General features: G+C 28.7%; 6 protein-coding genes and 3 long non-coding RNA genes across 21 annotated transcripts in view; 2 read left to right on the top strand and 7 right to left on the bottom strand.

The window, feature by feature from the left end:
• Nucleotides 1-1,339: 1,339 nt before the first annotated feature.
• Nucleotides 1,340-3,792, bottom strand: LOC115716219 (uncharacterized). Its single transcript, XM_061116042.1, has 8 exons — nucleotides 3,417-3,792; nucleotides 3,155-3,216; nucleotides 3,005-3,066; nucleotides 2,583-2,712; nucleotides 2,308-2,489; nucleotides 1,925-2,210; nucleotides 1,654-1,808; nucleotides 1,340-1,551 (listed from the first exon to the last, which is right to left on the bottom strand). The coding sequence occupies exons 3-8, from the start codon at nucleotides 3,039-3,041 to the stop codon at nucleotides 1,370-1,372; spliced, it is 972 nt and encodes a 323-aa protein (XP_060972025.1). The 5' UTR covers nucleotides 3,042-3,066; nucleotides 3,155-3,216; nucleotides 3,417-3,792; the 3' UTR covers nucleotides 1,340-1,369.
• A 7,584-nt stretch (nucleotides 3,793-11,376) lies between these two features.
• On the top strand, nucleotides 11,377-12,349 carry LOC133038092 (ubiquitin C-terminal hydrolase 12-like). The gene is made up of 4 exons (XM_061116139.1): nucleotides 11,377-11,459; nucleotides 11,550-11,731; nucleotides 11,828-12,110; nucleotides 12,235-12,349. Exons 1-4 carry the CDS (start codon nucleotides 11,377-11,379, stop codon nucleotides 12,347-12,349), a joined length of 663 nt encoding a protein of 220 aa, XP_060972122.1.
• A 3,833-nt stretch (nucleotides 12,350-16,182) lies between these two features.
• On the bottom strand, nucleotides 16,183-20,024 carry LOC115717458 (maltose excess protein 1, chloroplastic-like; the record flags this gene model as incomplete). The annotated part of the gene is made up of 12 exons (XM_061116140.1): nucleotides 16,183-16,579; nucleotides 16,689-16,786; nucleotides 16,896-16,999; nucleotides 17,095-17,156; nucleotides 17,261-17,323; nucleotides 17,608-17,726; nucleotides 17,820-17,921; nucleotides 18,015-18,104; nucleotides 18,734-18,852; nucleotides 18,955-19,016; nucleotides 19,121-19,183; nucleotides 19,981-20,024. Coding segments are annotated over 10 exons (807 nt in total), but the record flags the coding sequence as incomplete, so codon positions are not given.
• A 3,286-nt stretch (nucleotides 20,025-23,310) lies between these two features.
• Nucleotides 23,311-26,926, bottom strand: LOC133038054 (uncharacterized). Of its 4 annotated transcripts, XR_009688009.1 has the most exons (4): nucleotides 26,125-26,926; nucleotides 25,946-26,036; nucleotides 25,215-25,295; nucleotides 23,311-24,201 (listed from the first exon to the last, which is right to left on the bottom strand). It is a non-coding gene; the product is annotated as an uncharacterized LOC133038054 (long non-coding RNA). The 4 variants fall into 4 exon arrangements; XR_009688007.1 differs by having other exon boundaries at nucleotides 25,215-26,036; XR_009688008.1 differs by lacking the exon at nucleotides 23,311-24,201 and having other exon boundaries at nucleotides 24,928-25,295.
• A 7,077-nt stretch (nucleotides 26,927-34,003) lies between these two features.
• Nucleotides 34,004-36,358, bottom strand: LOC115716218 (uncharacterized). 2 transcript variants are annotated; one of them, XM_061116041.1, is made up of 8 exons: nucleotides 36,104-36,358; nucleotides 35,846-35,907; nucleotides 35,694-35,755; nucleotides 35,272-35,401; nucleotides 34,997-35,178; nucleotides 34,614-34,899; nucleotides 34,334-34,488; nucleotides 34,004-34,231 (listed from the first exon to the last, which is right to left on the bottom strand). In XM_061116041.1, exons 3-8 carry the CDS (start codon nucleotides 35,728-35,730, stop codon nucleotides 34,050-34,052), a joined length of 972 nt encoding a protein of 323 aa, XP_060972024.1. In that variant the 5' UTR covers nucleotides 35,731-35,755; nucleotides 35,846-35,907; nucleotides 36,104-36,358; the 3' UTR covers nucleotides 34,004-34,049. The 2 variants fall into 2 exon arrangements, with proteins under 2 accessions (XP_060972024.1, XP_060972023.1); XM_061116040.1 differs by lacking the exon at nucleotides 36,104-36,358 and having other exon boundaries at nucleotides 35,846-36,085.
• Nucleotides 36,359-48,666: 12,308 nt separating this feature from the next.
• Nucleotides 48,667-50,089, bottom strand: LOC115715732 (uncharacterized). The gene is made up of 4 exons (XR_004011427.2): nucleotides 49,891-50,089; nucleotides 49,644-49,774; nucleotides 49,027-49,566; nucleotides 48,667-48,942 (listed from the first exon to the last, which is right to left on the bottom strand). It is a non-coding gene; the product is annotated as an uncharacterized LOC115715732 (long non-coding RNA).
• Nucleotides 50,090-50,243: 154 nt separating this feature from the next.
• On the bottom strand, nucleotides 50,244-50,787 carry LOC133038055 (uncharacterized). The gene is made up of 2 exons (XR_009688010.1): nucleotides 50,457-50,787; nucleotides 50,244-50,332 (listed from the first exon to the last, which is right to left on the bottom strand). It is a non-coding gene; the product is annotated as an uncharacterized LOC133038055 (long non-coding RNA).
• Nucleotides 50,788-68,785: 17,998 nt separating this feature from the next.
• On the top strand, nucleotides 68,786-70,672 carry LOC115717207 (cytochrome P450 89A2). The gene is made up of 2 exons (XM_061116043.1): nucleotides 68,786-69,942; nucleotides 70,071-70,672. The coding sequence occupies exons 1-2, from the start codon at nucleotides 68,928-68,930 to the stop codon at nucleotides 70,565-70,567; spliced, it is 1,512 nt and encodes a 503-aa protein (XP_060972026.1). The 5' UTR covers nucleotides 68,786-68,927; the 3' UTR covers nucleotides 70,568-70,672.
• A 778-nt stretch (nucleotides 70,673-71,450) lies between these two features.
• Nucleotides 71,451-72,089, bottom strand: part of LOC115715724 (glutamate--tRNA ligase, cytoplasmic) — a 4,839-nt gene continuing 4,200 nt past the window's right edge. For all 9 annotated transcript variants that reach the window (XM_030644390.2, XM_061116048.1, XM_061116045.1 and 6 more), the window contains one exon: nucleotides 71,451-72,028. In XM_030644390.2, the coding sequence (XP_030500250.2) occupies nucleotides 71,810-72,028 (219 nt within the window). In that variant the 3' untranslated portion in view covers nucleotides 71,451-71,809. The remainder of the gene's footprint in view (nucleotides 72,029-72,089) is intronic.

Below are 72,089 nucleotides of genomic sequence, written 5' to 3' on the forward strand. Positions count from 1 at the left end.
ATATATGTATTTTTAAGGGTTGGGCTCTGTTAGGTTATAATTAGCTTCTGTTTCGGGTCTTTAAAGTTAGCATTATCTCGTCTATTGGTGTCTTAATTTGGAGCAGTTTTACGCTTGATTTTCATTATTTCAGGTTCCCAGGGTGTTAAAGTTCAAATTCAGTTAAATGGCGAAAAACTGGGACAAACTTGGAAAAAATTGGAAAATTCGACTCCAGACGCGTCAGTAGTCGCGACCTCCAGAGAGCCAGGTCATGACCCTTTTTCCTGGTCGCGACTTTGGTCACGACTTCGAGAATTGGGAGAAACTCGGTTTTTCGAGTTTTGCCTGTAGTCGCGACCAGCTTAAATGCTAGTCGCGACTTGGTACGGAAATCGCAGATTTGACCTAATTTTGGTTTTTCTCAAATTGGAGGCACACTAATAGAATAGATTTATATATATATATATATGCATTTTTAAGGGTTGGGTTCTGTTTTAGTTTTATTATTTACTAAAATACATGTGATTTTATTTATTTTTAGATATTTTAAAATTGAAATTTAATTAGGATAAAGAATTGAATTTAAATTTGATAGATATTTAAATGTGATTTAAATTATTTATGATTTTCATTTAAACCAATATAATTTGAAGTCAATTTTGACTATATATATTTATACTTTTTTAAAGCAATTTGACTATATATTTATTTATATAATTAAATAGAAAAAAAAAATCTATCTATGTCTATATTTTAAATATTTTAACAAACACGAAATTCAAATTTTAATTTTTAATAATGGGTAACCTTCACTTATTATTTTTTGAGTGAACTTTGATAATATTGTGAGAGGATATATTTTTCAAACAAGTAAAAGTAGTCAAGTAAATTATAATTAAAAAGGGAAAAAAGAAAAACTTATGTTCTATTAATTATATTATCTCTTATCTTTTTAAAAGCATCATAATAAAAATCATCAAGTGAATCGTTAAAAAATCTAAAAGTGATTATATTGATCTGTTATTTTTTATGTTTAAAGTTATATCAAGTAAATCAATTAAGGACTAAAACCAAACTAGTACTGCAGAAAAAAAAAAGCCAAAATATTTAATTAGTTAGAGCATCATGTTCTTCTTTGGCAAATAATATACTATTAATATCAGTTTAGAATTAAAATATTTATAATTAAAAGTATTTATTGATTAATTATATTATTTTTTCAATTTTAAAAATCAACACTGATACATTTTCTCAAAAAAAAAAAAAACTAAATATGTAATTGGTTAAAATTTTCAAATACGTAAACTATGAATAGTTAAATAATTAAAAAATAACTAATAATTAAACAAACTGAAAATTTAAAACAAATAATTAACTCATTATGTACTCAATTTATAATTTTTGTAGGTTTGGAAGATGTGGAAACTTTAGTACGTGAGATGAGAGAGAAATCAACTTCTAGAATTAGAGTATCTTTAACAACATAATAATTTGAATTATTGTGAAGATCTTCCAGTGACAATAATCTCGCACCCCAACCATTATTTTTGCCAGGATAACATTTATTAACTGCACAATTTGTAATAAAAAAAATATGATCATGAGTTTAGATAATATATATATACTAATTTGGTTATTAATTTTTTTAAAAAAATACATGTAAGTAATAACCTTTAAATTCTTTGTGTTTAGAATTAAGTTGATCAATTACTCGGAGACAAAACTCAACATAAGTTGTTGATTCTTTTAGATGTTCCATCATTAAAAACATTGTCAACGATTTTCCATCTATGCTTCGTTGACCGTCTAGACCGATACTTAAATGCCTATGTAGAACAAAAACAATTAATTAAATTAAAAGAATTAACAAGAATATTAATTTGAATACCAATACAATATACATGTGTATGTATTTTTATGAGTTTTAAGTATATATACGTACCACTCTATTCCTCCAGAAGAAAACACTTGAGAATTGTGTTCATATTTGTTCATTATCTTAGAAAATTCTTTAATTTCCCAACGAAAGATAGGATTATCCATGAATCGACGTTGCACTACAGAAAGTGTTGCGAAGATTGGAGCAGTTTGATTTATGATAAAAACTTCAGCTCCAAATACACACGAGTCATTAACCACATATCCATTATGCACATCTTTGAATGTTTCAAGTGATATTATTTGTTCAAATCCCCATTCTTTTTTCATCTCGTGAAAACGCCTCACACCTACGAATATTAAATTAATAAAAAAAAATTGTATATTATACAATTGATAAAAATTAATCATGTGAATTTATTATTACATATCATCAACATTAATTACCTTGAAAGGCCAGATAATTATCTTTTGTTTGATTATAGACAAACAAAGTGAAGTTAACATTAACCTCCCAACCAATACTCGAAGCAATATCATCACTCTCATCATCATCATCATTGCACCATATTATCGTCAAGTACAAAGACAAGTAATTTTTATCTTTATTTGGATAAAATGACAATTGCCTATACATATATAATAGAATATTAATAATTAACAATAGTAGAAATTGATCATTTAGTTCATATTAATATTAAAGTATATGATACACATACTACCATTTGTATCCACCGGCTTCAAATACAGAACCCTTGTGTTTATTTATTGATTTTGAGAACAAACTGAACGAATCAACTTTCATCGTGTAGTGAGCTGGTGGAACTTTTCTTATACATTTATTTAAACTTACTACAAAACAATAAATGTAACAAAAAATAAAAATAAAATGAGATTTATATTTGAAAAATAGATAGCGCAATATAAATTAAATTCAAATTTAAGAATTTTAATCTCGTCTAAAAACACAAACATGTGTTTGATTTTGAGTTAATAGATTTTGAAGATTATAATTTCATTTTGAATACTTGAAATTCACAAACAAAGCATTACTAATAAGATTGGTAATATTATTATTAAAATTATATATTATTAATCAATTAATTTAGATGAATTATAATGATAATAATAATCAAAATATTACCTTGTGATGGTGATGGAGTAGCATTAGCATTACCCATTGAAAACTCAGAATATATTACTAATCTTCACAAACCCAAGAAAATTTATTATGGTTTAGGGTTTGAATATATATATAGATATTAAAAAAAAATAATAATAATCAAAATATTACCTTGTGATGGTGATGGAGTAGCATTAGCATTACCCATTGAAAACTCAGAATATATTACTAATCTTCACAAACCCAAGAAAATTTATTTAGTGCTAAAACTAAGACTAAATGGTTTAGGGTTTGAATATATATATATATATATAGATATATAAAAAAAATATCCCTAGAGTTTCTATATATAAAATCGTTTTTACAGTAAATAAATACAAAAACAAATCATTATAAAAGAACAGAGTTGTAAATATTTATGAAAGATTATAACCTCAACTGAAAGGAACAGAGAGAAGAGAGGCTGCTCAGGTGCGTTTAGGGTTAGGGGTGACGAAGAGAGAAGAAGAAGAAGAACAACAACTCAATTTTATTTTATTTTATTTTATTATTTTAATTAGATAGATAAACTTAAGATTGTTTCTGACTCACTCTGACACAAAATCATTATTACTATCTTTTTTTTTTTACTTATTATTATTCTAAATAATAATCAATTATAATATATCCTATTATTCTAAAAATATTTAATTTTTAAACGGAAAATATCATTTGTTTAAACATATTTGCCTCAATTTAAATAATAAATTACCCTAAAAAAATATCCCTATAATTAAGAATTTCTATATATATACCATAATTAACAGTTTCTATATATATAAAATCGTTTTTAATTTAATATATAATATGAAGATTAGGAATAAATTACCGTAAAAAAATATCCCTATAATTAAGAGTTTCTATAAATATTTATAAAGCATAATTAAGAGTTTCTATATATATATAAAATCGTTTTTAATTTAATATATAATATGAGGATTAGGAAAGTGGATCTCTAAGGCATTTATTTTTAAAATTAATTTATTATTAAAATGGAAGAAAATATCTTTAACAAATAATTTATGATATTTTCCTTTTGTATATTTATTTTGTATTTCTATGCATTTATAATAAATAAAGATATTTTGAGTGGGTTTTTTTTTTGTAAAAGCGATATTTTGAGTAACTATCATTAATCAAAATTACACCTAATATTTTTTTCAAAAAATTACACCTAATATTCATTTTTTTTAACAAAAAAGAAAATTTTCCTTTTTTTTCACAAAAATACACCACAATTTGAGAGTTTATGAGTATGTGTGTCATAAAAATTAAAGAGTAGCTTCAGTTAATCTTTGTACAAATGCATTATATATATAACATGTATATAAATATTTAATTTATTAAAGATGAAAAAGTAAAAATTATCACTTTGGTTATAAATAAGTTTATTGCTATATTTTAATTTTTAACAATTAAGTTTTCGTTTTAATAGAAAAAGTTTCAAATCCAAATGCATATGATTAAAAGTTCAATTTATAATTATATGTGTAGTGTATATAATAGAAAAAATAAAAAGAGTAATATGCGGTATAAACTCCCAGTTGCAAATAAATAGCTAAGTTTAATTTTTGGCGGTAATAATACCTAAGTTATATTTTTAGAACTCTGTAAGTACCTAACCGTTAAAATATTATGTCATTATCCACGTGCTATTTTCTTATTGGTATATTTTAATTAATTTTTTTAAAGAAATAAAAATTTAATGACTTGGACCAATTACGAATTGCCACATGACAATTTACTTAACAATTAACCTACAAAAGTTCTAGAATTATAACTTAGGTATTATTACCGCTAAAAATTAAACTTAGGTATTTATTTACAATTGGGAGTTAAACTTAGGTATTCATGCCGCAAATTACTCAAATAAAAATAATGGATGTCTTTGTTCTTAGTTAAATTTGCTTAATTTTGTGATATAAGCATATTTTTGTAGATAGAGTAAATAAAACGATAAAAGGAAAGGTTACAAGCCCAAATGCAAGCCCAATTTAAATTATTTTTCAGAAATAGCCCAATTAAAGTTTTTTTTTTTGGACTATTTACAAAAATATGGAAAAATAAAGATAAGTTTGATATATATGGCATAAAAACTTAATTACACTAAATATGGTATTTTTTTAAAAAAAAACTTACAAATATGGGAAAAGGACATGAGGAATGCCATAAAAAACTTTAAATTTGTGTTTTTTTATTTATTTTTTCTTTTTTAAAAAATAAAACACTAAAATAAATAAAAAATGATATGAACTGTAGATATTATTTTTTTTTACAGAAATTAAACTTGTCTTTTTATTTAAACCACTGTTTGTGTTTTTTTTTTCTTTGCTTTTTTGTTACAAAATAATTATTTCATTTAAAGCAGCAGAAAAAAAAAACCCAGTTTCATCAACATCATCCTGAAAAAAAAATAATATAAAAAATTTCAATCTAAAAATAATACAAACTTTAAAAATCAGTTTCATCAACATTGAAAGAAACTAATAATTTCATTAAAAGAATAAAAAAATAGTTTCACTATGTTATTACAAATTTTTTATTTTAAGTTAATTTTTTATTATTTTGTTTCTAGGTTCGAATACTTATATTTTGTTTTTAAATTATTGATATGCATTATGTGTTGTTTTGATTATATTTGTGATTAGTACTTTTTTTTTGTATTTTTGTGTGTGTGTGTGTTTTTTTATTTGATTGCCTGATGAAACTGGTTTCAGTTAACTTTATTATTAGCATTTATAATAAATAAAGATATTTTGAGTGGGTTTTTTTTTTATTTTGTCTGATGACGTACTTAGATCAGGGCATGTTTTTGTGCAAATACTATTTGATTGAATAACTGAAATTTATTATGTTTTGTTTTCTAACTCCTTCCTTTCACTATCAGAGGCTCCTAACTGATGAATCTCCACGTCTAAGGAATGCTTTACGCTATACAATATACGGGAAATCTAGAGTTTTTGATGCAGAAAGATTCATTGATGTTATGCAAGCCTTTGAGAATTTCATAACGGCTGCTAAAAGTGGAGGTGGAGAGGATCTGAATGGTGATATGGCCGAACTCAGCCTGATGCAACGTACAGCAGAAAATGCATTCCCATTAATGCTACCAAATCTATCTCAACAGGAGCCGGTCCAAACAAGGGCAGCTTTGGGATTCCTTCTATCTGATAAAGGAAACTTCTTCTGAGAATTTCTTCTGGACGAGGTACTTCTCATAGTGACGATTTTTTTATGAATCTGTAGAACTCCATTTCACTTTTTCTGCATGCACAGATTTGAGCTTTGGTTTCATGGTCTTTTTTTCACTTAGTTTTCATCCAGCACTGAATTAAGTTTGAGCTTTACTTTAATACGCAAATAATAGATTGTGAATTTTCTCTGAAGTTTGACCATTACCTTTGATATTCAAATAGATCGTAAAGGGCATCGATGCAGTCACAAGAGAACAGTTGGTGCGTACAATGGCACTCCTTGGACTTGGAAATGCTACCCCTATCTTCAGTATGGCCCCTACTTTCGGACCATTCAAACCGGCAGGGCTTCTACCAACAGTAATCGAAGAAGACAAAGTTATATTATGACCAATTTGTTTGTATCAAAGGTTGTCTTATTGGAGTTTATTGCAGAAATCTGAGAAGGGTCTGTAGCCAAAAGGTTTGAGATTGCTGCCAAGGTTGTGTAAGGAGGCACAACTCTGAAAGTAATGAAAGGTTGACATGTTCTGTTTAGATCATTGCAGAGTAGCCAAGAGAAGAGGTTGAGTTATCCTTTTTTTCACATTCAGTTGTGTCTTCTCTCACATATGGCTGTTGAGCAAAAATTGAAGAGAAGCTACAACTAATGATGATGATGATGAAGAAGAAGAAAATGGGCTTTTGAGAACTCATTTTGTCTTGGAAAATTTAAATAGTTATTGTTCTAAATATGTATAGATATATTATTAACAAAGTCAACAAAGAAAGTGAAACTACTTGTGTGAATGTGATAAAGGAAGCACTTTAACATTGTTTTTTGGGCATTATTTAGTATACATCTTTGCATCGTTCATTTCATCTAATCAGAGGTTGACTAATCAATATAAATGTACCTCTAAAAATAATCTCAAACAATAACTAATAATAATTTTTCTTCAATTATTTATTGTATCAGTTTTAAATGAAGTAGGTAACACCTAACATAAAATTACTAAGTATACTAAGTATACGTGCCTCGCACGTAGTTTTTTTTCTAGTAAATATATATATACTAGCAAAAAGTTACGTGCGAGACACGTGTACTAAATTTAATGCTAGTTTTTTCTACGTTATTAAAAAATGATACAATTAAATTTTTTAAAAAAATATATTATTAGTTATTAGGTTCAACATCATTACCCTATGTTCAATTTTAAGGAAAAAAAATATATTTATGAAATAATAATTTGTTGCAACGCGTGTACAGGCAAAATTCAGAAAATATAAAATTTATTAGTAGAGTATTGACAATTTCAACAGTAAATTAACTGATTGTATACTTTTTTGTCTGTTAACATTAAGCTTTTGATATTTGAGTGATGAACTCTTATTTGTCCACTTTTCAAATTTTTCTAACACTCTCATTTTATTCTTCCAACTTTCTGTAGTTGGAGTGATGTCCTTAATTGTTGTATATAGTGTAGTCATTTATTCACCTGTTTTCAAATAAAACAATAGATATACAAAATAAAAAAAAATATAATTAAGCTCATATTAAAATCAATCTCACCTTTCAATATAGTGAAAGGTTTGTAAATTGATTCATTCTCACTTAATAATTGTGACAGACCTAACGAATAATAATATTATGTTACCTAATAACAAAATAGGAATCCACCAAACAACATTATCAAAATTTATTCCAAGTATAATTATATAAATCTATTACTCATTGAAGTCTATTAGAAACTCTAAAAAGCTCACAATACGAAATTTCACATCAAAAATCTAAAAATGATCAACTATGTAGCAGGAATGATAATACAATAACTAAAATTTCCTAGTCATATACAATCTTAAAACTTAAAAGAGTGGCATTATTCATTCAAGTTTCGACTAAGTGTTTCTGAGTTTGAGTTATAATATTGTGTCATGTGTTTATGTCCAAATATTGTGTGTGTCTGGCTAATCTAGTGAAGAAGATTGAAGTTTTGATTCTCAATAAATAGAATGAATATAAGTGTATACTTTGTAGTAGGTCATTATTGTGTCATTTTTAAGTTAATTAATGTGTCAACTTGAAAATAATTCATTTAATAAACGGAATAGAGGAGTCAATCTAAAAATATTTTTCTACCTTAATAAGTAGAGCTATAGAAAACAAACTCGGTAACTTTTTTAGTGTTAAAAAATTGTAAATAGTTATAAATTCAGAGTAAGTAACTTGTGTGTGGCAGCTGGTTAAAGAAGCCAAAATTGAGATTTATGATTAGAAAGTAGAAGCACGGCTAGAACTTTCCTTTGTTTGAAGTAATAATATAATAACTAATATCTTTTATTACATATTAATAATTAATTCAAGATGAACTTTTCAAAGTATTTTTGAAACATCGTAGGATATATAAATGCAATATTTTTGTATAATAGCATGTAGCATGTTGTCTTCATTAGTATTTTTTAAATTTTAAAATGAAAATGAAAATTATAAAATATAACTTAAGAAATTATAACTAATGTTATAAACTGGTAAAGGTTGTGTTGGAGGCTAGGGTTTTTGCTCTAGAGAGAGATTTGTTAGATTAAATTTTGGTAGGATTATTTAGCTAAAATTAATCAATTATAATTAACGTTTTCTAATCAGAATATTCTGTTAACATTTTGACAGAAAAATAAATAATAACATTAAACCAAGAATTCTGTTACATGGCCACATTTTATATATAAAAAATATTTTTTAAAAAAATCACCCAATAATATTATATATATATATATATGATCGAGCCACATTTTATGGATTCAGATGTGGAGGCAAACAATTATAACCTGATCGAGCCAAAAAAAGAAATAAAAAAATTCTTTAGCAATATATATATATAAATATAATATATATATAAATAGTAGTAAATTCTTATTTAGAATAAAATCCAACTAAATAACATAAGTATATTTAGAAAAGTCAATCGTAGATGTACAACAGCAAAAACTCAATCGTATTTTTTAGATTTAATGAGATTTATTTTATTTATTTTATTATATATAAATAAAAAGTAACTCATGAATTTCTCATAAACCATTTTATTTTTATTAATAAACTATTTCATTTTTAATATAAATAAAAAGTCACCCATGAATTTCTCATAAACTAAGAATTCTGTTATAAAGACACACTTTATATAGAATAGATATTATATTTCAAAACTTAATAGATCACATGTATATTCCATTTTTATATATAATTTTTTTCTATATACAATGTAAAACAAAATTAAACATTTTTTTATACATACAATTTTTTTTCTGTTTTTTTTTTTTTAAATTTGTTATTTGTTATTTTATTTACTTTAATTTGTTATTGAAGACATAAAATAATAATAATTTATTTTATTTTGTTGCTAGTTATGTGAAAAAAAATATTTTTTTTCATAAATATTAAATAATTAAATATTAAAAAGTACGTAACTAATCTAAAATAATCGATCCAATCTGCACCTTTGCAGATTGGATTGGATTTAAGCTATTGTGCGGATTGGATTGGATCCAAAAAATGAAATCTGTACTTAGTGCGGATCAAATGTACTATGAGCAAAATAGAACAAATTGAATTAGATGAACACCTCTCGTAATTATATATATAAAAAGAAAACGTTAATTAGGCTATTTCTGAAAAATAATTTTAATTGGGCTTGCATTTGGGCTTGTAACCTTTCCTTTTATCCTTTTATTTACTCTATCTACAAAAATATGCTTATATCACAAAATTAAGCAAATTTAACTAAGAAGACATCCATTATTTTTAAGGGGTAAGTTGAAAAATGCCTCTTTTATTAATTAATTAACCAAATTTGTCTTTAATTTTATATTTATTTGAAACATACCTCTTTTTATATGTATTGTACCTAAAATACCCTGACATAAGAGAGTCACATGGAGAGTATCTGACAGGGGCAAAATTGGTACAATGTTTAAAAAAAGAGTTAAAAATAATAAACTTTAAAAAAGAGGGTAAAAATAAAAGAAAATAATATAAAAAAGTATAGAGTGTAATTTCCTTACTTTTTAATTTTTCTATTATATACACTACACATACAATTATAAATTGAACTTTTAATCATATACATTTGGATTTGAAACTTTTTCTATTAAAACGAAAACTTAATTGTTAAAAATTAAAATAAAGCAATAAACGTATTCATAACCAAAGTGATAATTTTTACTTTTTCATCTTTAATAGATTAAATATTTATATACATGTTATATATAAATATATATATATATAATGCATTTGTAGAAAGATTAACTGAAGCTACTCGACACACATACTCATAAACTCTCAAATTGTGGTGCATTTTTGTAAAAAAATAAAAAATAAATAAAAAAAGAAGAAGAAGAAAATTTTCTCTTTCTTTTTTTAAAGAAAAAAAACTGAATATTAGGTGTAATTTTTTGAAAACAATATTAGGTGTAATTTTGATTACTGATAGTTGGTTAATTTAGAGAAAATTTCGTGTATCAAACACTCAAAATATCTTTATTTATTATAAAGGCATAGAAATACAAAATATATATACAAAAGGAAAATATGATAAATTATTTTTTAAAGATATTTTCTTCTATTTTAATAATAAATTAATTTAGAAATAAATGCCTTAGAGATCAACTTTCCTAATCCTCATATTATATATTAAAAACAATTTTGTATTTATTTACGGTAAAAACGATTTTATATAGAAACTCTAGGGATATTTTTTTTTTATATCTATATATATATTCAAACCCTAAACCATTTAGTCTTAGTTTTAGCACTAAATATATTTTCTTGAGTTTGTGAAGATTAGTAATATATTCTTGGGTTTATTATTATTATTATAATTCATTTAAATTAATTGATTAATAATATATAATTTTAATAATAATATTACTAATCTTATTAGTAATGCTTTATTTGTGAATTTCAAGTATTCAAAATGAAATTATAATCTTCAATATCTATTAACTCAAAATCAAACACATGTTTGTGTTTTTAGACGAGATTAAAATTCTTAAATTTGAATTTAATTTATATTGTGCTATCTATTTATCAAATATAAATCTCATTTTATTTTTATTTTTTGATACATTTATTGTTTTGTAGAAAGTTTAAATAAATGTATAAGAAAAGTTCCACCAGCTCACTACACGATGAAAGTTGATTCGTTCAGTTTGTTCTCAAAATCAATAAATAAACACAAGGGTTCTGTATTTGAAGCCAGTAGATACAAACGGTAGTATGTGTATCATATACTTTAATATTAATATGAACTAAATCAATTTCTACTATTGTTAATTATTAATATTCTATTATATATGTATAGGCAATTGTCATTTTATCCAAATAATGATAAAAATTACTTGTCTTTGTACTTGACGATAATATGGTGCAATGATGATGATGATGAGAGTGATGATATTGCTCCGAGTATTAATTGGGAGGTTAATGTTAACTTCACTTTGTTTGTCTATAATCAAACAAAAGATAATTATTTGGTCTTTCAAGGTAATTAATGTTGATGATATGTAATAATAAATCCCCATGATTAATTTTTATCAATTGTATAATATACAATTTTTTTTGATAATTTGATATTTGTAGTTGTGAGACGTTTTCACGAGATGAAGAAAGAATGGGGATTTGAACAAATAATATCACTTGAAACATTCAAAGATGTGCATAATGGATACGTGGTTAATGACTCGTGTGTATTTGGAGCTGAAGTTTTTACCATAAATCAAACTGCTCCAATTTCCGCAACACTTTTAGTTCAACGTCGATTCATAGATAATCCTATCTTTCGTTGGGAAATTAAAGAATTTTTTAAGATAACGAACAAATATGAACACAATTCTCAAGTATTTTTTTCTGGAGCAATAGAGTGGTACGTATATATACTTAAACTCATAAAAATATATACATATATATAATTATTGATATTGGTAGATATTCAAATTAATATTCTTGTTAATTCTTTTAATTTAATTAATTGTTTTTCTTCTACATAGGCATTTAAGTATCGGTCCAAACGGGCAACTAAGCAGAGATGGAAAATCGTTGGCAATGTTTTTAATGATGGAACATCCAAAAGAATCAACAACTTATGTTGAGTTTTGTCTCTGAGTAATTAATCAACTTAATTCTAAAAACAAAGAATATAAAGGTCATTACTCAAAATACATTTGTTTTTCTTAACCATTAATAATTAAATTAGTATATATATATATATATTATCTAAACTCATGATCATATTTTTTGATTACAAATTGTGCAGTTAATAAATGTTATCGTGGCAAAAGTAATGGTTGGGGTTGTTTGAGATTAATGAATTCTAGAAGTTGATTTCTCTCTTATCTCACGTACTAAAGTTTCAACATCTTCCAAACCTACAAAAATTATAAATTGAGTACATAATAGTGTAATAACCAGTTTATATATATATATATATTGGTATTTAGTATATTAAGTGTGATACAATTATATTATTATTATTATTATTATTTATTATTATTATTATTATTATTTTTATTGTTGTTGTTGTGCGTGTGTGACTGAGAAAAAAAAATGATATATATATTAAATAGTGAAATAAATAAATAGTGAAGCATTAGATTAGTTAGTTTAAAATTTAAAATTTAAATTTAAATCAGCATAATTTTATCTGATTAGTTAGATTTTTATTTTTAAATTTAAACCTATTATACGATATGTTATATACGTATATACTCTAGAACCCTAGCAGCCAGATAGTATCGTATTCCTTTATTCTCACCATCTCTCAATTTTTTTTATCCTCTCTATTGAACCAAATCAATTGTTTTAATCTTAAGAGCTTCGAGGTCAGCAATCAACCGATCATCGTTCTGTGTCTTCGACATCTTCAGGTAAAATTCGTAGTTGTTTTTATTTTCGTTTTCAGAGAAATAGGCTTTCATAAAACTATCATATCTCTCTCCCCATAGGTCCGTTTTCAGTGATCTAGGTACTGTTTTAAAGATAATTTAATTATTTATATTTTTTATGAAGAAACTCTTTCCTAATTCTGAGTATTTCGATGTCAAAAAAATTCATGTTTTACACTGACTGTCGATTTACAGTTTTTTTAAAATTTCTTTCCGATATTGCCTTAGTAAAAGTGTGATATCTCTCTCGATATCTATTATTTTACAGCGATTCTTGTACTGTTAGAAAGATAATTCAATAATCCATATTTTCTTTGAAGAAACCTTTCCCTAGTTCGGAGTTCTTACCAGTTAAAAGTTAGGATCTTTACTCGGTTATGGTATTTCGTTTTAAGTTTTGTTTCAGAAAAAGTGTCTTCAGTAAAAATTCAATATCTCTCTCACTTTTGATCTATTTTAAAAGATCTTTATCTCGTTTTAAAGCTTAGGAAAATAGCTACATTTTTTATGAATAAAGTATTGTCTAGATCGGGGTGTAACTATTTTTAAAACTTTTATTTTTGGGCTGTATTCAGAAATCGGCATGATCCAGGATTTTAAAGAAACTGTTTTGAGAAAACATGCATAACTCCTAGGTTATAGCTCCGATTTTGATGATCTTTATACCGTTAGAAAGGTCTTTCAATTAACTAAAAACTTTGTGAACAGTAGGACTTCTAATTCAAACGTTTTATAAGTCAAATTCTAGGCTAAAGTTGCTGTACAGTAAGAGTAATAAATATATTCAGTTTATCGGTGGACTAAGGATTTCGTTAAATGTTATAGGGCGTTAAATGTTATAGGGCCTAGAAGGTATCGTATACTTTATACTTGCTTTTTATATGGTTTGAGTATCTAGTATGGCTGCTTGAATAAACTGTATTGAAACTATGGAATGTGATAGTTTCGGTGAAATAGTGTTTTATCGATGAATTGTATATGGTTGTTTAATCATGTTCCAGGTACTTGGAAGTGGTTGGAAACCACACATGTATGGTGATGTGGTAAGTGAGGCAGTGTACGTAAGTGTGCACTGGTTATTGGTACTGCGTTCTGGTTAAGAACGTAAGACACTCCAGATTTGTATGGAAGATGGAGTGTGAGTGTGTGGTATTTCAGTATTTGTGTGGCTGCCTCTATTTATACTTATGATTAGGTTATTGTATGTTTGATGTATATGTTTGTGCTATGATGTGTGAATGCTTTGGTACATAGTATTTTGATTTTCCTTCTTGGGCTTTACAGCTCACCCCTTATTTATCCCCTATGTGCAGATAAGTAAGCCTATAAGCTTTCGGTGACAAGTTGAGTACGGCGGCATGGGGTGTATCTCGTGTGATCATGTAATCTGCGTGTGGTCTTGGCCATCTTCCTGAAAGTTTTTTTTTTAATTTATTAAACTTATCGAGGATGTTGTCATTTAAATTTTCTATTACTTTTCCCTGAGTGGTAATACTTTATTTTCAACTGAGTACCCATGTTTTGAAAATTGTTATTTATTTTTTATAAAGGCAACATTAGTATCTTATTTTACGTAAGTAAGGGCGTTACAAATAACCACCTTAACTTAATTTGTTTTAAATTTTCACTTTGTTTATTTATTTATTATTAATAGTTGTTAGATATATATAATAACATTTCAGTATTTTTAACTCTTAATTATTATTATTATTATTATTATTAATGTTACAATATATTTGGCTTTATTTATTCTAAATGGTATTTGTCCACAATCATAAATAAAAAAAAAAATAAAAAAATAAAAAAAAAACTAAAATAAACTAATTTTGGACTGGACCTCATGGGCCTACACATAAACGGTGAAAAAGTAAAAAATAGAAAAATGTAACCCTACTGAAAAACCCTAGCCATCTTCTTCCTTTTTCATCTTCTTCCTTGTTCTGGTGTTCATTGCTGCTGAAAACTCATTGCTGCTGAAAACTCATTGCTGCTAAAAAAAATGGCTGGAACTGGAACAGGTACTTAAGTATTTAGTTTCTTCATTTAATTTTATTGCATTCCCTATTCTATAGAATTTCTTCCATATTGATAATAAAATTGTAAAGAGGATTTGATAACTTCATTTATTGCTCAAGAATTTCTTCCATATTTATTGTTAAATTTAAAAGTAAACAATGGAGCTACACTTTTTTTTTTTCTTAAAATCATTTTGTGCATCATTTTGTAGATATAGAAATGGGAAACAGAGAAGAAGTTGTTGAAGTTGATAGCTTCAACTCACCGGTCGGGAATTATGTTGCAACTTATGGGGCATTAGCGTTAGCACTAATGGCACTGTCCATAAGTGCACTAGTAAGTATCCCGGGAGGGTACTCTAACAATAACGCTCGCTTTAATGAAATGCCTTCTTTCAAATTATATAACATTGCATCTATTGTTTGTTTTTCATCATCAACCGCATCGTTGCTCATATTATTTCTTCTAAAATTCAACACTCATGACGGAGCTAAGGAATTCCTAAAATTTCTATCAATTTGTTGCATTCACGTATCGGTTGTGTCTTTGGTGGTAGTGGCAACAGCGATTGAATTTTTAATCGATGGAAGCTACTCATTGCTGAAAGGAATTGGCCCTGCATTAGGAATACTTTCAGGTATAATTGTTTACCATCTTTGGAACTGGCTTGTTAAGATGGCAGGGGGGCTGAAAAATGCAACCGTTTGGGTTTTTCACATGTTGAAGAATGCTACTTTTTGGGTTTTGAACGCAGTAAGAGCCCAAGCAAGTTATGAACGATTGCAATGAAGAGAAATCAGAAATGAGGAGGCCATGAGAATTATCGACATATTATATATATATAGTTAGACTTGTAATGAAACAGGTAGTTTTGACAATGATAGATTGACATATTTGAAAATCAAAGTTTCAGATTAATAGAAGCATTTACTACTTTTTTCTGTAGGTAACAAAATTGGCAAGATGCCTTGTATCATCTTGAATTATCGACATATTATATATATATATATATAGTTAGACTTGTAATGAAACAGGTAGTTTTGACAATGATAGATTGACATATTTGAAAATCAAAGTTTCAGATTTTTCTTTTCCCTCTTTTTTTAAGTGAATGAATGAATTTATTAGAATAGAAGCATTTACTACTTTTTTCTTTAGGTAACAAAATTGGTAAGATGCCTTGTATCATCTTCAGAGAGAGTTTTCAAAATCTGATCTTCTATCTCTAATAATGTAGTAGTCATTCCTTCTAGGCCTTAAAGAACAAATTAAAGTATAGGAGTAAGATATAAACTTTTTCCTATACTTAATTTTTCTCTCCTTCCTAATAAAATGGTAGCAACAAAACAAGACTTTGTTTTTCAATAAAGTAAACATACCTGGCAACAAATTCATCTTGAAAAGACAAGACTTCACTTTGAACCGAGTTACTAATCTTCCAAAGCCAAAAACAAAAAGATGATAAGTAAGAGAATGAAACTGCTTCCATCTTTGTTTGAAAATGAAAAACGTCAAACATTGTAATAACAAAAATTAAGGCTAACCATTTTCGCATGGCTTCAGTCGTCCACCCAACAGGAAGTTTGCAAAATGTGTTTCCTATTTGCAGCAAAAGAATGTGTGGATGATTGTGTTCCTGAACCTGCAAGGTATTACTATTAATTTCTTACAAAATGAAGGGGTTACAAAGTAATAATTATTCTAACTACTCATAATATAATATTTATTGAAATGACACAATTTAAAGCTACCCAATTGATGAATAACTCTCTCTAAGAACCAGAAATCAACTCTTTCAATGAAGTGAAAGGTGAGCTATATCCATGAACTACAGTGTCTCTCCATAGAGCCATTCCTGTTAATAAAATAAAAAGCAAAATCAGAATATCGCTTTAACATAAATCATCTTACATGTTCTTTCGGGTTTTGCATCGGTTACAAGAGACAAACCTATCCACAGTTCGAAACCAGCGGTTGCTGCCAAGAAGAATTCCTTGCTGATACTATTGAACCTGAAGAAAAGCACAAGGTCTCATCACTTAAGCTTATCGAAAACTCATAGGATTAGGAAAACACTGTTGTAAATGAACCGAAAAAACATCACAGAGCAACTTACCAGTACAAGCAGGCTAGATTTCCATATCCGTAAAAGAATGAAGCCCAAGAAGAACCGAGAAACCTATAATCATATCGAAACTTGAGCTTTTCTTCTATATTTAGTTTTGTCATGTTATGATTATATGTGTGGAGATAAAATGGTTTACATAAATTTTTCTTTCGATTGGGTCTGTTTAGTTCAGAGGAATGAAAACAAAACAATAGAAATGATGAGAATGAGAATGAGAAAACACATTCTAAATAGACTAAATGAGATAATTAATGACACATTGACATCTGAGCCTGACACAACAAATGCTGCTTACTACCACAGCAATGGACAATGAGATTGAAAAAATGCATTACCACATGAAATCGCGAGTTAATAGCGCACGAGGAATCATGAGTCCATTGCCAATCATTGCAAGCAACATAGAAACAGGTGATAAGCCTTTAATATTGTCAGGATTGAGGAAATTTGTCCACTGAAAAAGTTAAAATCATCAAGGTTACATTCGAAAGTGAAGTTGGTTCAGTTGAGCAGAAACAGAAACACAGACAAAAACATAAATTATTACCATTTGTGATACCGGCATCCACATGAAGAGGAGTGTAGCCGTCCATCCAGATATGGCTCCAACAAATTTAGTACCTTTCTCAGATAGTTTACCTAGTCGTGCCTGAGAAATATCATAAAGCATTATCTTTGTACTCTAATTCAACTAAACAAACAAAACCCATAACATATCTAAGAACAAAGTTTAAAGCTTTACCATAACAACAGCTGCAACAGCTACAACAAACGATAGAGCACCGGGCAATATAGTGTTTGGTAAATAAGGAACAAATGTGGACCACATAACCTGCATTTTTTTCAAAATCGAAACATAATCAACTTGAATTCAACACAGCTATTCAAAATCTTACCAAAAGACTGGATTTTTAATCTCATTGAATTCAACACAGCTATTCGAAATCTTAGTTAAAGACTGGAATTTTAATCAACTTAAATTCAACAAAGCTATTCAAAACCTTAGTGAAAGTCTCTGGGTTTTTAGTCTCATTGAATTCAGGTCTGAATCAAACTCAAATACTCAAAAATTCAAATAATTCGAATTTAAATTCAAACTCCTAAATAGAATCGAAACATAATCAACTTGAATTCAACACAGCTATTCGAAATCCTATTTAAAGACTGCCTTTTTAGTCTCATTGAATTCAACAGAGCTACTCGAAATCTTAGTAAAAGACTAAATTTTTAATCTCATTGAATTCAAGTCTGAATCAAACTAACTCAAATACTCAAAAATCAAAACAATTCGAACTCCTAAATAGAATCGAAACACAATCAACTCGAATTCAACACAGCCATTCAAAATCTTAGTAAAAGATTGGATTTTAATCTCATCTCTTTTCTTTCTCAGATTTGCATAATCAAACTCAAATACTCCAAAAATCCAAACAATTAGAATCCAACTTTCAAATCCCTAACCTGTGGCAAAGCTGATAAACCACCAACTGTAATAACATCCTCCCAAAATCTCCACACCGAATCATTAAGCAAATAGAAGTAATTAAAGAAATTAACAGCCAAACCCGTTACAACGAGCACTGTGGTAGCAACGAAGTAAGGAAAAGCCAATCAGAATATCACTTTAACAAATATAATCTTACATGTTCTTTCGGGTTTTGCATCGGTTAAGAGAGACAAACCTATCCACAATACGAAACCAGCGGTTGCTGCCAAGAAGAATTCCTTGCTGATACTATTGAACCTGAAGAAAAGCACAAGGTCTCATCAATTAAGCTTATCGAAAATTCATAGGATTAGGAAAACACTGTTGTAAATGAACCGAAAAAACGTCACACAGCAACTTACCAGTACAAGCAGGCTAGATTTCCATATCCGTAGAAGAATGAAGCCCAAGAAGAACCGAGAAACCTGTAATCATATCAAAACTTAACCTTATAAATTAGCATGTCTATTGATTAGATGAGGTCAATAGGAAAAGGATAACACCGAAGAAGCTCTTGAAACCTGGTAACATAACATAACATAAACATCATAAGCATCAACATCAACAACAACAACAACAACCTTAACCTTATCAATCTCATTCTTATTTGGAAAACAACAACAACAACAAAAAAAAGACAAACTTTACTAGTCAAGTCTGAATATATCTAAGAAGAAGAGAAAGGGGTCAGATCAGATGATTTCAGTGAGGACACTTGTATAATATATATATATATATAGGTAAGGATATTAATACTAACAGCTTACACATCCAGTTGATGAACAGAATCATTCACAGAAATCTAAACACAAAAAAAAAAAAAAAAAAAACTAAAATTGAACTCATAATAAAAGAAAAGAGTTGCATATATCTATGAAGGGAACAGAGAGAGAGATTATAAGAGGCCCCTCCGGGGATGGGGTATTGAGTGTAGATCTAGATCTAGATCTGGAAAACAAAACCAAACAAAAAAAAAAAAAAAAAAAGAAGAAGAAGAATATAAACTTTACTACTCAATTAGTCAAGTCTCTTATCTTCTCTTCATCAAATACTCTTATTTTGAACTCTACTTAAAGCACAGAAGGAAAACCGTACAATAACAAACAACAAAATTCTGTAAAATAAGAAGATGGGCGAAGAGATTAAAATTTTCAGATCAGAAAACACAAAAACAAATCATTATAAAAGAACAGAGTTGTAAATATTTATGAAAGATTATAACCTCAACTGAAAGGAACAGAGAGAAGAGAGGCTGCTCAGGTGCGTTTAGGGTTAGGGGTGACGAAGAGAGAAGAAGAAGAAGAAGAACAACTCAATTTTATTTTATTTTATTATTATTATTTTAATTAGATAGATAGACTTAAGATTGTTTCTGACTCACTCTGACACAAAATCATTATTACTATCTTTTTTTTTTTACTTATTATTATTCTAAATAATAATCAATTATAATATATCCTATTATTCTAAAAATATATAATTTTTAAACGGAAAATATCATTTGTTTAAACATATTTGCCTCAATTTAAATAATAAATTACCCTAAAAAAATATCCCTATAATTAAGAATTTCTATATATATAAACCATAATTAACAGTTTCTATATATATATATAAAATCGTTTTTAATTTAATATATAATATGAAGATTAGGAATAAATTACCGTAAAAAAATATCCCTATAATTAAGAGTTTCTATAAATATTTATAAAGCATAATTAAGAGTTTCTATATATATATAAAATCGTTTTTAATTTAATATATAATATGAGGATTAGGAAAGTGGATCTCTAAGGCATTTATTTTTAAAATTAATTTATTATTAAAATGGAAGAAAATATCTTTAACAAATATTTTATCAATAAAATATCTTTTTTAAATAATTCTGAATTTAGATATTTGTGCATTTATAATTAATTATTTATTTAAATTTCGTTTCAAATATATTTTTTTTAGCATAACTAAATATGGAAAATAAATGTCCTTATATATATTAGGTCTCAACCCCATTTTAGTTTTACTTTAATAATTTTATTATCAATCAAAAACAATGTAAATAGGAAATTGATAGTTCTCCCCCAATGGGTAATACGAATTCAGTAGGTATGTATTATTATTATTTATCATCTTTGTGAATTCTCAACTATTCAAAATAAATTTTACTGATATTGTAATTTTTAGCATTAATTGAAAATCAAAATCAAAGCTACAACAACAATCCTGGAAATGGAGATGGAGATGGAGGTATCATTATCAATTTATTTATGGGAATCAAATACACTCTTAAATCTAAATTTAATTCATATTTATTCAATTGTTTTATTTTAATAGACACTATACATAATCAAATTTGTTGTTTAATGATCGAATGTAAATTTGTTTTTTTTTCTTTTGTTACAATTGTTGCTTTGTAGAAAATTTAAATAAATGTATGAGAACTACTCCACCAGCTCACTACTTGATGAAAGTTCAGTCGTTCAGTTTGCTCTCAAAATCAATGGAGAAACACGAAAGTTCTGTATTTGAAGTTGGGGGATACAAATGGTATTTTTATGTATATCATATATATATGAATCAAATCAACTATTATTATTATTATAATTAATATTTTATTTCATGTATATAGGGTATTGTCATTTTATTCAAATACATCTGAAAAATACCTATCTCTATACTTGACAATAATATGCTCTGATGATGATGCCGAGAGTACTACTTCTGATGATGTGGGTATTATTCCAAGCAGTGGTTGGGAAGTTAATGCTAACTTCACTTTGTTTGTCTATAATCAAACAAAAGATAATTACCTGACCTTTCAAGGTAATTAATATTGATGATATGTTATTATTAATTCACATAATTATTTTTTATCAATTATATAATATACTTTTGTTGTTGTTAATTTGATATTTGTAGCTGTAAAGCGTTTTCATGAGATGAAAAAAGAATGGGGATTTGAACAAATAATGTTACTTGAAACATCCGAAGATGTGAATAATGGATATGTGGTTAACGACACGTGTGTATTTGGAGCTGAAATTTTTATCATAAATCATACTGCTCCAACCTCCGCAATACTTTCTGTAGTTGATCGTCACTTCATAAACAATTCTATTTTTCGTTGGGAAATTAAAGAATTTTCGGATAAATATATTTACAAATCTCAAGTCTTTTGCTCTGGAGGAATAGAGTGGTACGTATGTATACATGTATTGGTAGATTTAAATTAATATTATTTTCTTTTTTAAAAAATTCATATTCTAATTAATTCTTTTAATTTGTTTATTTTGTTTCATCCAGGCATTTAACTATCAGTCCAAACGGTATTCAAAGTAGAGATGGAAAATCATTGGCAATATTTTTAACGAAGGAACATCCAAAAAACTCGACAACTTATGCTGAGTTTTGTGTTCGAATAATTAATCACCTTGATTCTAAACACAAAGAATATGCAGGTAAGTATATTTCTTTTAACAATTAATAACAAAATTAATGATGATATATTATTGTATTTTATTAATTTATCTAAACTCATGATCATGTCTTTTGAATTTTGATTACAAATTGTGCAGATAATGAATGTTTCAGTCGTGACAAAAGTTGGAGTTGTACTAAATTAATATCACTAGAAGATCTTCACAATCCTTTGAATTATTACATTGTCAAGGATACTCTAATTCTCCAACTTGAATTCTTTCTTATTTCACACACTAAAGTTTTGACATCTTCCAAATCTACAAAGATGATAAATTGAGTATTGGAGAAGGCCACCCACTCAATTAGTAACTTAATTGGTTTTAAATTTTCTTTTTATTTATTTATTATTATTAGGTATTAAATATATATATGATATCATTTCAATATTTTGTTAATTATTAATTATTATTGTTAATATTATGATGTATTTGGGATTAAAATTGTGTTTTGAAAAATGTGAGTTATTATTTATTGTTTGGGCTTATTGGGCCTTACTTGGGCTTTTGAACTTTGATTGGGCTTGTAACCTTTCCATTTATCGTTTTATTTACTCTATCTACAAAAATATGCTTATATCACAAAATTAAGCAAATTTAACTAAAATCATCGACATCCATTATTTTAAAATTTTCTATTATATACACTACACATATAATTATAAATTGAACTTTTAATCATATACATTTAGATTTGAAACTTTTTCTATTAAAACGAAAACTTAATTGTTAAAAATTAAAATAAAGCAATAAACTTATTCATAACCAAAGTGATAGTTTTTACTTTTTCATCTTTAATAAATTAAATATTTATATACATGTTATATATGTATATATAATGCATTTGTACAAAGATTAACTGAAGCTACAAAATAAAAAACACTCAAAATATCTTTATTTATTATAAATGCATAGAAATACAAAATATATACAAAAAAGAAAATATGATAAATTATTTGTTAAAGATATTTCCTTCTATTTTAATATTAAATAAATTTTAAAAATAATTGTCTTAGAAATCCACTTTCCTAATCCTCATATTATACATTAAAAAACGATTTTATTAGAAGCTCCTAATTATAGGGATATATATATCCTAGCAAAAACTACGTGCGAGGCACTTATACTAAATTTTATGCTAGTTTTTTTCTATGTTATTTGAAAGTGATACAATAAAAAATTAAAGAAAAAACATTATTAGTTATTAGGTGAGATTATTTGAATAAAGAACAATAAATAATCACGTAAAAATCAAAAATAATTATTTGAATAAAGAATTCAATGTACACATTTATATACTAGTTAGAAGTTACGTGCCAAGGCACGTAAATATTAGTTTTATTTAAAATTTAGTTCTTTTTTTTTCTTATTTAGATTGTTTCTAAAGATATGATCATGCGAATGATTTATTTTATTAAAGTAATATTTGTGCTATTATAATTGGTTATTCAAATATAATTGGGTATATATAAGTCATAACAAAATAATACTTATTATTTACTTATAGAAAATTTGGAGGAACAAGATAAAAGTTTTGCAGAATTTAAAGCAAATATTATGTAACAAAAATTAAAGAGAATGTGCGATATTAAAATAGAAGAAAAAAGTATTAAAAAAAATCTTAATATATGGAATATTATTAGAAAAACTAAAAATAGTATAGTGAAACTTCTTCCTAATCTTTCTAATCTTGATTAAACCTACATGCTTACGGGTGTTGATTGATGTAGTTTACAAAAAGTTATTTAAGTATAAAATAAAGGGAAAATATATTGGGGATTTTTTACATGATATTTCATTTTATCTTTCATATATGTAACACAATATTTACATCCGAATATTTAGATCGATATTAGTAGAGAAATAATACCTAGCTTCGAATCAAGTAAAACAATACCAATTGACGTTGAAAATTCAGATACGGTGGCCACAAATTATGTTGAAAATTCCATAGAACATTATAAGAGAGGCTAGTAAAAAAATGTGTAAGAGGTCAGTGCAGAAAGAATAACAATGTATGTGGACACTTAGAGATGATAATCATGTTTTAATTACCATAATAAAATATCTTAGAATTGAAATTATAATTACCTTCTATTGATATTGAGACATATATTCAAAAAAGTAAGTGTTTAATTAATTAAAAGAATATAAAATAAAATAAAATTAAGTGTTATACCGACCCAAAAAAAAATAACAGTAAAACCAGTAAAAGCAGAATATATATGAACAACATAATAACCAACAAAAAGTCAACCTCAATAAGACACCCTAGTATGAGATCTATGTGTATTTTGACCGATAGGAATGCCCAACATTATAGTAGTGTAATAAGCATTAGTGATGCGTATATTATTTATTTTTATTTTTTTTATTTGAATAATTTATAAAATACGATTGAAAAGAATAAATAATAAACCAATTTTTGGTGATCTAACTAATTAGCATATATATAGAAAATAATATTTTCCAGTGAAATTAATGCTCAAATACTCTATGAAATAAAAAAGAACACTAATATAAATACAAACACATTCAAACCTCGTAATCAAATCAAATGATAACCCACAAGAAAAGATGTAAATTGAAAATCTCAAAAGATTGGCCTACTAAATCAGAAAAATACAAGAGTGAAAACCAAAAGCAATCTTGATTGCCTTAAACACATATATAAATAATTAAATACAAGTGCATGGTCATGGTCATGGTCACTTCTTTGTTATTTCTATGAGTTTAGTTTTCCTTAGCATGTTCAGAATTGGCGTGTAATATAAAAATACCCTAAAAGAAACTTCATGCATCCAGATGTCTCATATAATTGATGATGCTAATCCTAGAGTCACTATATGTATGTGAACAAAATTTTAATTTCTAACTAAAATATATGTCAAGAACAATAAAAATTTTATAATTGAAATGATACTGACATTGGAAGAAATAACCAACAAACATAATGAAGCAAGACCGATTAAATCTTATTTACCATGTATATTTGACAAGTACATGCTTGGGCCAGTGTTGAGAATCCAGAATTGTTGACGAATGCTTGGATGAACCTCAATGTCTATTTGGAAAAATGATACAAAAGGCTATGATGAAATCAACCTTAGAACAAAAAGGAACTACAACTTTATACACCCCTGAACACCAATAGTTCATTATAAAATACAAGAAATTCCTACAAACTGTTACAGTAATAAAGAGTGATCCTTTCTGGTGAAGTGATTTCCGCCATTGGAGCTGGTGCGGTGGTGCCTATGCACAATTAAAATGAATGCTGAGAGAAAAAAGATGTATTAAAATGAATGTTCGTGCAGTGGTGCCTATGCACAATTAAAAAAGATGTTGAGAATGAAATGTGAATGAATGAATATGAATTCAGATAAATGTATATATATACTACCATATTTCCACCCATAGTGAACCCAAATTTTCCATGTCATGTATATGTTTGGTACATTACAAATCTACCCCAATCCCATTAGCTCTATTCTGGGGAAGTTTACACACAATAGAGGGTCAGTCCAAAATTCGGAGAAACTCTAACAGTAAAGCAGCCTATTAGCTCTAATTAGTTCGTTTTTATAACTCTTATGTAAATTCCCTTTCTTTTTGACCTCTAATATAGCAAGAATTACACCTGGCAAGAACTTCCTTCAATCGATTTCATTTCCTCAATAGTTATACATAACAGATTTTTAGATGAAAACCAACCTTTTCATTTTTGAGGAATTGTATCATACATTCAACCTTCGCGATGCCTCCAGCAGGCATGTTGTTCTCTGCTACAGTTTCCTTCACAAACCTGGTAAGACGGGAAATGCTAATAAATTACATGACAATAAATGCATAGTTTCTGCATAAGAAAAAGGTCGACCATAGTTCAGACATACCTTGCCAACTTGTCCTGGGATGATTGCAAAATGTAGATGGAGAGTATTCTTTTAAACAAGAAACGTAAAGAAAAATTACCAAACAAGGAAAGAAAATGCTTAAACAGAATTTAGAGTAAAAATTGGAACCTTGAGGAGTTTGAGTGTTGTCCAATGGTGATTGTTTTCCATTGTTTAATTCACACAAAGGCTCATTCAAGTCTGGTACCACCATACCCAATTCCTCACTGTTTTTCTTCTGTCTTCTCATATATGTTATAGGCTTTAATGGAGTGTTTATGATCTCCATTATTAAATAATGATTGTTGTAAATTGTAATCACTGAATAATCAAACAAAAAATCTAAAATTAATTGAAACTGATCGGATGCATTCAAAATAGAGTAAAAATTTGAAAAACAGAGGAATTTAACACATGTATTTACACAAACACTAAATCATCTAAAAGAAAATAATTATATAACAGGCTTCAATTTTTTTTTCTCGGATTGAAAACAAGCCAATACCCAATTCATATATTAAAATTAAGCTAATTTGGATTTTTGTTTTGTACCAAATTATGAAAGTTTTATTGTAACGGTGTAAAAATTCAAATGTGAAAAATGTTATTAAAATAAAAAGTGGGATGTGATATTACCAAAATCAATTGAAGAGAGAGCTTCAATCACTCCATCACAGCCGTCAGAGAAACAATGAGATGAGAAAATACCAATTTTTCTTGTCGTTTCTTTTCTTGTTTAGTAATTTTTCTTTTCGTTCTAATTTTTCTTTTCGTTTCTTTTCGTTTCGTTTTTCATGTGTTTTCAATGGTCGACTCCAATTTAGAGTGAAAAAACGATTAAACGAAAAGGAAAGTTAATGGCGTTAGAAGGAAAGTTGAAAAAAAAAATGGTGGATGGTTTTTTTGGGGTTAAATTTAACAGAATATTTTTTTATTTATAAAGTATATTCTGTTAAACCAAGAAATACCGTTAGATAGGTACTTTTAATATATAAAGATATGAATCTCATTAATCAAAAAGAATTATTAAATATATGAACAATAATTTGTCACGCTATATGTTTCCCAATAAAGAAATCTACCTCCTCATAGTCAAAAATAAACAATATATGTAATACAGATCTTTGTAATGAAGTACTTAAAAGAAACAAAACTTCAGTTAGCATAATCGGAAAAAGTTTAAGTGAACTAAATAATGACTAAGAAGATCTAAATTACAAAATGAAAATAACATGTCTATATGAGTATGATTCTATTGCTATATGAGCATAATTGATCTAAGAGAAAATAGATAAACTTATAAACATATAAATATACTTAATATTAATTTTGACAAAGAAATAATTCAATTATAAACAATTCTAAATATCAGCTTGACAATTTCAACACACTAATTACTCATTAAATAACCATAATGTATACATCATGATAATTTTATTTTATTTGATATCAAATGATAGAGATTATTGAGGTTTTCAGCCATGGAAAATACACTATGATCAAAAAGTAATGCTCATTAATTGTATATTTCAAAGAAACCCTAATTTCCATGAATGTCCCTAATAATATATAAACAATAAAGTTGTAAATTAAAAAAAAAAGTAGCAAAATTTCATTTAATATAAGAAATAGAACAAATTGAAGATTTATACAATACTGGAATTTGAACTCTTAGAAGCCATTAGCGAAGGGGCGAAACTCGTTAAATCTCCTAGTTGAACACTACCTTAAAAAAAATTAAATGATGTGGAGGTTTTTTATGTGTTTCTGTTTCGATATGTTCTTTTAAAACACCATAAATTGTAAAACAAGCCTAACAGTTGCTTAATGTTTCCTTAGCTTTAACGTGGCACCCACTTCTTAGATTGGCTTTTTTATCTTGTATATTTATGTATCTTTGAGATTTAACGGAAAAGGCTCTATTGCCTTGAGATTTAAACCACGTTTGATTTTCTTATTATTTACAGGGCCGGCATGCTTTGGTCTATGATATAAATACAACAAATGAGACTTGGGAGTGGGTTGACCTTAAGGAGGTAACAATTGTGTTTTAAAATCTTGGTTCCTGAAGAATGTTTCAAGATACAAGTATGATGGGTTTTTTATATTATAGACGATTTGTTCCAAAACATAATAGAACTAACCAATTTAGGTTAATGAGCTGGCTTCTGATACGTCCATATTAAAGATGATTGGGGGTGTGCGGTTCTGTAAATGCTATGAAATAATTTTGTAGTTAGTCTGTGAATATTGCAATGAAAGTGTTGGTTTGACCTGGCAATTTTGTGGTTACAACTTACAAGAATTCTTGACAAGGTTGTTGAATAGTAAACCAATATAAAACTTGTTTTACTCTGTTGAATAATATGAAAGATAATTCATTTTTTCACCATGTTTAAAAATAAATACAAATTTGATGAGCATATTACTTTTTTTTCTTTTTTTAATTGAGAGTCTCAGAGTATCAAATCCCGAGTTGTTTTTTTTTTTTTTAAATGTGTTGTAATTCTCGAATATTTAGCATCAAATATCAGTTTAAATATTAATGGAATTTGTTTTATTATTATTTTATTATATATAAATAATATTTTATTATTTTATTAAATAAAAATTAAAATTCACTCAAATATCAGTTCAAATATTAATGGGATTTGTTTTATTATTATTTTATTATATATAAATAATATTTTATTATTTTATTAAATAAAAATTAAAAGTCACCCATAAATTTCTCAAAAACCAAGAATTTTAGTTATATAGGCACATTTATAGATACTAGTAAAAAACTACGTGCGATACACGTATACTAAATTTTATGCTAGTTTTTTTTATATTATTTGAAAGTGATACAATTAAAAATTAAAGAAAAAATATTATTAATTATTAGGTGAGATTATTATTATAGGAAGAAATCACAAATTAATTAATCTTGTAATCTTAACTTTAATCAAATAAGGTTCTAAATATATGAACAATAATAATCACGTAAAAATAAAAAATAATTATTTGAATAAAGAATTCTGTATACACAGTTATTTGAATAATTATTATTATGTATTTTAAAAATTAGAGAAGATTTAAAGTTAGATATTTAAGTTTTTAATTAGTTTATTAAAATAATAGTAAAATATAATTTATAGATTTATGCTATAATAAAATATTAAAAATGAGAGAATTAAGAGGAGTAGAGAAAAATAGCCCTAGAATGATTTTAGAATGAATTTATCATTAAAAAATTAATTATTTACATCAAATAATTCATACTAATGAATAATTCATGAATAATGTGAAGACATTGATGACGGTGAAGTTGTCGATATAAAGAAAAAAAGTTTGTATGTCTTCAAATTATGAAGAAATATTGAAAATCGAGGTCTTGATGCTATTTATTGATATTACTGTCGAGGTGTCATGCATACATCAAAAATTAATAGTTACTTAAACTTAATGCAAATAAAAGAAAAAAGAAAAAAAAATAATAAATAAGATTAGAGATAGATGGAGAATCTTCGTTAAAAAATAAAAGAAAAAAAGAAAAAGAAAAAAGAAGAATAAATAGTGTAAGAGAAAGATGTATATAAAACAACTTTTATTAAAAAACAAAAAAATAAAATAAAAAGAAAAAAGAAGAAGAAGAAAACGTGAGATATATAGAATAATATATAAATATATATAATATATATTTATAGGTTTAGAGTTATATGTGTTTTAAAAATTAGAAAAAATTTAAAGTTAGGTATGTAAGTTTTTAATTAGTTTATTAAAATAATCGTAAAATATAATTTATAGATTTATGATATAATAAAATATTAAAAATGAGGGAATTAAAGAGTAGAGAAAAATAACTTTAGAGTGATTTGAGAGTGCCACGTCATGTATATAGATATATAGATATCTAATATCATTTCAAATATCAGTTCAAATATTAATGGGATTTGTTTTATTTTTTATTTTATTATTTTATTATATATAAATAATATTTTATTATTTTATTAAATATAAATAAAAAGTCACCCATGAATGTCTCATAAACCAAGAATTCAGTTATATAGACACACTTTATATAGAATAGATATTATATATATTAATTTCAAACCTAAACTATTTAATCGAATTTGTGAAGATTAATAATATATAGAGCTTCTGATTCTTCAATGGGTAATGCTAATGCTACTTCATCACCATCAACATCACAAGGTAATATTTTGATTATTATTATCATTATAATTTATCTAAATTAATTGATTAATAATATATATTTTTTATAATAATATTACATATCGTATTAGTAATCCTTTGTTTGTGAATTTGAAGTATTCAAAATGAAATTATAATCTTCAATATCTATTAACTACAAATCAAATACATGTTTTTAGACTAAATTAAGATTCTCAAATATGATTATTTAAGGATTATTTACACTACATTCAAATTTTTATACTATATTTTTTTTTCAAAAATACTATATCTTTTTAAAAATATATTGTGTATTGCATTAAGTTTTCATTGTTGTTCTACGGTTGTTTTTTAATTCTCCCACTGTTATTTTTAGTTGTTCTTGTTTTGTGTTCAACTGTTGTTTTATAAAAACACAATATTTTTGAAAAAAAAAATCGATATGACAGTATTTTCGTAAAAGTTAACCCAAATTAAAATATTTTTATAGGTTTCCTTATATTTAAGGACAATAATTCTTGATTTTTTTTTTGAAGAAATAATTCTTGATTTTTTAGTATTATTATTCTAAATAAAGATTAATTATAATATAACTTAATTTTTTATTAATTTGAAAACAGAAAATATCCCAAATAATGAATAACTATTTATTTAAAGATATTTGCTTCAATTTAAATAATAAATTACTTTTATTTAAAAATAAATGCTACCGATTTTATTCCCTAAACAATTATATATATATATATTTACTAGTTTAATAAAATTGTACATTAAATATGTACAAAAATAATATATATATTTCTCATTAATTCTCTCCGACTTTACTTATATAAATATATATATATATTTATATATATATATCCTACAAATTTTCAAAATTTTATTTTTAAACCCTAGATACATATAAATATATATTAGACTAAAATTATATACCCTAATCAATTAAGGGCCATCTAGCGGTTTTACCTGACAAAGGCTTAATTATTAATTATTTTCAAGAAATTGAGGTACGTGTGTGTTGATCTTTAAGGTTTTTTTTTTTTTTTTTGACTAAGATCTTTAAGGTTTTAGTGGTCCGGTTCATGGAATTACAATGAATTAATTTAATATCATTAAAACTAATATATATTATATATATTCGAATATAGCTAACACTGAAATTTAATTTGTGAGTTTGCCTTTGATTAAAATTATGAGTATAAAATATGGAGTTTCAAATTTGAATGTTTTCAAATTATCTATTTACCATTTTAATTTAATGAAGTAATTTATATTTTCTTTTTACTTTTTCTTTCTTAAATTTTAAATAATATTTGAATGCTAATTTTTGATAGAAAACTCAATTTTTAAGAAGATGACAATGTCTCTTACTAAAAAGAAACAGAAGACAATCACAGTACATCCAGGTATATCCTCCTTATTCTATTTATATACATATATATGCTCGAAATAATAATACCTTTAATATTCTACTTTCTATTATATTTTCTCTATAATTATAAATACTAAATTTTAAAATATTTTCATACAAGAAAAAAAAAGTATAGTTAATTTTGATGTATAATATATATTTTATTCTATTTTTTAGATTGGGCTAGATTACCATGCCATCTTCTTGATTTAATTTTGGAAAAATTGGAGTCTTTCAAAGATATTCTAGGATTCTATGGTGTGTGTTTCATGGAATTCTATAATAAAACACAATAAAATTAAATATGTTCTCAGTTCTCACCCATATTTTCTATTATTATTATTATTTTTATTATTATTATTGTCTTGTATTTTGTGAAGGTGCCTTAAAGGAAAAGTCCAAATCAATTTACCTTTTTGTTGCAATTTCTTATTTGATATGAGTTGTTTTGTCATCACAGATTAATTTGTGTATATATTTATAATAATTTGTTGCTATTTATCTAATATGTTTGGATTTTCAATTTCTTTTATTTTTTTTAATTTAAACGTTTATATATTACATTCATATTTTACTTGAGACTCGAACCCAGGACCTCCAATACACACACCCACCTTTGTTGTAAGTTTATTAGATTATGCACCTAATTAATTGGGGTAAGTTGAAAAATACTACTTTTATTAATCAATTGATCAAATTTACCTCTAATTTTATATTTAATTGAAACATACCTCTTTTTATATGTATTGTACCCAAAATACCCTGACATAAGAGAGTCGCATGGAAAGTATCTTGAAGTGACAGGGACAAAATTGGTACATTATTTTAAAAAAGAGTTAAAAATGAGACTTTAAAAAAGAGGGTAAAAATAAGAAAAAGACAATATAAAAAAGGTATATAGTGTAATTTCCTCTAATTAATTGGTTATACATAAAAATTCTATACAAAAATTAGGCTCCAAAGATATATATATATATGTATTTTTAAGGGTTGGGCTCTGTTAGGTTATAATTAGCCTATGTTTCGGGTCTTTAAAGTTAGCATTATCTCGTCTATTGGTGTCTTTTGGAGCAGTTTTACGCTTGATTTTCATTATTTCAGGTTCCCAGGGTGTTAAAGTTCAAATTCAGTTAAATGGCGAAAAACTGGGACAAACTTGGAAAAAATTGCAAAATTCGGCTCCAGACGCGTCAGTAGTCGCGACCTCCAGAGAGCCAGGTCGTGACCCTTTTTCCTGGTCGCGACTCTGGTCACAACTTCGAGAATTGGGAGAAACTCGGTTTTTCGAGTTTTGCCTATAGTCGCGACCAGCTTAAATGCTAGTCGCGACTTGGTACGGAAATCGCAGATTTGACCTAATTTTGGTTTTTTCTCTAATTGGAGGCACACTAATAGAATATATATATATAACAAATGTCGTGTATATAGATACTACATGTATTTCTGTTTTAGTTTTATTATTTACTAAAATATATGTGATTTTATTTATTTTTAGATATTTTAAAATTGAAATTTAATTAGGATAAAGAATTGAATTTAAATTTGATAGATATTTAAATGTGATTTAAATTATTTATGATTTTCATTTAAACCAATATAATTTGAAGTCAATTTTGACTATATATATTTATACTTTTTTAAAGCAATTTGACTATATATTTATTTATATAATAAAAAAAATCTATCTATGTCTATATTTTAAATATTTTAACAAACACGAAATTCAAATTTTAATTTTTAATAATGGGTAACCTTCACTTATTATTTTTTGAGTGAACTTTGATAATATTGTGAGAGGATATATTTTTCAAACAAGTAAAAGTAGTCAAGTAAATTATAATTAAAAAAGGAAAAAAGAAAAACTTATGTTCTATTAATTATATTATCTCTTATCTTTTTAAAAGCATCATAATAAAAATCATCAAGTGAATCGTTAAAAAATCTAAAAGTGATTATATTGATCTGTTATTTTTTATGTTTAAAGTTATATCAAGTAAATCAATTAAGAACTAAAACCAAACTAATACTGCAGAAAAAAAAAAAAAGCCAAAATATTTAATTAGTTAGAGCATCATGTTCTTCTTTGGCAAATAATATACTATTAATATTAGTTTAGAATTAAAATATTTATAATTAAAAATATTTATTGATTAATTATATTATTTTTTCAATTTTAAAGATCAACACTGATACATTTTCTCAAAAAAAAAAAAAAAAACTAAATATGTAATTGGTTAATATTTTCAAATACGTAAACTATGAATAGTTAAATAATTAAAAAATAACTAATAATTAAACAAACTGAAAATTTAAAACAAATAATTAACTCATTATGTACTCAATTTATAATTTTTGTAGGTTTGGAAGATGTGGAAACTTTAGTACGTGAGATGAGAGAGAAATCAACTTCTAGAATTAGAGTATCTTTAACAACATAATAATTTGAATTATTGTGAAGATCTTCCAGTGACATTAAACTGGCACCCCAACCATTATTTCTGCCAGGATAACATTTATTAACTGCACAATTTGTAATAAAAAAAATATGATCATGAGTTTAGATAATATATATATACTAATTTGGTTATTAATATTTTAAAAAAAATAGATGTAAGTAATAACCTTTAAATTCTTTGTGTTTAGAATTAAGTTGATCAATTACTCGGAGACAAAACTCAACATAAGTTGTTGATTCTTTTGGATGTTCCATCATTAAAAACATTGCCAACGATTTTCCATCTCTGCTTAGTTGCCCGTTTGGACCGATACTTAAATGCCTATGTAGAACAAAAACAATTAATTAAATTAAAAGAATTAACAAGAATATTAATTTGAATATCTACCAATACCAATACAATATACATGTGTATGTATTTTTATGAGTTTAAGTATATATACGTACCACTCTATTCCTCCAGAAGAAAACACTTGAGAATTGTGTTCATATTTGTTCATTATCTTAGAAAATTCTTTAATTTCCCAACGAAAGATAAAATTATCTATGAATCGACGTTGCACTACAGAAAGTGTTGCGAAGATTGGAGCAGTTTGATTTATGATAAAAACTTCAGCTCCAAATACACACGAGTCATTAACCACATATCCATTATGCACATCTTTGAATGTTTCAAGTGATATTATTTGTTCAAATCCCCATTCTTTTTTCATCTCGTGAAAACGCCTCACACCTACGAATATTAAATTAATAAAAAAAAATTGTATATTATACAATTGATAAAAATTAATCATGTGAATTTATTATTACATATCATCAACATTAATTACCTTGAAAGGCCAGATAATTATCTTTTGTTTGATTATAGACAAACAAAGTGAAGTTAACATTAACCTCCCAACCAATACTCGAAGCAATATCATCACTCTCATCATCATCATCATTGCACCATATTATCGTCAAGTACAAAGACAAGTAATTTTTATCTTTATTTGGATAAAATGACAATTGCCTATACATATATAATAGAATATTAATAATTAACAATAGTAGAAATTGATCATTTAGTTCATATTAATATTAAAGTATATGATACACATACTACCATTTGTATCCACCGGCTTCAAATACAGAACCCTTGTGTTTATTTATTGATTTTGAGAACAAACTGAACGAATCAACTTTCATCGTGTAGTGAGCTGGTGGAACTTTTCTTATACATTTATTTAAACTTACTACAAAACAATAAATGTAACAAAAAATAAAAATAAAATGAGATTTATATTTGAAAAATAGATAGCGCAATATAAATTAAATTCAAATTTAAGAATTTTAATCTCGTCTAAAAACACAAACATGTGTTTGATTTTGAGTTAATAGATTTTGAAGATTATAATTTCATTTTGAATACTTGAAATTCACAAACAAAGCATTACTAATAAGATTGGTAATATTATTATTAAAATTATATATTATTAATCAATTAATTTAGATGAATTATAATGATAATAATAATCAAAATATTACCTTGTGATGGTGATGGAGTAGCATTAGCATTACCCATTGAAAACTCAGAATATATTACTAATCTTCACAAACCCAAGAAAATTTATTATGGTTTAGGGTTTGAATATATATATATAGATATTAAAAAAAAATAATAATAATCAAAATATTACCTTGTGATGGTGATGGAGTAGCATTAGCATTACCCATTGAAAACTCAGAATATATTACTAATCTTCACAAACCCAAGAAAATTTATTTAGTGCTAAAACTAAGACTAAATGGTTTAGGGTTTGAATATATATATATATAGATATATAAAAAAAATATCCCTAGAGTTTCTATATATAAAATCGTTTTTACAGTAAATAAATACAAAAACAAATCATTATAAAAGAACAGTGTTGTAAATATTTATGAAAGATTATAACCTCAACTGAAAGGAACAGAGAGAAGAGAGGCTGCTCAGGTGCGTTTAGGGTTAGGGGTGACGAAGAGAGAAGAAGAAGAAGAAGAACAACTCAATTTTATTTTATTTTATTATTATTATTTTAATTAGATAGATAGACTTAAGATTGTTTCTGACTCACTCTGACACAAAATCATTATTACTATCTTTTTTTTTTTACTTATTATTATTCTAAATAATAATCAATTATAATATATCCTATTATTCTAAAAATATATAATTTTTAAACGGAAAATATCATTTGTTTAAACATATTTGCCTCAATTTAAATAATAAATTACCCTAAAAAAATATCCCTATAATTAAGAATTTCTATATATATAAACCATAATTAACAGTTTCTATATATATATATAAAATCGTTTTTAATTTAATATATAATATGAAGATTAGGAATAAATTACCGTAAAAAAATATCCCTATAATTAAGAGTTTCTATAAATATTTATAAAGCATAATTAAGAGTTTCTATATATATATAAAATCGTTTTTAATTTAATATATAATATGAGGATTAGGAAAGTGGATCTCTAAGGCATTTATTTTTAAAATTAATTTATTATTAAAATGGAAGAAAATATCTTTAACAAATAATTTATGATATTTTCCTTTTGTATATTTATTTTGTATTTCTATGCATTTATAATAAATAAAGATATTTTGAGTGGGTTTTTTTTTTGTAAAAGCGATATTTTGAGTAACTATCATTAATCAAAATTACACCTAATATTTTTTTCAAAAAATTACACCTAATATTCATTTTTTTTAACAAAAAAGAAAATTTTCCTTTTTTTTCACAAAAATACACCACAATTTGAGAGTTTATGAGTATGTGTGTCATAAAAATTAAAGAGTAGCTTCAGTTAATCTTTGTACAAATGCATTATATATATAACATGTATATAAATATTTAATTTATTAAAGATGAAAAAGTAAAAATTATCACTTTGGTTATAAATAAGTTTATTGCTATATTTTAATTTTTAACAATTAAGTTTTCGTTTTAATAGAAAAAGTTTCAAATCCAAATGCATATGATTAAAAGTTCAATTTATAATTATATGTGTAGTGTATATAATAGAAAAAATAAAAAGAGTAATATGCGGTATAAACTCCCAGTTGCAAATAAATAGCTAAGTTTAATTTTTGGCGGTAATAATACCTAAGTTATATTTTTAGAACTCTGTAAGTACCTAACCGTTAAAATATTATGTCATTATCCACGTGCTATTTTCTTATTGGTATATTTTAATTAATTTTTTTAAAGAAATAAAAATTTAATGACTTGGACCAATTACGAATTGCCACATGACAATTTACTTAACAATTAACCTACAAAAGTTCTAGAATTATAACTTAGGTATTATTACCGCTAAAAATTAAACTTAGGTATTTATTTACAATTGGGAGTTAAACTTAGGTATTCATGCCGCAAATTACTCAAATAAAAATAATGGATGTCTTTGTTCTTAGTTAAATTTGCTTAATTTTGTGATATAAGCATATTTTTGTAGATAGAGTAAATAAAACGATAAAAGGAAAGGTTACAAGCCCAAATGCAAGCCCAATTTAAATTATTTTTCAGAAATAGCCCAATTAAAGTTTTTTTTTTTGACTATTTACAAAAATATGGAAAAATAAAGATAAGTTTGATATATATGGCATAAAAACTTAATTACACTAAATATGGTATTTTTTTAAAAAAAAACTTACAAATATGGGAAAAGGACATGAGGAATGCCATAAAAAACTTTAAATTTGTGTTTTTTTATTTATTTTTTCTTTTTTAAAAAATAAAACACTAAAATAAATAAAAAATGATATGAACTGTAGATATTATTTTTTTTTACAGAAATTAAACTTGTCTTTTTATTTAAACCACTGTTTGTGTTTTTTTTTCTTTGCTTTTTTGTTACAAAATAATTATTTCATTTAAAGCAGCAGAAAAAAAAAACCCAGTTTCATCAACATCATCCTGAAAAAAAAATAATATAAAAAATTTCAATCTAAAAATAATACAAACTTTAAAAATCAGTTTCATCAACATTGAAAGAAACTAATAATTTCATTAAAAGAATAAAAAAATAGTTTCACTATGTTATTACAAATTTTTTATTTTAAGTTAATTTTTTATTATTTTGTTTCTAGGTTCGAATACTTATATTTTGTTTTTAAATTATTGATATGCATTATGTGTTGTTTTGATTATATTTGTGATTAGTACTTTTTTTTTTGTATTTTTGTGTGTGTGTGTGTTTTTTTATTTGATTGCCTGATGAAACTGGTTTCAGTTAACTTTATTATTAGCATTTATATTATGTTATTACAAATTTTTTTATTTTAAGTTACTTTTTTATTATTTTATTTTTAGGTTCGAACACTCATATTTTGTTTTTAAATTATTGGTATGTATTATGTGTTGTTTTGATTATATTTGTGATTAGTATTTTTTTTTTGTATTTTTGTGTGTGTGTGTGTTTTTTTTATTTGATTGTCTGATGAAAATGGTTTCAGTTAACTTAATTATTAACATTTATCTTTTGTTATGATTTTTTATAGCGTCAAAACTGGTTTGACATGTCGAAACTGGTTTCACATGTTTTAACTGTTCTGTAATGGGGTTGCTCCATTTTTATGATATTATTGTATATATTTTAATTTGTATAAAACCAGTTTTATTATTGTATGATATTTGAACAATAATTTTTATTTTATCTTAAATAATCAGTTTCTGACACACATATTATTTTATTATTTTCATAACTGGTTTTTTTTAAGTAACTAGTTTTCATAACTGGTTTTTTTATTGTCGTTCATAATTGAGTTTTAAGTTTTAATTTTATATTAAATTATTTTAAGAAACTGGTTTTTATTTGTTTGTTGTTAATTTGGTTGTTTTACTAATTGGTTTCTCACATTTCACTGTTTTTTTAGTTATTCTTTCATGGTTTTTATTGTATTTTTGTCTCTTTAATTTTCTTTGTTTTTTTTCTCCTCTTTGATTTTAATTTCTGATTCCCTTTGTTATATTTGTTGCATATTGTATGTTTATATCAACTCTAATTTTTGAGCATGTAAATAAAAAATTAAATGCCAAAATAAAGAATGAAGTTAGAAGTTTGGTTATTAGGTATTGATATAAAATTTATATGTTCCAAACTGGTTTTTAAATTTAGTATCGTTTGTAAAAGTTTAGTTATTAGGCATTGTGTATTTTTCATTATGTTATTGATGAAACTATTTTTTTTTGCCACTTTTAATGAAATAATTAGTTTATTTTAATATTGATGAAACTGGTTTTTAAAGTTAGTATCGTTTTTAGATTGTAATTTTTTTCATTATCTTGTTGATGAAAGTATTTTTTTTTATTCTTTAAATAAAATTATTAGTTTCTTTCAATGTTGATGAAACTAGTTTTTAAAGTATGTATTCTTTTTAGATTATTATTTTTTTCAGGATGATTGTAACGTCCCCGCTTCAAGCCTCCATTGGGCCCTTACACTCACAGACTGAATGGCTCTTATACACGAGTACGTCACTCTGGCTGCTTCATGGACTGACGACTGACGACTGACCCTACAGACCAACACGAGTGTTTCTAGCATGCTTTGTCCTCACTCGCACGCTTCCTGGGAAAACTTCCCAGGAGGTCACCCATCCTTAAATTACCCCAAGCCAAGCACGCTTAACTATGGAGTTCTTTCGAGATGGGCTACCGAAAAACAAGATGCACCTTGTTGACATAGGTAGTACCAATCAATCCATTTAAGCACTCTTCAACTGTGTAGTCCCATACCTACACAGTCTCAGAATCATCCCACTTGACCTTCCCCAGGCGGTGTGGGATTGCACAGCTTACCCGGTGTTTCCCCTTACGGATCACGGGACTACTGACTGTCACAATCACCCCCCCTTACAGGGTTCGACGTCCTCGTCGACCACACTTTCGGCTGGGTCAAGGCTCTGATACCATTTTGTAACGTCCCCACTTCAAGCCTCCATTGGGTCCTTGCACCCACGGAATAATGGCTCTTATACACGGGTACGCCACTCTGGCTACTTCCTGGATTGATGACTGACCCTACAGACCAACACGAGTGTTTTCAGCGTGTTTTGTCCTCACTCACACGCATCCTGGGAAAACTTCCCAGGAGGTCACCCATCCTTGAAATTGCTCCAGGCCAAGCACGCTTAACTGTGGAGTTCTTTCGAGATGGGCTACCGAAAAACAAGATGCACCTTGTTGACATAGGTAGTACCAATCAATCCATTTAAGCTCTATTCAACTGTGTAGTCCCATACCTACACAGTCTCAGAATCATCCCACTTGACCTTCCCAGGCGGTGTGGGATTGCACAGCTTACCCGGTGTTTCCCCTTACGGATCACGGGACTACTGACTGTCACAATCACCCCCCCTTACGGGGTTCGACGTCCTCGTCGACCACACTTCCGGCTGGGTCAAGGCTCTGATACCATTTTGTAACGTCCCCGCTTCAAGCCTCCATTGGGCCCTTACACTCACAGACTGAATGGCTCTTATACACGAGTACGTCACTCTGGCTGCTTCATGGACTGACGACTGACCCTACAGACCAACACGAGTGTTTCTAGCATGCTTTGTCCTCACTCGCACGCTTCCTGGGAAAACTTCCCAGGAGGTCACCCATCCTTAAATTACCCCAAGCCAAGCACGCTTAACTATGGAGTTCTTTCGAGATGGGCTACCGAAAAACAAGATGCACCTTGTTGACATAGGTAGTACCAATCAATCCATTTAAGCCCTCTTCAACTGTGTAGTCCCATACCTACACAGTCTCAGAATCATCCCACTTGACCTTCCCCAGGCGGTGTGGGATTGCACAGCTTACCCAGTGTTTCCCCTTACGGATCACGGGACTACTGACTGTCACAATATGGAGCATCAATTGACTGCAAGCAAAAGAAAGTTGTTTTCACACCAGAAGATGGAGAGACTTTCATGTTCAGGGGGGTAGGAAAGAAACCCCGCACTCCTATTATTTCGGCAATGAAGGCTGGGCAACTATTGCAGCGTGGGTGCTTAGGGTATCTAGTTAATGTGGTTGATGACACCAAGAAAATTGAAAGAAAGCCGGAGGAAACACGGGTAGTTGCTGAGTTTCTTGATGTATTTCCGTAGGAGTTACCCGGTTACCACCACACGGAGAAATCGAATTTGTGATAGAATTAGTGCCGGAACGGCACCGGCTTCCCGCGCACCATATAGGATGGCACCATCGGAATTGAAAGAACTCAAAATACAGTTGGAAGAATTGCTTAAGTTAGGGTTTATCAGACCTAGCTACTCTCCGTGGGGCGCACCAGTTCTATTTGTTAAAAAGAAAGACGGTACTATGAGAATGTGCATAGATTACCGAGAATTGAACAAGGTGACTATAAAGAATCGGTACCCACTGCCGAGGATTGACGACTTGTTTGACCAGCTTCAAGGGAAAAAAGTGTTTTCTAAGATTGATCTTCGTTCAGGGTATCATCAGCTAAGAATCAAAAATGAAGATATACCGAAGACAGCCTTCAGAACGAGATACGAGCATTATGAGTTCATGGTGATGTCATTTGGACTTACAAATGCCCCAGCAGTTTTTATGGATCTCATGAACCGAGTCTTCAAGGAATATCTGGATCAGTTTGTCATTGTATTCATAGATGATATATTGATTTATTCTAAGACAGAGGAGGAACATGAGGAGCACTTACGCTTGACCTTGCAGCGACTAAGAGAACATCAATTGTATGCCAAGTACAAAAAATGTGAGTTCTGGTTGTCCGAGGTTGCATTTTTGGGCCACATTGTCACTAACGGGGGAATAAAAGTAGATCCTGCCAAGGTTGCTGCAGTGAAAGAATGGCCTAGACCAAAGACCGCCTCTGAGGTTCGAAGCTTTTTGGGTTTAGCAGGCTATTATAGAAGGTTTGTTGAGGGGTTCTCAAAGATAGCCACACCCTTAACAGAATTAACTAGGAAGAATCTAAAATTTTCCACGGTCGACAAGTGTGAGCAAAGCTTCCAAGAGTTGAAGAATAGACTTATCTCAAAGACCAATCCTCGCTTACCAATAGAAGAGGGACAATTTGCGGTATATTGTGACGCATCTAAACAAGGGTTGGGTTGTGTTCTAATGCAAGAAGGGAAGGTAATTGCTTACGCTTCAAGGCAATTAAAAGAATACGAACAGAGATACCCGACACATGACCTAGAATTAGCCGTAGTGGTTTTTGCACTAAAAATCTGGCGTCATTATCTCTATGGAGTGAAATGTGAAATCTACACCGATCATAAGAGTTTAAAGTACTTTTTCACCCAGAGAGAGTTAAACATGAGGCAAAGGAGATGGTTGGAGCTAGTCAAAGACTACGACTGCGAGATAATGTACCATCCCGGTAAAGCCAATGTGGTAGCGGATGCACTCACCGTAGAGGTCCCGACTAGTTTCCACTTTACAAGGAGTATCAAGGGCATTAGAGGAAGACATGGAACGAGCTGGTATAGAGTTTATTACAGGGCAACTTGCAAAGGTCACACTTCAATCCACTTTGTTAGAAAGAATTAAGGACGGGCGGACGACGTATCAAAAGCTCAGTGAACTAAAGCAAGAAATTTTGAATAGTAACGCCAAAGATTATGAAATATCAGACACGGGATTAATTCGGTTCAAGGGACGAATTTATGTGCCCGATAATGATGAGCTCAAGAAGGGGATATTGGTAGAAGCTCATACTACACCTTATTCAGTTCATCCCGGGACCACTAAAATGTACCATGACCTAAAAGCATTGTATTGGTGGCCTGGTATGAAAAAGGATGTAGTTGAATTTGTGGCCAAATGCTTAACATGTCAACAAGTTAAAGCAGAGCATCAAAGACCAGCGGGATTGTTACAACCACTGAAGCTCCCTGAATGGAAGTGGGAAGAGATTTCCATGGATTTTGTGACTGGATTACCTAAGACTACAAAGCAACATGACGCCATTTGGGTAGTCGTCGATAGGTATACAAAATCTGCCCATTTTCTACCAGTACGCATGACTTACTCCATGGACCATTTTGCTGAACTTTATGTGAATGAGATTGTGAGATTACATGGGGCACCGTATTCTATTGTTTGTGATCGAGATGCTCGGTTCACTTCGTCTTTTTGGGAAAGCTTACAGAGAGCAATGGGAACTCGATTGAAGTTCAGCACTGCATATCATCCAGAGACAGATGGTCAGACTGAGAGAACAAATCAGATCTTGGAAGATATGTTGAGGGCATGTGTGATAGATTTCCAAGGATCATGGAGCAAATACCTGCCTTTGATTGAATTTTCTTACAACAACAGCTATCAGTCTACTATCGGGGTAGCACCCTATGAGATGTTGTATGGGAGAAAATGCAGGTCTCCACTGCATTGGGATGAGTTGGGAGAGAACAAACTCCTAGGGCCAGATGCAGTTCAGCACACCAACGAAGCTATTCAGAAGATCAGGGCTAGAATGATCACAGCTCAGAGCAGACAGAAATCTTATGCAGACCTGAAGCGGAGAGACATTGAGTTCGAAGTGGGTGATCATGTGTTTCTTCGAGTGACACCACGAAAAGGACTCTCGGTGAAGAGATTTGGCAAGAGAGGGAAACTAAGTCCCAGATATGTTGGTCCATTTCAGATATTGGATAGAGTGGGCAGTGTAGCTTATAGAATAGCTTTACCGCCATCATTATCTGGGGTGCATAATGTATTTCATGTATCTCAACTCCGGAAATATGTGTCAGACCCATCGCATGTTTTGAGCTATGAAACACTGGGTTTGCAGGAAGATTTGTCCTACAATGAACGTCCGGTGAAGACAATTACCCTGGTGAAAGTCCTATGGAGAAACAGTGTGGTTGAGGAAGCTACTTGGGAGCTTGAATCTGATATGCGAGAACAATATCCAGAATTATTTGAGTAAAATTTCGGGACGAAATTTTCTTTTAGAGGGGGATAATTGTAATATCCGCTAACCCCGAAAGGGGTATTTTTGTAATTTTATTTAGCTGAGAGTATTTTTATTTTTTTTTTATGTTACATATTTATGGATTTAAATATGTATGAGATTATTTTTATGATGATATAATATTTGATTTTATTGGCATGTGTATAATGCCTAATAGATACATATGTCTGGATATTGTTATATAGGTATATTATTATTATTATTATACGTATTATTATTATTATTATCATTATTATTATTATTATCATTATTATTATTATTATTATGATTATTATTATTATTATTAACAGTATGCGATACGTATACACGAACGAATCGGAACCGAACGCCTATTTTGGTGGAATGGGAATCGCTCCACTTCGGTTCAATGCGATATTTTGCTTGGGTTTAAACACGATAGAAATTAGGTTTTAAACTCTATTTTCGTTCACCCAAAACAGAGAACCAACGAGAGAGAGAGAGAGCACGTATACGGCGTATACGGTACCGAAAACTTTCGTTTCTTCAAGCGGAGTGAAACCTGGGTGAACGTGGGGGTTTGGGATCACTTATATACGACCTAAGGAAGCTTTTTAACGTGGTATAAGGGGCGGAAGTCGTCGTTTTGAGATTCGCCATTTTTGAAGCTTCAAAGGTGCGGCTTAGTTACGGACTCGAATTCGAACGTGTTTAAGCTTGTTCTTGGGTCAAGGGAGGTTATATTTGAGTGCATGGGACCCTAAGGATTGTTTTTGACGTAAGAAAACGAAGCTTTAACGTCCAAAACAAAAATCCAAAATTTTGGACTCCATTAAAGACGGTACACCGCCAACGAAGAAGACAACCCCGATCTGCCCTCTCGGACCACTTTTCTTGATCGTTTTGAGGTCCTGAGCATTGTGGAGAGCTTCCCCAATCGAAAGGACGCTTCAAGAGCCATCGGAGACAAAGTTACACTTTACCGGCGACGAAACCGACGAGAACTCCGGCGACACTCCGTTCAGGGGTTTCTGGAGGTTATTTTTCGATTTTCTTTCAGTTCTTGACTTGTGCTAGGTGTTCTTAGGCCTACTATGAAGTTTGATAATTTTCTTGCAATTATTTGATTTATTATGAATTATTTGGTTTATTTGTTAAATTAATTATGAAAAATACTTAGATTACTCAGAAAAATCTAAATATATTTTATATGATTAGTTATGAGATATAAACTATTTCAAAATTGGTAGATTCAAATTTCGGTTAATTTTGTATTTTTCATGAATTATTTGTGTTATTTATTAAATTAATTATGAAAAATACTTAGGTTGCTCAGAAAAATCTAGATTTATTTTATATGATGGACTATGATATATAAACGGTTATAAAATTGGTAGATTGAATTTTCAGGCGATTATGTATTTTTCATGAATTATTGATGTTATTTCTTATTTTAATTATGAAAAATACCTAGGTTGCTTAGAAAATTCAAAGAAGATTAATTATGACTTATTACTGATTATAAAGTGTATTAGAAGAGTTAGATTCGGTTTTTAATTAATTTTGGTATTTTTCATGAATTTACTTAATTAATGCTTAAGTTAATTATGAAAAATAGATAAGTGTAGTTAAAATAGTAAAATGTATTTTTGAAATACCATTTACTGTCTATGATATCAAAAGGAATATGTTTTATTATTTATTGGTTGCTGTAGGTATTTATTATAATTATTGGTGATTAATTAACTATTTATTTGGACTTTAATAAGAATAAATAGTATTTTAGTAAATTTTACGTAAAAATGTGTTGTATGAATTCATGTTTTACGTTAAGAATGTTTGTTTGAGTCCATGTAATATGTTTGTGTGAATCAAAATAATAAATGCTTATGTATGGTGTGTCATGCAAGTAAAATGGACCTATGTGTTACGTATTTTTACGTAGGTTTCTGTATGAGTTTAGAGATTCATACTTGAATGTATTTTGAGTGTATTACTGTGTTAATGAATGTCTAGGATCTTGTTCTCAACAAGGAAATTCGTTGAGGTGCTCGAGGTAGCAAGTGTGGTCTTAGCAACTGAGGTAAGAATAATGGACATCTGTACACAGGGTGTATGTTATGCATACAACTTGGGTTGGTTTGTTATTTAATTTGATAGTGTTGTGATTTCCTTATATTTTGTGAGCATCATTAGCACGAGAATAATATTAGGGTCTTGCTGCTTGTGTGAGCATAACACTTGCAGGTTATAACATTATCATGGGTGAGTACAACTTATGGTAATTAATTGCCCTGTTGGATGCCAAGTGTGAGAATAACACAAGGCAGGGTAGGTTACCTCATGTCTGATCAACATGAGAGAATAGTTGATTATCGTATGTGAGTATAATGTGCGGTATGAGACTTGATGTGTGCATGTGAGAACAACATGCGTTGTGGATATATTTATGGAATGTGAATTACTGTTGATTAATATAAAAGAGCAAATTATGTCAAGTAACTAGTTAGGAGGGTTATGTCCTACATAGCTCTTCTTACTGGGCGTTAGCTCACGGGTACTCTGTGTGCAGGTAAGGGTAAGGCTAAGCAGTGAGAATGAAGAGCTCGAGGCGTGGACCGCATGTTAGGGGGCTGGCACAGTATTTTGCTTTTAATGTTTTTAACTGCTAAACATTTTGGAACTATTATTTTGACTTAACTAGTTCTTATTTAAGTTTACAGTACTAAAAGTATTTTGTTTTAAACAATGAGATCTCATGCTTGGATATTTTTTCAATAAAGCAGTATTTGATTGTCTTTATCTTATTAAATTGTTTTATACGGACTATCCTATGTGACATCTCGGGAAATCGGGGTGTTACAATATGGTATCAGAGCCTTGACCCAGCCGGAAGTGTGGTCGACGAGGACGTCGAACCCCGTAAGGGGGGGTGATTGTGACAGTCAGTAGTCCCGTGATCCGTAAGGGGAAACACCGGGTAAGTTGTGCAATCCCACACCGCCTGGGAAGGTCAAGTGGGATGATTCTGAGACTGTGTAGGTATGGGACTACACAGTTGAATAGAGCTTAAATGGATTGATTGGTACTACCTATGTCAACAAGGTGCATCTTGTTTTTCGGTAGCCCATCTCGAAAGAACTCCACAGTTAAGCGTGCTTGGCCTGGAGCAATTTCAAGGATGGGTGACCTCCTGGGAAGTTTTCCCAGGATGCGTGTGAGTGAGGACAAAACACGCTGAAAACACTCGTGTTGGTCTGTAGGGTCAGTCATCAATCCAGGAAGCAGCCAGAGTGGCGTATCCGTGTATAAGAGCCATTATTCCGTGGGTGCAAGGACCCAATGGAGGCTTGAAGTGGGGACGTTACAATGATGTTGATGAAACTGGTTTTTTTATAGCTGTTTTTAATGAAATAATTAGTTTTTAACAAAAAAAAAAACAAATAGTAGTTTGAATAAAAAAAAAAACAAGTTTAATTTCTATAAAAAAAAATGAAAATATAAAAATGTACACTTATTATATATATTAAGAGAGAAAAAATTAAAAAAATAAAGAGAGACACAAAGAGAAATTAGAAAAAAATAAAAAAGAAATATAGAGAGAGAAGAGAAAGAAAGAAAAAAAAAGTCAGCAACTGACTTAAAAAATAAAAAGAAAAAAGAGAGCCAAACTTGACTAAAAAATATATAAAATAATAATAATAATAATAATAAAAAGCTTTTTGAAGCTTTAATTAGTAAAAAACAGTAAAAAAAGAAAAAAAAAATATTAAGAAATGTATAAAAGTAAAAAATTTCTTGTCAAATTATAAATGTAATGTTTGAAAAAAAATAGTATTTGGTGTAAATTTCCCAAATAGAAAGAAATCCTAAAATGTAAAATAAACTAAAAAAAAATAAAACTAATTAAGCTAGAAACAAAAACATGAAATAAGGGTTTGGATAATAGGTTTACAAAAATATGGCATATCAAATACCATAAAAAATTTTAAATGTGAAAAAATGCCATAGGAGAGTGGCAAACCTATAAAGGCCATATTTTTGTAACTTTTTTATGAAATCGCATATATCATGTAATTTTCACTTTTTTTTTATATATATATATAATTACCAGGGGTGTTCATTCAATCTAATTCGTACTATTTTACTCATAGTGTATTCTATCCGCACTAAGTGCGGATTTCATTTTTTTGGATCCAATCCAATCCGCACAATAGCTTAAATCCAATCCAATCCAATCCGCAAAGGTGCAGATTGGATTAGTTATTTTAGATTAGTTATTTTTTAATATTAAATTATTTAATATTTATAAAAAAAAATATTTTTTTTTCACATAATTAGCAATAAAATAAAATAAATTATTATTATTTTATGTCTTCAACAAAAAATTAAAGTAAATAAAATAACAAATAACAAATAACAAATTCAAAAAAAAGAAAAAAAAATTGAATGTATAAAAAATATATAATTTTATTTTACATTGTATTTAAAATATATATATATACTAGCAAAAAACTACGTGCAAGGCACGTATACTAAATTTTATGCTAGGTTTTTTCTATGTTATTTGAAAATGAGATTATTGTTAAATACTGAATGCAATATATTAGTGTTTAAGAAAGCTTAATGATTTAAATATGTTCTTAAGTTAATCCAAAAATAAACTAAAAATATTATAGTGTTTAAGAAAGCTTAGTGTTTGCAATATATTAGTATATTTCATTAGTTGAGCAGCATTATACGAAATATTTTTTCCACAATATCTGCGAACATGACAGCAGATAGGCTCTTTGTATTGTCATCAAGTTCAACATATGCTATAGCACTGTAAAATGCATAATAAGATTGTTAGTATATTTTTTTTATTTTAACTTAATTTCAATAACATCATATGTTTTTTGTAATATACCGTGGTGTAGGAAATCCTTCTTGGCCGCATGTTGGCTTGTCACATATGATTTTTTCATCGCAATTGTATAAATCTATTTTTTTATAACATGCGTCACATGACATGTAATAAAAATTATGGAGAGTATCAGTTATTTTTATTGCCGCCTCAATACAAAATTATTTTTTCTACATCCAAATCATATGGTGTTAATAATAGTAAGATATTGAAACGAAAGCTTTATAAAGTAAATATTATAGTAAGATATTGGATGTTAGTCACTATTTCGTGTAATCCAACAAAAGATTTTGGAGAAGATTCATATGTCAAGCAGTTTGCTATTGCGTTTTTAATTTCTGTTTCGTTACTCTCCGCCCTTAAAATAGAGTAAGTATTATTATAAATATAGTATACAAAAATTTAATTTTTTTTGTAAAATGTGTAGCTATAATAGTATGTGTATTTGATTTTATGAGTATTACCATTCCTTCAGTGCTTCTGCCTCTGGGAGTTGAGGATTGATTTTGAAGGTACTCGTGTCGCGTGACGATAGAGACAGCCCTAAATCAAAATGTATGTGTTAATTGAATTTTTGAATTTTTGCTTTTAAATATCAGTAGTTTAATCAATGCAATAACCTCTCTTGGTTTGAACAATTAGTTTTGATCCCAATATTATGGGTCTGTCTTCGATTACTTCTGCTATTTGTAAGCATTCATCGTGGACTTTATGCCCCCACATCGTCAAACATACTGGTTTGAAGCTACAACTTTGTAAAGAAAAAAAAATGTATTAGCATAAATTTTGTTAAATAGTATTTAATATATCGCAATAAAAATGAACACAAGGGTGTATTTATAGTGGTAGATTAAATGTATAGTTTACCTTTCATCAATTAAATATATCTCTTGAATTGTATGTAGTTCATAGGGAGTGTTGACTTCTTTTGGTGGGTTCATTTTAAGAGCAATAGCCAAAATATCTAATAAATTGAAATATTAAATAGTTAGTCAATGAGGAATATATATTTATGAAAAATCAAATTGTAAATACCTATTGGTTTGTTGAATTCTTTAGGTGTATGCAGGTTGCTAAACAGAATGAAATCATAGTTTGGTGCTGATACCTGGTTGTCTTCTGTTTGGATTTCTTCGATTTCTGTTCTTGAGTTCACTGTCCAAGAATATTTGTAGTCTTGCTTTTTATAGAAAGGTGGGGCTGTTTTTTTTACATAGGCGTTGCTGATGTAGTAAGTGTGGAACACTTCCAAAGTGTTTTCTCTAGCATCAATTTCAGTGCCAAATATTACTGCTTCAACATCATTACCCTGTGTTCATTTTTAAGGAAAAAAATATAATTTGTTGCAGCGTGTTTATAGTCGGAATTCGGAAAATATAGCATTTATTAGTAGAGTATTGACAATTTCAACGGTAAATAAACTAATTGTATACCTTTTTATCTGCTAACATAAGCTTTTGATATTTGAGTGGTGAACTCTTGCTTGTCCGCTTTTCAGATTTTTCTAACACTCTCATTTCAATCTTCTAACTTTCTGTAGTTGGAGTGATGTCCTTAATTATTGTTGTGTATATTGTAGCCATTTATTCACCTGTTTTCAAATAAAACAATAGATAGACAAAATAAAAAATATAGTAATGACTACGTAATCAATAAAAAGAGTCATAAAATGTAATCAATATCTTATTAATTATAATAATGCTGATTATCAATTAATATCTAAGATCAATAATTCAATTTTAAATCATTAATAATAACAATGACTAAATATCTAGAAAAATATATAGAGAATATATAAAGGATCACGTAAAGAAACATCAATTAAAATATAATGAAAGGGAAGTGAGAAGTAGATTTGGCTTAATTTTATTGGGCTAGAAGGGAACTAATTAAGGCTAAAGTTTCACATTAATAAAAGAAACAAAAATTATAGAGATACATAAAAAAAAATTGATTAACAATTAATTAATTATAAAACAAAATATGTAGTGAATCAATAAATGTGAACTCAGACTAAATAAATATGAAAACACAATTTAAGGTATTGTTATATTTAGTTTTTATTTTAGGTAATGTATTTCTTCAAAAAAAAAAAGGTAATGTATTTTTGTAAAACCAATACAATTTAAAGTATTGTATATTTGTAATACCAATACAATTTATACAAATTAGATAACCTTTTCTTTTTCTCTTCGAAAATAATAGGAAGAAGAAGAAGCAAATTAATGATTTTCCTTTCATTTATTTATTTTTTTTATACTTGTCTCTATAGAAGTCGTAATATGAACCGAGCTGTTAGTTTTGATATATATACCTGATCTTTCTATTCTATGGCATATTAAGATTTTTTTATTTTTTTGTTCTTTATTTATTTATTTTTTTGGGTTAAATATTTGAAAAATATTAAGTGTGAAAATATCTTGGTTTTTTTTAAAATTTAAAATTCATATTAGTTTTTTTTTTAATGTGATTTGAATAAGTGAAATATTTTATGATATTTGAATAGTGAGACACTATAGACTATTTTTTTTTTTTAGTTTTTAATATTAAAATATTGTGTTTATGATTAAATTTTTATATTTATATAAATATTATAATGTGAAATAATTTAATAAATTAGTATAATAATAAAGAATATTTTTTTATTGTAAATTTTAGTACTGTGATTAGAATATAAGAAAAAATTAATGTTAAAATTTTATTTTTTTTAGTATTATTTTGATACTATATTATTAGGTGCTAGTTTTTATTTTATGCTAGTTTTTTTCTATGTTATTTGAAAGTGATACAATTAAAAATTAAAGAAGTAATATTATTAGTTATTAGGTGAGATTATTATTATGTGTATAGGAAGAAATCACAAATTAATTAATCTTATAATCTTAACTTTAATCAAATAAAGTTCTAAATATATGAACAATAAATAATCACATAAAAATAAAAAATAATTATTTGAATAAAGAATTCAATATACTTATATATATGAATCTCATTAATCAAAAATAATTATTCAATGTATGAACAATAATTTGTCACGCTATATGTTTCCTAATAAAGAAATTCACCTCCTTATATAGTCAAAAATAAATAATACATGTAATACATATCTTTGTAATAGAGTGAAACAAAACTTTAGTTACCCTAATCGAAAAAGGTTTAAGTGAACTAAATAATGACTAAGAAGATCTAAATTACAAAATGAAAATAACATGTCTATATGAGTATGATTTTTTTGCTATATGAGCATGATTGATCTAAGAGAAAAATAGATAAACCTATAAACATATAAATACACTTAATATTAATTTTGACAAAGAAACAATTCAATTATAAACAATTCTAAATATCAGTTTGACAATTTCAACACACTAATTACTCATTAAATAACCATAATGTATACATCATGATAATTTTATTTTATTTGATATCAAATGATAGAGATTATTGAGGTTTTCAGCCATGGAAAACACACTATGATCAAAAAGTAATGCTCATTAATTGTATATTTCAAAGAAACCCAAATTTCTATGAATGTCCCTAATAAGATATAAACAATAAAGTTGTAAATTAAAAAAAAAAAGTAGCAAAATTTCAGTTAATATAAGAAATAGAACAAATTGAAGATTTATACAATACTGGAATTTGAACTCTTAGAGATCATTAGCGAAGGGGCGAAACTCGTTAGATCCCCTAGTAGAACACTACCTTAATGGTCTGAACACAAAAATTGTAGAAATCAAAATATGAATAAATTAGCATCATCAAAATATGAGAGGAAGAAGAGAATCTATCCAATTATAGAGTGATTTGGATTATCCAAATAAGGTTTTAAATCATTAGCCAATCCCGTTTCTTCTTAAATTATTCCCACAAAATAAACACCGTGAATATATATTTAAGTGCACATTTGTTTACCTTGGTATTGCTATTACAAGCTGTAACGTAGGCTAAAGATTTTCTTCACTTTAGTTAGATAAATACTGATGTTATTGTATACATACATGATTTACTATCCAAAAGGTAGCACAAATCTCATGTACTGGTGCTCGTGCCCTGCTATTGTCGGGACACGTGTTTCTTGTGATCAAGTATTTCTTGATATCAAATAACTGCAGGTACTGACGATGATATTCCTCCATCAACTAAAAATTAAAGAAGTAAAAAAAACAATGAATTAACCTTTGTGTTTTCTTTTTAAATGAGTTGTGATTCTCGAATATTTAATATCAGTTCAAATATCAATTCAAATATTAATGTGATTTGTTTTATTATTATTTTATTATATATAAATAATATTTTATTAAATAAAAATAAAAAGTTACCCATGAATTTCTCATAAACCAAGAATTTCAGTTATATAGGCACACTTTATATAGAATAGATATAAGAATGGATTGATGGCATGCAGTTAAGAAAATTAAGTCTGTGGGACTGTCTTTGCCCATCTATGCCATGCAGACCACCAAATTTTCTAACCGCCTTGTGAATAAGATTGATGGCATGATCCGCGACTTCTGGTGGGGCTTTGAGAAAAGGGAACCATGGTCAGTACCTTAAAGCCTGGGATAAACTTTGCCTTCCCAAGTCTTTGGGAGGACTGGGCTTTCGGAAATCAAAGGAAATGAACCTTGCCTTTTTGGCTAAGTGGGGGTGGAATTTATTGACTGGGAGTCAGTCGTTATGTTGTAAGATCCTGGAGGCTAAATACCTTAGGGGAAAGGATTTTCTTAACTGCATGTACAAAGATTCTGATTCCTGGTTTTGGAAGAACGTCGTAAAAGCCAGTGCAATCCTCCGAAAAGGGGCTTGCAAGAGGGTGGCTGATGGAAGGGACACTTGCATTTGGAGGGACCCCTGGATCCCTCACTTGAAAGGTTTCGTCCCAAAACCAAATAGAAGTGTAGTTACGGATAATAATTGTGTGGCTGATCTCTTATCTCCTAGGGGTGGGTGGGATATTTATAAACTAAAAAGTCTTTTCGATCATGAGACTGTTTTAGCTATTCTGAAAGATGGAACCCCCTGGAATTGGAAAGGACAGTTGGATATGGACGTTGGAGAGTAATGGACATTTCTCTTGTAAATCAGCATATCTGACTCAGGCTTTGGAGAGAGCACCCCTATGTAATGTCGCCCCAGCTCTTTGGAATAAACTTTGGAATAGTAACATAATGGAGCGTCATAAGATTCTTTGGTGGTGCATCCTCTCTCAAGCTTTTCCCGTTCGAGCATTGATTAAAAGTAGAGTTTAGATAGAGGATACTAGTTGTCTGTTTTGTGGTTTGGATGAGGAAACTTCTATGGAACATCTGTTTTTTATCTGTGATGTAGCGATGCACTTGTGGCGTTCTTCACCATGGGGAATCCTTCCTGTGTGTGATACTGGTATTCGAGTTTGGGATTGGGTGAAGTTCATTTGGAGCCTTAATAAAAGGGGCATCCGAGTTGAAGATGTCTTTCTTTATGCTTCCATTGTTGTTGACAATATATGGAGAATGCGTAATGAGGTGGTACACAATAATAGTCATCCTGATATTGTAAAATGTATTGACCAAATTTGTGTTTCTTTTGCAGAGTCACATACTTCTCTCTTGCCTAGTCCTTCGCCGCCTGTGAAGGATTGCTGGACGTCTCCACCTCTGGATTGGATAAAATTGAATTGTGATGTTCGAGTGGGCTTGGAGAGTATGTGCATAGCTGTTGTAGTTAGGAATCACCTTGGGAGGGTGATTTCCATTCACACGTCTCGATTAGATTTCTCGGAGGCTCTTTGTGGAGAAGCGACGACCTGTTGCTTGGCCGTGTCTGTTGCTTTGGATCTAAAGTATAAGTATGTTATTGTGGAGAGTGACTCGAGACTAGCAATCAACGCTCTCAATGGGAAGGCGTCCCATTGAGCCCTAGAGAACTATGTCTCCTTTTGTACTAAGTCTTCTCCTTATTTTATTTGTTGTAATTTTTCGAATGTTAGTAGGAACTGTAACTATGCAGCCCACAATGTTGCTAAGTGGGCTTTCACCCACCAGGTGTATGGATCGATACCGATTAACTCTTTACCGGAGAACTTATTGTGTAACGACCATGATGTCTAGTTTTATTTAATATATATCTACGCTTCTTTTTTTTAAAAAAAAAAGAATGGAATATACATGTGATCTATTAAGTTTTGATGAAGAAATTAACATTGTTGCCGGAAAAATCACAGGAAAAATTACCAAGAAACTGGTTTCTTGATGAAGAAACCGGTTTCTTGATGCTTGATGAAGAAACCAGTTTCTTGGTAATTTTTCCGGTAATTTTATCAGTGACAATGCCAATTCTGACGACTATTCTGGAGTTTGATGTCGGTGCCGAAAAAGTCGCTGGAGTAGTTGCCGGTGTCAAAAAAATCACCGGAGTGATTGCCGGCGTCAAAAAAGTCGTCAGAATTAGCATTATCGCCAGTAAAATCACTAGAAAAATCACCAAGAAAGTGGTTTCTTCATCAAGAAACTGGTTTCTTTACCAGGAAAGTGGTTTCTTCATCAAGGAACTAGTTTTGTTACACAACAATAATAAAGATTATGAAAACAAAACAAAAATGATATACACTGAAAAAAATTAAAACCAGTTTCATCAATCAACCAAATAGATAAAAAAAAACACAAAAAAAAATACTCATAAATATAAACAAAACAACGCACAATGCACAACAATAATCTAAAACAAAATATAAGTGTGAAAACCAGTTTCAAACCTAAAAACAAAATAATAAAAAGAAACTTAAAATAAAAATATACAATAACATCATAAAATAGAGCAACCTCATTATAAAACCCTTAAAACCTGTAAAACCAGTTTGGAACTTATGAACCCTGTGAAATCAAATTCGACACTATGAAAAATCATAACAAAATATAAATGCTAAACAATAAAGTTAACTGAAACAAGTTATGAAAATTGGCATAGTCGCTGGAGTTGCTGCTGGCATCGGGAAAGTCATCGGAGTTGCTACCGGCGCTAAAAAAGTCATCGGAATTGCCATTATCGCCGGAAAAATCCCAAAAAAATTACCAAGAAACTGGTTTCTTCATCAAGAAATTGATTTCTTGATGAAGAAAAGAAAACAGTTTCTTGGTGATTTTTCCGGCGACAATGCCAATTCTGACGAATTTCCCAGAGTTTACTATTGGTACTGAAAAGTCACTGGAGTAGTTGCCAGTATATTAGTCGTCAGAGTTGGTACCAACGCCTGAAAAGTCGTCAGAATTGTCATTGTCGTCGGAATAATTACCGAAAAAATCACCAAGAAACTGGTTTCTTCATCAAGTAACTGGTTTCTTCATCAAGAACTGATTTCTTCATCAAGAAACTAGTTTCTTGATAAATTTTCCGGCAACTATGCCAATTCTGATGACTTTTTTGAAGTTTGCTCTCGGTGCCAGAATAGTCGTCGGAGTAGCTACTAAGGCCAGAAAAGTCGTCAGAATTGGCATTGTCAACGGAAAAATCACCAAGAAAGTGGTGTCTTCATCAAGAAAAAGAAGAAACCGGTTTCTTGGTATTTTTTCAGTAATTTTTCCGGCGACAATGCCAATTCCGACAAATTTTCCAGCGCCGGCAGTAACTCCGATGACTTTTTCGGCACCAATCGCTACTCCGGCAACTTTTCTGGCACCGACATCAAATTTCGGTGACTTGTCCGGCATCAGTGACAAATAAAACTTCCTAAACAATTAAAAATATTAAATATGGGATTTGAAAACCTAATTACATATATATGGCATATCAAATATCATAAAAAGACCTAAAAAAAAATACCATATAAATTGGTCAAACTTAAATGTGCCATATTTATCATAAGAACATTTAAAACCCCATAGTATGTGTAATTTCCTCTTTAAAAAATGCTACTTTCTTTTCGATTGGGCCTCAATTTTTCTCATTTTCCAATTGAGAAAGTTATTGGGCATTTACTTTACTTATTTTAATTTTGGAATAATTACATGAGACACCATTTTTTGTAAAATATTTACATTTTTACGTTCAAAGAATGTTTTTTTTTTACATTTTTACGGTTTTTCAAAAAATAACACGAAAACAACATAAAATCAACAAGAAAACTACATAAAAGTAACATCAAAATAACAATAAAAAATAACATACAGATAACAAAAAATCAACAACAAATTAACAAGATTACAACATAAAAGACCGTATTTTCTGTAAATAAAATAAAAAAAATCGTAAAAATGTTTAAAATTTCGTGAAACTGTATTTTTGTAAATTTTTTGTTTTTTTTATGTTTTTGTGAAATAATCCCTTTAATTTTTGCCTTTATTTCTATATTGGGCAACACACTCATAAAAATGGTATTTTAATTAAAAAATACAAAAAAGAGATATTCCTCAACTTATTCCTTTTTAATTTGTGTAACAAATATTATTTTTTCACTCCAAATAAAAATTATAATAAATTAAAATAAAATATTTTTAACATATGCTTAATTTTATGAACACGACTGCTAAATTTAGGATCCATGGACACAAATTTTAAAACACTAACATTATTTTTCTACCATTCAATCAAATTGAATCTAAGGCAAAAAAATTAAAATTAAAATACTAAGGTTGAGTTTAATTAATAGTTTTGATTAATAGGAAATAAATAAAATACTAATTAAAATTTTTAATTAGGTTGTGCTTTGTTTGAAGAAGATATTTGAAGAAAACTTTCCATATGTTTTTCACTTTGAAAAAAAAAAATTCATTAATCATTTTCTTTTTAAAATTTCGTTTCAAATCTTTTTTTAATAGTAAAAAATAAAAATAACATAAATATTTACGGAAGAAATCCGAAGCCACAGGATACGGTATGCAATCAAAATCAAAAGGAAAATATCTTAAATATTGATAAATTATTTGTTAAAGATATTTCCTTCTATTTTAATAATAAATTATTTTAAAAATCATTTTTAAGCTTTAATAATTTAAAGAGAACTAAGTACAGAGTTTTCAAAATTAAAAGGAAACTTTATAGTTTTGATAATTAGAAGGGATTGTCTATTTTTTTGGCTTTACTACAAATTAATTTTTAATATATCTTTATCTATAGAGAATTCATGTGAGTCCATGATAATTAATGATTAGCAAAATTTTACCATAACTACAATTTACAGAAATGTAAAAGTGAAAGAGACACAAACAATCTACTAAATAATTTTATTCAAATACTATTAAATAAAAATTGTATTCCCAAGTAATTCTCAGATTAACTTACATAATAATATTTTACTATTAGCTGAAGTGTACCTAATATATGTCTATTAAAGTGTATGTAAATCTAACAATCTAATTTTTTTGGCAAAAAAAAAAAAGCTAAACCACTATCCAAAATAAAATCAATATTAAAAAAAATGTAACTCTATGTACTAAACTATCTTTTTTCGGCTGGTAAGAATAATTCAATAATGAAGGATTTTTATTAATAAAGTTAGAGTCTCTTGATGCTAGAATCAGTTCAGCCCCACCACTCCCTCACATTTCAAAGCACACAAAAATTCAAAACAAAAACAGTGTCAAAACTTTAAAATAATTTTAAAGCCTCTCAATTTTATCTTTCTTATATGAACTAACAAGTTCATCTTTTAACAGAAATTTCTTTCACATTTAGCAACCTATCCTATTAAATCACTCTTGGTCTTTCACTTTCTATCTAAGCTCAACTCAAAACTCAACCTAATTATAGTGACAAACTATTAACAAGCAAGTTTACCTTGAGCACATTGTTGTAAAGTTCACCACTTCAATTCTCAATTTGAGCGATTTCTTCTTGGATCAAAATAAGAGTGTCACAAAACCTGTCTAACCCAGCTTGCAACAACAGAAATTTAACTTAATGAGGATAAAATAAAATGATAGGAAAAACAACTAAAAGAGTGTTTTAGATTGAACATATGTTTCTAGGTTCAATCATGAGTGTTTCAAGAACAGGCCAATAGTTGGTGCATGGAATCTGTTGTCCATTGGATGTTTGGCAACATATTCAAGCTCGATTCTAACAGTGTTCTGAATTTGCAGAAGGAACATGAAGAGTATAAGCAGAGATATGAGTCCTAAAGTTGAAACAAAATAAGTGAATAAGAGAAAAAAAAAAAAAAAGGAAGGAAGAACTACCTGTAAGCCTCCCTAGTCAGTATTGTATTCAAGAGTATATGTTCCATTGACACCATGAAAAAGGACAGGGTCATAGTTCTATAAGAAATAAACATAAGAAAAAATGTGAAAAATAGCAAGAGCAAGAAGTTATAGGCTTCCCCCAACCTAACCTTTATAATATTCAAGAATTGAAAAATCTATAGCAATTGTTATGTAGGTACCCACAAGAGACTCTCTCAATGTTAATCTTTGAAGTTGATTAATGAAATGGCATTAATGAAGCTATACATTTAATAATAGTCAAAGAAGGAAAATTGAAGTGAACCAACCTTCAAGCGAAGTTGGCAAAATTGCATTTGTGCATTGCTATTTTTTATCCATTAGTGAGTCCCTTAGATCCAATGATTGCAATGTAAGTATAAAAAGTTGGCGAAATAAGTGCAAAACTCCAAGGTGCAGCAAAAATGGTTCTGAGAGGTAAAACTGAATAGGACCACCTCCTTCATGTGGAATACAAAATATTTTATGAAGATTTTGAGATGGCAAACATCAGCTCCAATCCAAATCACTGAATGAATTTCAAGTCAAAGAATAAATTAGGGATATGATAAAATTCTGAATGATTAGTTCATTTTTTTTATTAATATACCATGGAGCACCGAAGCTTGTTTCCCATGCTGTATATCAGAACCAGATATCGATCTACTTGAGTTTGCAACTCCCTTAGATGCAAGCAATATTAATAGAAACAAAGATAATCCACACTATACATGTAGCAACAGATTATGTACATATAGAGTTTATAGAGATTCTATTAAAATAATAAATAAATATATATAGTATGTAAATAATAAAACAATTGTACCTTAACAAAAAGAAAACGAAAGGATTGTACAAGTTGTATCATTTGTCCCTGTTTTTGTTTTCGTGGAAAAGAGATTTGAGTTCGACGCCTGAATCTTGATCGGAGATTCACCATGCTCTAAGGAAATCACTTGATGTGGCTAGGAGACGGATTTTCGGCCTCATTGTTTGGAATGAATATTATTTGGTCCGAATGAAAAAGAATATTAAATGGATCAAACAAAAAGGAAAAGAAAGAAGAAAAAGCTAAAATAATTAAATTAAAAAAATACAAATAAATACATATTCATACTAAAAATACAAAAAAGTTTACAAATCAAGAATGTTTTGAAGCAAAACTCCTAGATACTAATGTCTAAGAATGAGTAATTTATAGAGAAGTCAGTCATGAATGATCATCATGTTTTAAAGAAAAAAAATCAGAAAATGCAAGCCCACAATTGAATTTGAATGAAGAAGAAGTTGGAGTTTGATTCGGTCTTATTTTATCTTTACAAATTATTTTCTCCACTTTAAGATTGGGGTTCAGTTTCTTTTTCGCTAACCAATTGAGTTTTAGTTTTGATTTTCACATACACCAATTTTATTTCGTAATTTGATTAGTACGGTTATTTTTTATTTTTTAAAAAAGACTCAACAAATGTTAACTTTGGCATTAGAAATGGTTAAATTTAACAGAATATTTCTTTAATTTTAAAGTATATTCTGATAAATCAACCAAAAATATATTCTGTTAAACTAATAAAAATTGTCAGATAGCCATTTTTTATATATAAAGATAAAGATATTCTGTTAACCTCAGCAAAAAAAAAGTATTATTTTTTAATAGAAAACTTAAAAAAAAGAAAATTCACCCAATAATTTCTCATAAACTAAGAATTTTGTTATATAGCCACATTTTATATAAAATAGATATATATATAATGTTGAGTTTTATGCCCTAAATAAAACTCTATTTCAATGTAATCCATTTTATTCAATCTCAATAAAGACACAGAAGTATTTTTCATTCATTTGTATGTTTTGGTTCATCTTATCAATTGCTTGTCTATTTGATTTATAAATTCATCCAAACCCTTTTCACATACTCGATCCTGTTTATTGTGTTGTCAACACAGTGGAAAGTAAACATGACTATGTGAATAAAGATTCCTAGATTTATCAGAACACGGGGTTTTACTGATATGATAATCTACAACAGAGTTTACTTGCATTTGGATAATTGCTATGTTCTTTCCAGAGCATTGGTTAAAGTAAAGCTTGGGTTGGGTGCATGGAGTATGCATCGGAAGGGACCGATATTGAACTTTGACATAGATTTAATTAAACTTACCGTAATATCTATTCAAGTCAATATCGCCTAGTTGATCCTAGATTAAATGATCTTAATCCTGATATGATTAGGTTCAGTCTCAAGAGTGTTATTCGTGTTCTTTGATTTGTTAGTTAAGCCTACTTTTGGGTCAAGGTGATACGTACATTTTGGGAACACGGTAGTGCAATTGAGTGGGAGCGCTAACATAAATATGGAATCTATAGCTTCTATCTGGCAAATAGAAAGTAAATGATGATTTCCTTCGAGCTTGACCAAACGAAAATAAATGGTGGAGTACTCATTTCACTTAGCTGAAATATCATTTATACGGGGTTAAGTGTTTTAAGGATAAAATACATTGTAGGGAGTCACGGTAATCTAATCCCTTTACAGTGTAGATCATCTATATAGAGGATCATTGATCAAATTAGGACTATAACAATGGATAACTAATGACGTGTCTATATGGTGGAATATATAGAGCGTTCTATATACTGGGAGTGCAATTCTAAGTTCTATGCGTGGATTCAATGAAGAATTAATAAGTCAGTGAATTTAGGATGTAAATTCTTGATCTGCTTATTGGAAGCTCGGATATATAGACCTATGGTCCCCCCACTAGTTGAGACAATATTATTTGTAAGACTCATTTAATTGGTTTTGATTAATCAATTATAATTCTCAAATTAGACTATGTCTATTTGTGAATTTTTCACTAAGCAATGGCGAAATTGTAAAGAAAGAGTTTTTAGGGCATATTTATTAATTAAGGTACTATGTCAGTCCACCCCATGCACGCGCGCGGACAGTATGCATTGCATACTGTCCGTACTGCATGCATTTTTTTTCGTTTTTCTTCGATTTTTCATGCTATTTCATGGAATTAACTTTCGATTTTTTTGTGTAGTTTTGTATTTTGATTTTTACTTTTCAATTTTCAAATCTAATATCAAAAATAAATTAATTTGAATTTTTTAAAAATTAATCTTAGATATTAGTGTAATTTGAATTTAAAAACGGGTAAAAATCTATCCTTTTGCTTGATTTTATATCTTATTTTTAAATTTGATTATTTTGTCTTATTTTTTAAATTTAAAGGTCAGATATTAAATATTTTTTAAATTAATTTTTTTTTAAATAATTTGACCTTATTTAAATTTAAAATAAGATTATTATAATCATGTAATTTTAAATAGAAATAAAATATTTTGCTAACTTTTTAAATTTTGTTATTTTTTATTTAAATTAAATTATAAAATCAGAAAAATATTTATTTTTTTATTTTATATTTAATTTATAAAATAACCTTAAAAATTTAAAAGGTGGGTAGCAATTATTTTTTGAAATAATATTTAGGTTAGTTGAAACCTATTTTTTAAAAAATTGTAGGTTTAATTTTTTTTTATTATTTTATTTCATTTTAAATAACGAAAATATTTTTTTATTTAATTATTTTCGAAAATTATTATTTAAAATTAAATAATTCCTACATCCAACTATCTAATTCATCTTGTTGCAGGAGTATGTGTTTTAGCTTGTGTGTAAGTTTTATAAAACCTATTATTGCTTGATCTAAATTGTCATGGTTAACTTGTTGACAGATCCAATGATCTAATTTTAACCCATGGTTCAATTGTCAATAGGTCAAGTAAATACCAATAAACAATTCTTAATACTATATTATATTAGAATTATTTTCGAGTACATATAATATTTATACATGTACTATAATTTGAAATAAAATTATTAATTCTACATAAATAAATTTATAAAATATATGTATATATTTTTTTTTAAGATGTAATTATTCTTATATAGAGGTATATTTTATTAATACGGGACTTAAAAAATGTATAACTAATTACAATATAGAGGTTATTCTTATTTATAACTGGCTCAAATTGGGACTTCATTTTTTTATAACAAATTAGAGGTTATTCTAGAGTATTCTTAAATAGAGGTTCTACCGTAAATAAGTTTTAATTTAAAGAATATAAAATATTTTTGTGTTAGAATTATTATCCTATCCTTTACTACTAGATATCCATCCAATATCATATCCTTATCTGAGACTGAGATTGAGAGGAGACTCTGTCACTGCCGTGCTTCATTCAAATGATCCAATGATCTCATGTGGACATGCCTTAGCTGCAATCTGGTTTTGCAACCATCAATCTCATGCTTATATTCACCCTTGGTACAAGATGGAGGCTTTCAAGAAGACTTATGAACATACAGTTTACCCTGTGCCAAGCCATGATAAGTGGCCCAAAACAGGTCGAAATCCAATCTTTCCCCCAGGTGCAAACATTTTGCCAGGTAGACCAAAGAAAAAGCGAAGAAGAGATGCTGATGAGGCACCCCCTCCAAATTGCACAAAGACAAGGAGAACTAGCGCACTTATGCATTGTAGCAAATGCAAGAAACCTGGACACAGTTAGAGGACTTGCAAGAATGACGCAGCACCTGCTCCTATTCCTCCTCCAACTCAGGTAACACATTTTTAGCTGCAATCTTAGTATACATATGTCATTTGGATCCTTATGTCAATAAAATAACAGTGATTGTTTTTGTTTGGGGCCAAAAGAATAAGGGGGCCAGGCCACCAATACAAAATCCAAATAAGGAAACATTGAAGAGAAGGAAAAGAAGAAATGGAAAAAGCTAGGAGGGCTAGGCAGGCTACAGAAGGTGGTGGAGCTGGGTCAGCTGAGGCTGGAGGGTCTAATACATAGGATGGAGCAGTGTCCTGTTGTAGCATCTAGTGCACAAACTGTTGTATTTTGAATTAGTGCACATGATGCTTACTTTTGACACAAACACTTTAGTGTTTAGGGCTTTAGACTTTAGTTTTTTGAACTGCTATTGTTGCACATTATGTGCTGTGTCTGAATTAGTGCACATAATGCTTACATTTGACACAAACTCTTTAGTGTTTAGGCCTTCTAATTTATGTTTTTTGTTGCTGCTATTAGTAGACAATTTGTAGTAATACAAGAACTCAAAGCAATGTTTGCTTTTTACTAATTTAAAGTAGAATATCTTTCATTGATCAACAAAAGTTACACTTGTTACAATTAATTGCTCATGCTTTAAGCACAAACAACAAAATACATATTGCAATACATATTAAAAGGTATCTAATACATCCACTCCTTTGACATTTACAGGTTTGACTTCCATTTAGGGATTCATCAATGGTGGGAGTGTTGTCATCAAAACTCTCCACAACTTCATTTCTGTCTTTGCAGGTCATTGACTTCTCAACAGGTTCAGAATGGTCTTGGTTAGTCACAACATTGTCAACACCTTCAGATGATAGCATGGACACTTCTCTCTCCATATTTCGAATTCTCCTTAGCAGCCCAGGAATCACATCCTTCGATCGTTTTACAAATGGGTGGGTCGTACCACATCCAAAAGCCACACCCTTCTACTTCCTGCCACAACCAAAAACACTCGTGAACAGAAGGAAAGAATGACACAGAAGAAAATAAACCTTCGTCACATCATGGCATGGGCATCTAATGAACCTTCGTCCACGATTCCTACTTGTCCAGGATGTTACCATCTGTGAAACTCGAGGGGGACGACATTCGCAGTACTGAGGCCTCGCAGACATTTTTTTCTGGTTTGTGGTCTTCAGCTTCGACAATGGAGGACAGGTACCCAATACTTTCACTTTTATTTCTCTTCTCTTCTCTTCTCTTCTCTTCGACAATGGGGTTTGAGGATTTTCCCTCCTTTGCAAACCCAGATCTTCGTGACTGAGAAAATACAGATCTGGGTTTGGAGGATTTTAATTTAAATTTGTGTTTTTTTTTCTTTTAATTTTTTGTCTATTATTTTTTCTAATTAGCCATTAGTTAAACAAAAAAAACATTAATTTTTTTTTAATTTCCACGTCATAATAATTTATGACCTGGTAAGGTACTGCTTACTTGGACTGAGTCACGTAGACAAATAACGGGGTCAGGGGAACGGAGGTGTGTTTTTGCTTACAATATAGTGGTTTTGGGGGTTTACCCGCAGAAATTTGGGTTGTGGGGGTTTAGTGAAACCAAAACTAAAGTATTGGGGGTTTTGCCGCCATTTACCCTATATATATATTTTTAAAGGAATAGTCAAATTATTTAAGGAAAAATGAAAGAGCCTTATATAAGAAATTGCATATTATTTAAGGAAAATAACCGAATAATAATAATTCTTTTAATTTTAAATAGTCAATTTTTATATGAAAAAGGCTTTATTATGTGTTGTCAGTTGGCCATTTACTTATTAAATAGTCAAATTATTTAATTTTGATTTTTTTTTAAGGAAAACCGATACAGGTTAAAATAATAAAAGTACAAAATTACGCAATTAGAGGAGGATTTTCTTCCATTTATAATAGTTCATTGTCTATCCTAAAGGCATGCAGAGATACTTTTGATTGAGTCTAGGGGTGTTCACAAAGTATCCGATCCAATCCAATCCGCACGATCCAATCCAATCCAATCCGCAAAATGCGGATATCCGCACTTGTGCGGATTGGATTGGATTGAAAAATCTAAAATCCGCACTTGTGCGGATTGGATGTTGTTTGACCTCAAAAAGTAACCGATCCAATCCAATCCCCACTTAATTATATATATTTTTAAAAAATTATAATATGTAATATATATTAATTAAAAAAAGACACAAACTTCTAACTTCTTAATCTTTTTTAGTAATATATTGAGTTGGTGCATTTTATTTATTTTGTAATAAAAAACACAAGAAAAATAATTCTTATTCACATAGACACATACACATAAAATTTAAATATATATATACTAGCTTATTTATTTTAGTAATTAGATACATATATATTTTAGTGTAAATCTAAAGATAAGTATATATATATATATTGATATATATGGATATTGGTTTAATTTGTATATAAATAGAGATGGAAATAGATTATTATTGGAGATTAAGAAACAATAGTCTTTTTTTAACTTTTTTTCTATGAGATATTAAATAATTTATTATTGAAAAAATAACCGATCCAAAATAACCGATCTAATCCGCACTATTGCGGATTGGATTGGATTGGATTTAAACTCTTATGCGGATCGGATTGGATCCAAAATATAAAATCCGCACTAGTGCGGATTGGATGTTGTTTGACAAAAAAAGTGCGGATTGGATCGGATGAACACCCCTAATTGAGTCAATTATTTGTAACTCATAATTTGTGGTTATTAGCATTTATTTTATAATAATTTACTTTCATAGTGTTTTATTTTAAATTTTTTAATTTATATAGAAAGTAATAAGTATATAAGATAATTGTTTTTATTATGTTGATTTTTTTTTTAATATGTTTTAAGAATTTTATGTCTATATTTAATATTATTTTCTTATTTATTTATTTTTATAAAATTATTTTTCAAAAACACTATCATTTTTCTTGTTACTTCTCTTACTTCTTCTCTCTCACTCAAAAGTTCTTAAAAGGAATATCGTTAATATTATTTCCAAAAGTGTTATAACCAAAACTACATATACATAAATAGACAAAGAGACTTTGATTTGTTATGTGTATCTTCTATTTTCTAAATGATCGATTTGTTGTTTTATGATAATATATGAGTGAGTAAATATTACAATTATTGTATATAACTAATAATAAAATAAATCATCATTAACCTTAACCTTGCCAATTTTCACATGGGGATAGAATGGAAGTGATCTAATCAATGACATACCAATACATAGGATTTGCCCACACTTTTTTTATTATTATTAATAATTAAGAAAAAAAATAATATTATGCTATGAATAAGTTTGTTTTAATTAATCATGCATTACCATATATATATATATGAACGTGTGAGGCAAGTAAAAATGAAGACTTTTGTAGTTTGGTCAAACAAGTTTTATATAATATCATCTATAACAAAACTTTGTTAATTTTGCCTCTCTTTTAATTAATCAATTAATTAATTAGTATTACTAAAGTTAATAGCCGAGAGAGTTATAGAGATTGAATTATCAATGGAATTCATCATCATCCTTCCCTTTCTTCATCCTCAAATTCATTATTATTATAATTGAAATTTATTAAAATATTGCGGTATGAATATTTAAGTTTAACTCTATGTTGCACATAAATATCTAAATTTAATTTTTGATAGTAATAGTACTTAAGTTATATTTCTGAAACTCTGTAAGTATCTGACTGTTAAATGTTAAGTCATTATCCATGTGTCATTTTCTTATTGGTATATTTAAACTAATTTTATATATATAAAAAATTAATGACTTGGACCAATGAAAAATTGTCACATGTTAATTTACTTAATACTTAAAAATCAGGTATTTACAAAAGTTCCATAATTGTAACTTGGTATTATTACTAAAAAAAATTAAACTTAAGTATTTATTTACAATTGAGAGTTAAACTTAGGTATTTATGCCGCAAATTACTTTAAAGTATTTTTCAATTAATTTGAATTTTACGTATATTCTTGAAAAAATTTCAAAAAATATATATTGATGCGCCTCTATCTGTTTCAACATGTAAAAGAAAATTTCATATTCGTGTGTTAACGAGTCTCACATTATTAATGTGTGGAAAGATAATAGAATATATAAGTTGAATGTACTCCTCTCATTGTCAATTGGTTTTGAAATGGAATCTCATTCACCTTATCCCAAATTCTAACATGGTATCAAAGCAAAACAAACAAAAAAACTCGACTATCCGACCCAACCAAAAAAAAAACGATCGAAGTAGAGCCAAAAAAAAGAGCCACCAAAAATTCAAAAATAAATGATCCAAGAGCCAAAGTCAAAAAAACCACTTGTGATTCGGGAATAGTGAGCTAAAAAAGGAGCCACCTATCCAAAAATATGGATCCAAAAAATCAAAAAATACAGATCCAAAAAGTAGAGCAAAAGAGCCACTTGTGATTAGGGAAAGTGAGCCAAAAAAAACTGCTTATGATCGAGTTGTCCAAGATGGTGAGCAGATAAAATAACTACCATGTTGAGGGGGATGTTAGAGAGTCTCACATTTATAATGTGTAGAAAGATAATAGAATATATAAGATGATTGAGTTACTTCTCTCATTGCCAATTGATTTTGAGATGAAACCTCATTCATCTTAAGTTATTTTAAGATTTTGTAAAATTTTAAGAATTTCGAAATAGAATAATTTACGGTATAAATACTTAAATTTAACTCCCACTTGTAAATAAATTATAAATACTTAAATTTATTTTTTGTTGATTATAATACTTGCATTATATTTGTGGAATTTCGTACGTATGTGGCCATTAAATGTTCATTATTTACGTGTTGTTTTCTTATTAGTATATTTAAATTAATTTTTTTTAAAAAAATAAAAATTTAATAATCTATATTAAATGTGAAAGTCACTGCAAAAGTTCTATTTGCAACTTAAAAAAAAAAGTTTGACTAAAAAATCAATTTTTAAGGGGTAGAATTTTCCTAATACATATTATGTATAACAAAAGTTTGTTAATTTTGCCTCTCTTTTAATTAGCATTATTACTTAAGTTGAGAGTTGAGAGAGTTAGAGAGATTGATTAAATCATCAATGGAAGTCATCATCATCATCACCACCATCACCCTCCTTCTAATCTCTTTCTTCTTCCTCAAATTCATTACCAGAAGAAGAAACCCAACTCTTCCACCGGGACCCTTTGCTCTTCCCATCATCGGAAATCTCTTATTCATCCGAAAATCCTTCTCCCAACTCGAACCCATCCTCCGCAACCTCCACGCCAACTACGGTCCCCTCGTCTCTCTCCACCTCGGCTCACGCCGCGCCGTCTTCATAGCCGACCGTGTTTTAGCCCACCAAGCTCTAGTCCAAAACGGCGCCGTATTCGCCGACCGTCCACCGGCTCTACCCACCGCTAAAATCTTCAACAGTAATCAGCACAGTATCAGCTCAGCCAGGTACGGCTCGACTTGGCGGCTCCTGCGCCGAAACATCAGCTCCGAAATCCTACACCCTTCAAGGGTCAAGTGCTATTCACGCGCTCGCAAATGGGTTTTGGATATTCTCTTAAAACGACTCGAATTGGATTCACAAAACGCTGCCGTTTTGGCTCATTTTCAGTACGCTATGTTTTGTTTATTGGTTTTGATGTGTTTTGGGGTAAATAATAAGATTGATGAAACTAAGATTAAAGAGATTGAGAATGTTCAACGTCGATCGTTGTTGACTTTTTCAAGATTCAATATACTCAATGTGTTCCCAAGGTTGACTAAGATTGTGTTTAGAAAAAGGTGGGAAGAGTTGTTGAAGCTGAGACAAGAACAAACTCAGATTCTGTTACCTCTCATAAATTCTAGGAACAAGGTTGATGATGATGATGATGATTTTGTGGTTTGTTATGTTGATACTTTGTTGGGTTTAGAGTTAGGAGAGGAAATGAGGAAGCTTGATTCAGATGAAATGGTTAGTTTGTGTTCTGAGTTTTTGAATGCTGGTACTGATACAACCTCAACTGCATTGCAATGGATCATGGCTAATTTAGTCAAATATCCCAAAATTCAACACAAGATTTATGATGAGATTAAAGGGGTTGTTACAGCCAAGACCGGTTCTAAGGTATATAATATTTTTTCTATATGTTTTCTTATTATTTAATAGTTTATCTATATGCTAATATATATTTTTTTTCTTCATAATTTCGGGGCGGTGAGCGTTCGGTTGAAGGAGGAGAAAGAGGGGTGATTGAAGAGGAGGATTTGGAGAAGATGAGTTATTTGAAAGGTGTGATTTTGGAAGGGTTAAGGAGACACCCTCCAGCTCATTTTGTGTTGCCACATGCAGTGAGTGAGGATGTTGTTTTGGGTGGACATTTGGTGCCTAAGAATGGGAGTGTTAATTTCATGGTTGCTGAGATGGGTTGGGATCCAAAGGTGTGGGAGGATCCTATGGAGTTTAAACCAGAGAGGTTTATTAATGGTGATGGTAGTAAGGTTGAGTTTGATGTAAGTGGGAATAGGGAGATAAAGATGATGCCTTTTGGTGTTGGGAGGAGGATATGTCCTGCTCATGCTTTGGCTATGCTTCATTTGGAGTATTTTGTGGCTAATTTGGTTTGGAAGTTTGAGTGGAATAAGGTTAATGATGTTGATGATGTTGATTTGTCTGAGGTACAAGAGTTCACAGTTGTTATGAAGAATCCTTTGCATGCATGCTTGACTCTCAGGAAACACTAGGAGACTACATATATGATAAATATGTCTATCTGCAGTTGTTGGTTTAATTGTGTCTTAAGTTAATTAAGTTGATCAATAAAGATATTATTTGGTGTGGTTTTCATATGGCTGGTGTGATGTTAAGACACATATATATATTTAGTAGTCCTAGACAATTAACAAAGACTAATTGAAAACTTTCTAAAAGAATTGAAGAAGCCTTCATTATGAATGTTAAGACACTGTTTCGATTAACCAAACTAGTAGCAAAACACACACAAAACAGTAGCAAATAGCACAATTGATATGTATATTGAATATATGAGTAAACTATTTGCAATTGATAGAAACCCTTAAGCCCCTTTGATGCAAAGATTTTACTCACCTACATATAGTAATAATTCCTCACTCAAAGCATGAGCATGAGAGATTATTGACTTGAACAGCATCTGATTCTCATCATCATAATCATCAGTGTGTCTCATCAAATAGTACTTGGGATTGATTTTAGGTGAAGCATTAGCTATATATATGGCTGTGCTGTGATTTGCCTCCTTTATTTAAAGTATTTCAACAATTAACAGATTTAGATAACTACATACATACATTATTTGCATTTCAATTACAATGTAAAAATTAAGAGTTGAATTTCAGATGCAAACAATCATGTTGTAAGCTCTGAAAATATTCTTACTTCCCCACCCATCCCACAACCTAATCTTTTAAGCCAATATTAACTAATTAATTAATTAATTTTATAATTTAGAAGGGTATTTGCAAATAAATGAGAAACTTGAATAAAAAATGACTCATAAATAATTTAAACTAATATTCCTTATTAATAAAACCCATAACAATGTGTAGGTGAAAATATTGAGTAAAAAAATGATAAGCTGAGAATGATAGCTCAAATGCGTATTGATATTAAGTTGAGGAATTTAATTAAGAACATTTTTGGCGATGTAATGATGAATTTTAATTTAAGCAAAGGTAATGTAATAAGTACAGTTTCATGCTTGCAGATTCAGAAAAAAAATAAATAAACTAACAAAGACTTTTCAAATGATGTTTGACATCAAAATTGGCAGCTGTGCAAATTGTATTATATGAACATCAATGTGTTCTAACTATGGGCCTCTTTGTCTGATGACTCAAGTTCTGGCTAACACAACCTTGTTTGATACAATAGATAAAACAATCCTCAATGATAACTTATAATGGGAAATGAAAAGGGCCACTGACCGTCGTGCTTACCACCGCTCTTTACTTGAAACCGCTTTGTTGTCTGCCATCTGGAATCGAAAGTAGGACTACCGGTTTTGAGGGCCTAACGTAGGGAGCATCACATCTGAAATATCCTTTCCTTTCAAGCTGCAATACATCTCCCCTCTTCAGATTTCGCATGTTCGAGTCCCCAACAGCTGCGGTCTCCTTTTTAGTGCACGGATTAAGAACATCAAGGAAATCCTCGCCTTCTTCAAGCTGCAATGATAAGTCAAAAGTACCAACCACTTAATCATCAAAGTCCAAATATGCACCAAGT

The sequence above is a fragment of the Cannabis sativa genome, chromosome 5, assembly GCF_029168945.1.
Source record: "Cannabis sativa cultivar Pink pepper isolate KNU-18-1 chromosome 5, ASM2916894v1, whole genome shotgun sequence".
NCBI classification, from domain to species: Eukaryota; Viridiplantae; Streptophyta; class Magnoliopsida; order Rosales; family Cannabaceae; genus Cannabis; species Cannabis sativa.

Excerpts from the sequence above, each read along its gene's own strand:
- LOC115716219 (XM_061116042.1), bottom strand. The coding sequence starts at position 3,041 with ATGGGTAATGCTAATGCTACTCCATCACCATCACAAG. Across the intron at positions 2,713-3,004 it reads TACTCCATCACCATCACAAG|TAAGTTTAAATAAATGTATA; the intron begins GTAATATTTTGA and ends ATTGTTTTGTAG. Across the intron at positions 2,211-2,307 it reads TAATTATCTGGCCTTTCAAG|GTGTGAGGCGTTTTCACGAG; the intron begins GTAATTAATGTT and ends TAATATTCGTAG.
- LOC133038092 (XM_061116139.1), top strand. The coding sequence starts at position 11,377 with ATGAAAGTTGATTCGTTCAGTTTGTTCTCAAAATCAATAAATAAACAC. Across the intron at positions 11,460-11,549 it reads GAAGCCAGTAGATACAAACG|GCAATTGTCATTTTATCCAA; the intron begins GTAGTATGTGTA and ends ATATATGTATAG. Across the intron at positions 12,111-12,234 it reads TTTTCTGGAGCAATAGAGTG|GCATTTAAGTATCGGTCCAA; the intron begins GTACGTATATAT and ends TCTTCTACATAG.
- LOC115716218 (XM_061116041.1), bottom strand. The coding sequence starts at position 35,730 with ATGGGTAATGCTAATGCTACTCCATCACCATCACAAG. Across the intron at positions 35,179-35,271 it reads GAAGCCGGTGGATACAAATG|GCAATTGTCATTTTATCCAA; the intron begins GTAGTATGTGTA and ends ATATATGTATAG. Across the intron at positions 34,900-34,996 it reads TAATTATCTGGCCTTTCAAG|GTGTGAGGCGTTTTCACGAG; the intron begins GTAATTAATGTT and ends TAATATTCGTAG.
- LOC115717207 (XM_061116043.1), top strand. The coding sequence starts at position 68,928 with ATGGAAGTCATCATCATCATCACCACCATCACCCTCCTTCTAATCTCT. Across the intron at positions 69,943-70,070 it reads GGTTGTTACAGCCAAGACCG|GGGTGATTGAAGAGGAGGAT; the intron begins GTTCTAAGGTAT and ends GAGGAGAAAGAG.